This window comes from Hydra viridissima, unplaced genomic scaffold, assembly GCF_058129835.1.
Source record: "Hydra viridissima isolate aposymbiotic clone 2 unplaced genomic scaffold, HvirCarnegie_v1 scaffold_2, whole genome shotgun sequence".
In the NCBI taxonomy this organism is placed as follows: domain Eukaryota; kingdom Metazoa; phylum Cnidaria; class Hydrozoa; order Anthoathecata; family Hydridae; genus Hydra; species Hydra viridissima.
Genome location: NW_028324301.1, coordinates 7336643 through 7407734, shown reverse-complemented (window position 1 = coordinate 7407734; position 71092 = coordinate 7336643). Strand labels below are relative to the sequence as shown.

Below are 71092 nucleotides of genomic sequence, written 5' to 3'. Positions count from 1 at the left end.
ATTTATAAAAAAGATCAACCTTGCCTTGGAAAGAAAAGTAATAAAGTTATACACAGCTCAAGACAATTAAGCTTTTCAATTACTTCATTCACTCAAATTTTAGGACAAGATTTTACTCCAGATGTTTTGGGGACTCCATTGCTTAAAGTTGTCTAAGCATCAATAGTTCTTCAAACTGCCAAAATATGTTGAAAAGGGAAAGTTTGCCAGTTTGGTTAGAAAAGTTTTTTTTTAGTTATTCAATAAAAAGAGGCTGACCCAATAAAAAAGTTATTAAGATTTATTGCTTTCTTGTTTTTTTAAAACAATGTAAATCAAAACTTAAATCTCTGAAGAATTGTAAAGGAGTATTTTACATAGCAATTATAGCAAAAAATAGCAAAAAACAAAAATAATGGGATATTCTATTTATTTTTAAAATTTTAATTCAATTTCTAATGTTACCAAAGTCATACATGGTATAGTTTATATGCAACATATTAAAATATAAAAAAAGCACACTAAGTTGTTTAGAATTTTAAACACAATACTCAAAGAGAATCCACATTAAAAAGAATTTCATACGAGGATAACTGATCATTTGATTACAGATAATAAGCAAGTTTGAAAAATGTTAGATTTTGAGTTTAAGGTGAACGTTTGTTTTAAAAAGTTATTTTATTGGAAAAAGTAAAATGAGTGCTTCAAAGAGCAACACAGAAGTTTGTTTGTTGTTTTTTTTTAACATGTTTTCTACATATTGATGTGATACTACTTCATATGAGTTACAAGTTTGTATATAATAAACTTTTACCTAAATTCTTTTGTCTTGTCATATAGCAAAGACTCAGCATGGTGTTGGTGCTAACAGTATTACTTGTGATCTTTGTCAGTATGTTATGGGTATGTTAGATTCCATGCTAAATGATAGCACAACAGATGCTGAAATCAAACAAGCAGTAGAAAGTTTGTGTGCCCTATCACCATCAGCTCTTGCAGGAGAGGTGTTGTTTTTATTTCCTAAATCTAAAACTCTGGCATTAAAAGTTTGGTTCCATAAAAAAATTTAGAAAACTAATCTTGTTTCTACCCATCACATTTTATATATACATATACTTCAAATCAGACAAATGGTCTGTTGTCTAAATTAAAATCCTTTGCTTGTTTAGTGCAAATTATTAGTGGATCAATATGGAGATATGATTATAAGCATGCTTGTACAAGAAATGAATCCTTCAATAATTTGTCAGGTAACTCTTTGTAAACTATATATATATATCTGTGTGTGTGTAAAGTTTGTCCTTCCATCCATTCCTTGTTATATAGAAATAATTACTACCAAATATTGCCTTATTAGGACAGTATTTAGAGCTCAATGATGATGATAATATTTATCAATACTTCTAAGTCACAATTGCAGTTATTAAAAAAAATTTTTATTTAAAGTGTTTATCCTGAGTGTCCCAAAAAAAAAGTAATGTTTATAAAGTATGGGGTCTCACCCCCCACCCCCCCCCCCCCCCCCCAAAAAAAAAAAAAAGGTTTTCTTTTGTTGAGTTATCATTTGCAAAAAAATCAGATGATATTTAGGGGTGCCTTAAGAGAACCAAAGTTTTGTATCTAACTGCTGAAATGCATAAAAAATTAGTAAATTGCAAAGTTTGACATCTATTAAGTCCATAAGTTTTCTCACAGAGAAGGTGATGTTATCTATTGTTGCTTATTTTTATGTGATAAACACAAATATAATAAACTAAAGTTTGCCTCATTCTAATTTCAAGCGATATGGTGGTCCAAACTGAGCAAGAAACACCGGTTCAACTTATAACACAACACAGAATTATAACAAGTAATTATTGAAATTTGCCTGTTCATAGGACTTGTTTCACATAAGTTTTCTGTGTTCATTAAACAAATACTTGATCTTCTTCACTACATGCTGTTTTTCATGTACTGGCAACCTAACTTTAAGTCAAAATGGTAGTAGCTGTTTATACGCATGGCTGGGACTTTCACAAACTGACATTTTTATAGACCAATGATAGTAGAGAAAGTTTCATATGACAGCACCAGTTATCAAGTCACATGGAAATCAGCCAAATGCTATCTTTACTTCATGTCACATGACTTTCAATGTCTGGGTTGTTCATAATGCTAAAAAAGACAGCAACAAAAAAATTATTAGTTTGCTGGCTGTGGTAATTTTAAAAATGTTGTGTGATTGGTTTATGTGATAAGTGTGCAGAACACCCTGAAGCCGAAGCAGTTAAGTATAGGCAAAGAAATGCTTAGCAGACTAAATGATCAAAACAATAGCATACAAAGTTATTTTAAACATCTTTCCATGTGTATGATCAAAATTATCAAATTTCAACTTTGGAAGATATAACTTAGCCAAAATAGCAATTTTTTTTACAAAGTTTAACAATAGCAGACAATATTTAGAATGCACTAGTACCAAAGAATAACTAGCAATAACACTGATAATAAATAAGAATGAGCAGGCTTAGCTGGTTATATGGCATTTTTAGTTAAGGTTAACAGTTGCTAAAAACTGACTTTTACCAAGTTTAGACGACCATATCTCTTGAATTAAGTATGAGAGATAAACTTGTGTTATATTTGTATTTATCACATAAAAGTTATATTTAATCAAAAGATGATCTAAGATCATAAAATTTAAAAGTCACTGAATGAGAAATGAGAATCATTCGATCTTTGAAATCTGTCAAGTTTTCCAAAATATTTAACATAAACATCTGTTTTCGTTTTCGAATTATTTAAGAATGTATTGATTTTTTTTTTCTTATCGGTTTTTATAACTTTTTTATGATACACAGATGACTTACGCATAATTTTCTTAAGAAAAAGCTGCGTATATTGTCACATTTATTTTTAAGAAATCTCTGTATATGATGTCACTTTCTTTCTTCCTATCTAAAACAAAAGTATTAGAAAAGTCTAGGAGCTTTCTTTGTTCTAAAAACTCATCTATAACCTTATTTTTTCAGGCTCTCGGTTTATGTCAGGAAAAAAAGGTTCCAAAACCAATCAAACATGTGCTTGGTAAGTTTTTTAACCTTTTACTCTTTTATAGTTTTTTCGATGTCGGGTCTGAGCTTCTTTCATTATAGCATTTTGTTTGTGATGTCTTAGTGTGAGTTCTGAATATTCTTAGCTATGCGTCGACCAGTTAAAGTTTCATTATGCAGTGAATGTGAATATGCCATGGGGTATCTTGATAGACTCTTAGAAAAGCCAAAAGTTGAAGCTGAAATTGAAAGCGAAGTTAAACTTCTTTGCAACAAACTTCCGTCTGCAATCTCAAATGAGGTTTCTTTTTATTCTGTGTGCGTGTGTGCGTGTGTGCGTGCGTGTGTGTGTGTGTGTGTGTGTGTGTGTGTGTGTGTGTGTGTGTGTGTGTGTGTGTGTGTGTGTGTGTGTGTGTGTGTGTGTGTGTGATGATAAGATAGATAAGACATCTCGAATGAGGTTTCTTTTTATTCTGTGTGCGTGTGTATGATGATAAGATAGGGTGACAGAAACAGTTGTTTATAAAAAATTATTAATACAAATATTTTAGTGCGATGCGTTGATTACAGAGTACGGTGATGACTTGATAAAACTGATTGTTGAACAAATGGAGCCATCGTTAGTTTGCAAGGTAAAGAAAATGAATTTTTTTTGGCTTGGGTTGCTTTTAAAAAAAGCAATCTGTTCTTTAAACTCTGTATTCTATATACACTGCCCTCCAAAACTAAGGAAATTTAAAAAAATGCTTAAAATGATTATAAAATGGTTTTAACTTAGAAGTCTTTATTAGATAGATGTTATTTGCTAATAAGTTTGGAAGATTTTCTTCTTTTGTTTTTACTTGTATGAGTCTCCTTTAACTTTTTTTTTCTTTTTTACATGAATATAAAACAATATAAAAATACTAACACTTCAAAAGAAACCTTTATCTTAGTACAATAAAATGTTGTACAGGACTGCAATTTAGTCATAAATCGCTCATTTCAAATCTGGGTTTTAATTAAGGAAGATGTAATAGCTTTATAGTTAGCCTTTTATGTTACAAAGAACACTACAAAAAACCATTCGTATTTATAATACCGTGAATAATAATACCGTGACACAGTGAATAAAAAAAGTTAACAAGAGAGTATAAAATGTCAAAAACGTTTATACGTTAAAAAATATAAAAAAAAAAAAACACTGTTGAAACAGCATTTATGTGGACAGCCTTAGAAAAGTACTCTTCATACTGATCGTAAAATTACTAGATAAGTGAAAACGAATCCGTTTGCAAGTACCAGAATAGACGATAATTCGTCTGACTTTTTTTTCCCGTGAATTTTGGGAAGTCAGACGAGAAAACTTTGGTTTTTGCGCTAATGCAATTTATCATCTACCGGAACAAATATGTTCCTGCGGCTTTTCTTTGATCTTAATGAAATATCGTAAAGTTTCGGGGGGTTAATTAAAGGTTGCGCCAAAATTTAGTTAATTAAATTATCAGTGCTATTCAGAAGCAATATGACAAACGAAAAGTCAAAAAGTAAATCAAAACTTTTGAATTTAATAAATTAAACTTGAATTTAATCTTACTGAACTTGGCCACTACTTACGAGTAAGAAAAGAAAGAGATGAAATAATAATTATTTTTATAAATCTGCAATCAGAAAAAACATTAATTTGAAATTACAAAATACGGGTTTAAAAAATATATTCGACGTATATTTAAATTTGGCAAAAAGGTTGATAATTGGTTGAAAATAGTTGATTTTTAATAATTGATTTTTAAAAAGTTTATTACCCCCGTCCTTAAACCTGCGAAACGTAATAACATTTCGCCATTATTCATTTTTTTAAATAACCAAAGTTTTCTCGTCTGACTTCCCAAAGTTCACGGGAAAAAAAAGTCAGACGAATTATCGTCTAGTACCAGAAGTACAAATCACGTATAATGAAAATCGATATTTTTGAAAATACTGTACGTTTGGATGATGCATGGTTGTACAGTTATCGTTCAAGAAAAATCCATTCATATCGCCGAAAAACTGAATTGCACAATTGGATTTTGCAAAGCCTCACAAAAATAGTACGGTAAAATAGTGGAGGCTACAATTATGGTCAGATGAGTCAACGTTTAAACTGAAAGATAGTAAACGAAACGTGAGAAGATCAGTTGGCAAGTGGTTGAAACCAATTTACACTATAGGAACCGTGAAACATCGAGGTGGCAATGGGTTTGATGGTTTATCGGTATTTTTTAGGATTTTTTTAATTGAGACCAGTTTGTCCTAAGAAGAAGATATAAAAGACATACATATAATTCAATTCTAAAGGAGTCAAAAGAAAGCATTTTGTAAATGAAATTATGTCTCTACTGTGGATGTTTCAACAAAAAAATGGTCCCCAACACTCATCAGAACTCGTTAAAAAGAGTATTGAGAACTTACGGAACAAATTGAAGAAAAAGGTTCAGAAACTTTAAACTGCCTTGTAGATGTACTAACGTTATTATAAACAATGGTTATGTCATTAATTACTGATCTAACATGCTTTTGATTATATACTCTTAGAAGTTCCTTCAACTTTTGAGTTGAAATTTTTTTTTTCTTTCTGTGGTTTTTTTGTGTTTTGTTGCAGGACCGATAGAATAGACGATTTGAGTTTATTTTATGTAAATAATTTTTTTTTTTTTGTATTCAAATCAAAACCGTAAGTAACGCACTGTAATGTTTTTATAAATTTCAATGGTCTTACTTTAGTTTTGGTGGACGGTGTTAGCTTACATTCAGTTTAATTTTACGATTTTACGAATTTTACGAATATTTTTAATTTTAATTTTGCATGTTTTTGCATTCCGGTTATGATTTTTTGTTTAGAGTCTGGGTGTTTGCTAAAACACGAAGATGTTCCCACTGACACTATTTTTCAGTTTTATGTTTTTATATTACTATGTTTAATATTTTATAATTTTGTTGTAAAATAAAGAATTCAAGAGTTTTTAGATAACAAGACGTTTTAACTAAATAGACGTTTATATTGATTTTATTATTTTTTGACGTCATTCTGTTATTACAGTTACCAATTTTCTATTCATTAGCTTGGTTGCTTCTGCATTTTTGTTCGATGCGAGGGCTTATTCTAAGTATATCTCTATGAATAAAGTCATTTTCAAGGGTACTGTATTTTTAAAAAACATATTTTTAAAAAGCACTTAGTACTTCCATTATGATGCTATTTATGAATATCTTATCGAAAGTTTCTGAATTTTTTTTTCTGCAAACTTTTAGTAATTTAAAAGTTTAAGTAAAGTTTAAATACTTCAAATGTAAGTTTGTCTGGATCAAATCTCTCTTCTTTAGCTTTGTCAGGATCAAATCTCTCTTCTTTAGCTTTGTCTTTAGATTTTATCTATAGAAAATTCTTTCCAAAACCGGTACTGGAGCAAATTCTTTCTAAAACCGGTATTGGAGCAAATTCTTTTAGATAACGAAACCACAATTCAAGTTTAGTACGGTATTAAAATCGTTAGGGGTTACAAAAATTCAAATTCAAAGTTACTGATAATCTCATTCCAAGAAATCGAGAGAAAAAGGCTCTTTGACAAAATGTTACAACAAAAAAAAACTGTTGAAAACAATTGTTGAATAGATCGATGTCACCATTATAACATATATGATTATACTATAAAACAAAATTTTCTATTGTGTAAACTGAAATAGCTGTTTCAGATTTCAATCCTGATTGGCTATTAAACTCAAATAGCTGTTTTAAATATGATGATGACAATAGATCGATATATTGTAACTTTTCTCTAAAGTTGCATATCGGTCGGTATTAGTAAAACCAACGGTTCTTGTGATGTTTTCACAAGATTAAAAGTGAAAAAGTTGTCAGATTTTAGGTTACCGTTTACGGACATAATTTTATCCACAATGATGTTCACAAATATAATCTCATCCACAATAATATTTACGAATATAATCTCATCCACAAAGGTGTTACTGTAGTTTTCACTAGTACGGTATTCATCTCGACGTAACCAATGTTACAATACAAAACAATGTTCTGTACAAAGAACTGCGTTCTTACGATAGCATGTTCGAAATAAAAATCAGGTGGCAGTCGTTATTTAATTTGCACACAGACTGTGAAAGTATTTGACAATTGCAAATCGAGCCTTTTTTTTTTTTTTGAGGCAGAGCACAATAAAAAGCGTAATTTAAATTATGATCTTATTTCGAAAGCGAGACTTCAAAGAAGATTTAAGCATCAGCCTTTGGTTTTTCGGTTTTAACAAATAATGACAAATAAAAGGTTCTAACTTCCATATCAGCAATTCGAAATAAATAGAATATTAAATAATTTACATATTTACACATACCATGCTATAAGTTTTTAGAAAAAAAAAACTTGCAATATCTTACATATCTTATGTTATTTTGTTAGGTTAATTTTGCTAACAGATAACGATAAGTAAGAACACTTATCACTAAATTTGCGTTTTTCTTAGACCCGCTTAGGAATTTGTAGTCAGAATCAATCGGGTACAACTTCTACTTAAAACTATAATACTCGAAAGGTCTTTTTAAAGTTAGATTTTGTCTCAAATCCGGAATGAGAACACAATTGTCTTAAGATACATGTCTAATACTTGCGTCTTTTATAAATTCTCTACATATTAATTTCTTTACGCCCAAAATTTGTGGAGAATTCAGTTATCTCTCATTGCTTGCTTTGAAACACATGATCGTTTCTCATTGCTGCCATTCAACCAAGTATAAGGAAGTAACTTTTAACAAAATGTTCTTTTTTTAATGTTACTTTTGGTGTTAATACCTTTTTCTTTTAACTTATTTTAATTTAAAATTATAAAATAAGTGTTCTGATGAATCCATAAAGCTTAGAAAATTTTTTAAGTTCATTGTTTTATTAACTTTGTCTTGTAGATATTTTTTGTTTAAAACGTTTTAAACAATGATTAATATTCATATAAAAAGTTGGTTGACCCTTAAAACAGCAGCTACACATATTTAAAGTCAATTATAGACCAGTAATCTTGCAGCTCAACACTCTTGTGACAGTTACTGTAAAACTATATCTTTTTTCACAGAACTTTTTTTATATTTTCCAAATCACTTTTGCACATTCTTCATTTGTTTTGTTAATTTTTTTTTTTTTTGTCTTACTAGGTGCTTCCCTAAAAAAAAATCTGGTGAAGTAAGAAGGCTCTTGTTAAAAAAAAATTTACATAAATTTGTTACAGGCTATTTGCTCAAAAATAGGTATGTAACTAGGGTTGTAATTCTCGATTCGTCCCTTGACAATATTTAACCCAAAAAACGTAATAAAAAACTCCGTACATTCGTTAGCAGCCACTTTGCTCAGAGCATTCTCAGAAGCAAGGCAATAGAACAGCATGTCAAGAAAACTTTCCAAATGTTGTTTAAAAGCCCGCTTTCCAATGCCCTTAGCAATGTTAGGTAGAACTTTACTAACGCTTTCGAAAAAATTCAGGTGATGTGTATAATGCCTGAACTTTACTGCTTCAATGAGATAACTGATGGATTCAACAACATGCTTAAGTGCTTGACTGATGTTTGATAACTCGCTAAGCAAGTACACGCAGCCATCTGCAAGTTCCCACGGCTCAGAAGGTCGTTTAAAAGAATGGTCAGAACACCCTCCACCTCTTTTCATTTTAGGTGCCAGTGAACCACACGAGTACATGACCTGATCCGAATGTAAATCTAAATCATTATCACGCAACTTTTTGACAACTCCATATGTTGCAGCACCTTTCTCTAAGCCATCATATCGCTCAGATGATGCCTTTTGAAGTTCAATACCTCTTAAACCTTCATTAAGCTTCATAAATATAAAATCAATACTTTTTTCTCCAAATGCCTTCGCTACATTTGTTAAGGCCACAGCAGCTCCTTGTCGTACTGTTGGAATGGGATCTCCTAAGTTAGCAAAAAACAGAGGATACAACGAATCAATAAGTTGTGCACATTCTTGAGGAAATGCCAATGCAAAGTTTCCACATGCAACACACGCAGTGTCACGAACTGGCCAGCTATCATCTTTAAAGCAAAAATGCAATGCTTCTAGAAGACGAGGGAGATAAGGTCGAACTACATCTTGATTAATTTTTGAACCAAGTTCTGCCATGCAATGACAAGCAGCTTCTCTAACTGCGTGATTATCACTTTCTGTTTGAGAAATATAAAATGCAACTACATCTTCAATCAGTAGTTCAACATTAGCACGACCTTCATTTCCTAAGATAAGACGCCACGACTCTTGATTGTACAGCCTTACACCCTCAGCCAAATAATATCTGTTTATGCACATGGCTGGAAGCAAAGTCTTATAATAAATACGCTTATCTGTTTCATTAAGATCTTGAAAAAATTGTCGTGTAGCAACAGAAGCAGCTAGTCTAACTTGACTCCAATTATCAGACAATCCTTTGCGCAAACTTTCACATAACTGACTGGCTAATTCTTTGTCACAATTTTCCTGAGATAAAATGCCAAATCTGACAATTGATGCACAAAGATAGTATGCGGTTTCTCTCACAAAACGGTTTGTATGCTTTAAACTTTCAAATATAAGGGATAGCAGCTCCTTGTTCATATAACTGAAGAAGTGTAAACCACAGCCTTCTACTACAGATTGAAGAGCTTTCATACTTGTTTCAAGAGATTTCCAACCTGCAGTGTCATGAAATATATCTTGGGCAGTTTTGTGAGTTAAATTCTCAGATAAGTTAGTGACATCTCTTCTTAAATGTTGTTTAATGCTTTCCATCAAAACAGGCTCACATTTTTTATAAAATGCAGTATCGACAACTTCACATATCTTTCCTAACACTTCACCAGCTAGAATACGAACACGAAACTCTGTATGCTCTAAATAAATTAAGCTGAAATCCAAGAGCTTTTGAGGAAAATTAGTGGAAAACAATTTCAATGCTATCAACAGCTTCCCAACTTCAAGATGACCATGCAGTGACTCCCAACTCCCTGTATCAGAGTATTTGCTGAAAAATTCAAGAACAACCTTCTGCAAATCAAAACATAACTCTGATGCATTTTCATTTTCAGCAATCTTAGTGAGTAAACTTTTCATAGCAAGACTACCTCGATCACGCTCTAGCTTAGTATTGCTGCATAATAAAACCAATACCTCATCAAAACCTGAAATTGCAACTGCATTTATGGTCATTTTTGTAACACCTACATGAATACATAAAAAGAATCAGCAATATTAACAAATAATACACTTTTGATTGTTTAGGTAAATATAGAAAAAAAAAAAACTTAATTGAAATTGATAATAAAAAACTGGATGTAATTAAGATAACAAGTATGAACAAGCTGCATTTAATTAGTATCATTACATCATGAGCTTAAAGCAGAATAACTTAAAAATTAATGTTTTGAAAAATTTCATAATTATTCAAATTCTAAGTAAATACATCTGGTGACATAAAAATTTTCTTGAAAATATTACTTTTACCAAAAAAGAAATACTTAACTAAGTTAAACATCTAATTTTTTAGCAGTTTAAAATTATATAATAATTTTATTATAGTAAAAAAAAAAATTCTACAATAACCACAATAATCTTAAAAAACTTTATTATCATAGTGCAAAAATGATCAACACAAACTTAAAAAACTAACATTAACAATAAATATTTGTGCAAAGCAATTGAACCAACAGTTTGTCAAGTAGTCTGCCAGACAAAGATTTTACATGTAATATGGATTTGAAAGTTATTTTATTAGGTTAAGTCCTGCTTGTAATGATTGAATTGTTTCTAATAAAGAATCAGGAGTAGGTTTCTTTACAACAGCATCCACTTTTGTATATATATTTAGAATGTTGTCTGCTGTATATTGACCAATTGCAATAATCTTTGTATTCTCAAAATCTGCACATAATCTTTTAATATCTGAAAAAAAAAACTTAACACCAGAAGGACTAAAAAATACTATAACATTTGGAATATTATTTTGTCTAATAAAAAGTGAAAACTTCTCAGGAAAGTTAGTATCTGCAATGGTTTTGTAACATGATATAGTTTCCACTGTTAATCCTAAACTTTTCAATCTGATAGGGATAGTCTCACGCGCTAAATTCCCACATGCAAACAGTAGTGGCTTAAAATGATAATCTTTCCTTTTTAAAATGAACTCAGCCAGCTCAGTAGCATTTCCAGTGTCACAACCAAGTGAGTTTAAACCAAGCTTTTGAAGACATACTTCAGTTGATTTTCCAACAACATATATAAAAAAATCTTTTGGTAACGATTGAACACTTATATGGGCATTTTTAAACATGATTTCAAGGGCATAAACTGCACGTTTGCTTGTGATTATTAGTGCAGAATAGTCATTTAAATTTCGGAAAAATACTTCAAGTTTATCAATATTATAGTAAGTAAAACTAAGAACAGGAATGGAGCTCACAGAAAACCCATTAGCAAGAAGTAAATTGTGGTAACTATCATTTTCTTCTTCTTTGCGTAGCAATACAAGATTCATAATATAATAAATTATACAGAGAATGCAAATACAAATGAGAAATGAATATAGAAACTTATACTTTTACTGAAGAGATACTTTAACTGTTACTTGCAGTATATTTATTTTAAGATTGCCTAAACTTATCTTTAAAGCCGATTTTTTTGTTGCATTGTGGTTATTCCGATTTCTATAATTTATTGTGGAACAGAGAAATTTCTATTTCATAGAAACAGAACAGCTAGCTAAAATATGAAGGAAAATTTCAATGCCTGTTGAAGATAATGTAAATAAAAATGCATCTTAAAAATCATTTCAAAATACATAGTGTAAATTACATAGTGTAAAATAATATTAAAAGCACTTTAAAAATTGTTTCAGTTTGTGATAGATAAAATAAAAATAAAAAAATCAATTTATCCAATAACTAATTATAAGTGAATTTTTACTTATCTTCTTGATAGTAACTTCTCTAAAAAGTAATAAAAAAAGAATTCAACATAAACAGCGAAACAATGGAAGGTAAAACTAATCTCGTTTTCACTTGTAGTAATAAAGTGTCTATATTACAGAACAGAATCAAAGATGAAGTTCACTTTAATTGTGAATTTAAAATCGTTTTATAAACTCAGTTCTTAAGTTATTTCGTTTCATATATTCCTTTTCGCTAATTTCCTTATCACAGTTTCAATAAGTTATCTAAAATATCAAGTCAAGTGTATTAGTGTAACATGATGTTTGATATGAATATACTTTTGAAAACTGAATTTATATGTTCGATGCTCGATGGAAATGAAGAGGTATTTTCTAGGAAGAAGTTTGAATAGATAAGAGAATTGAGTAGATTTATCTGATACATAGGGACATATCCAGTAAACTTTTACACTGTTTTAAAGAACCACCCCCTCTCCCACACCCCACCCTAAAACAAGACAAAACAGCATCTCTGTATACTAGAGTTATTACACATTAAAGATCACAGCTAACATGAAAATTTTTTAATAATAATTAGTCTAAATAAATTTTAATTCGTTTTTATAACCGGAGCATTTATCATGTTCAATCATTAAAGCATTTGTTTTCGCACTTTCAATTTTGCGGCACCCCCCTCCCCCGAAATAGATTCTTTTTATGCAAAAAGCACATGCTTTTGTAGCTTTTAATTATAAGAAAATTAGAATAAGTTAATCCTTTGTAAATTTATCGAAATTAAAGTTCACGCGTATTTTCCTTGCTTCAATTAGCTTTCAACGATTGAATCAGAAAAATTTGTTTAAGAATAGCTCATTGAAATTTTAAGAAAAAAAAAAAAAAACATGAAATGAAAATCATTATTTTTCTGTAATTGTGATAAATTACAATTTAAGTTCAGGTTTTGTGAGATTAATACCTCAGATTTATACATCATATTGCTAACATCTTGCAAAGATTTTGCCTTGAGCCTCATGCTGTGTGAGGGTCTACCAATTTGATTGATGAAAAAAAATTTCCAGACTTTTTCTCAAGATTTTTATTGATTGTTATGCATTGTTTTTGTAAATAGATAAATTCGTAGAACTTTTTTTTAAATATAAAAGAAAAAGCTTATACTGATTTTTTTAAGTACATGTAAAAACAAATAGCAAAAAAAAAACAAACAGAAAACAAAAAAATTAGGAACAAAAAAAATTTTTCAAGAAGGGTTACAACCTTGGGCTCCAGAGACCTAACGAAAATAAAGAAAAGAATTATATTTATAAAATGTTACTCTCTATTACCATTATAAACTCACTAAAAAAAGTTTTTAAAATATCTTTACTCTTTTACAAATTTATCTTATTATTTTTATTATTAATATTACTTCACAAATAATGGAAAAATATCTCTTTTTGAAATTGCATTGTATTGAATATTATAAAACATTTTCACAAGTGAATTTAAAAAAATAGAAAAATATAATATTTCTACAAAGATTATTTTTTTCATTCATGTTTATAACTATGTGCAGTGGATATATATTTGAAAATTTTTAAGTAACAACTCTTGATAGGATTTCTCGATAAGCACATTCTTCCATCCCAATAATCTTACAAGATCTGCAGTTTGGACCATTATCTGGACCACAGTAGCCATCTGAAAAAAGAAAATCCAATTTTCTTCCGCAATAAAATACACCATTTGGTCCTTTCCTACATGAAAGTCCTTCCTTATTAAAGTACCCTCCAGGAGGAAGTTTACGAGTAGTAATATCTAATGCCATGCATGAGCAACAATTACAACCATTGTTAGGACCACATATTCTGTTACAGCAGGTACATGGAGGTGATAGATCAAGTTTTCCAGAGCAATAGTATTTACCAGTGGCACCTAGTCTCGCTTGTCTACCAATTGAGTTAACTTTAGTACCAATAAAATCATTTGTGTAATTAAGCTCTTTGTCTTGTTTGTAACAGTTGGAAGAACTTTTAGAATAATACTCATTCAATATCTTCATCAAAAGATCACTATGACAGCTTATCAAATGATTCATTAAGTCAGATTTTTTTGCTTTGAAGGTGCAATTAGGTATCCAGCAATTATAAAACTGACATAACAAATTGTGCTGAGAAATATTAGACCGAGCTACATTCATTCCGCAACCTTCATTAGGACATTTTATCATTAAATTTCCTATCAGTCGACGTGCAAAAGTTGAAACACTATAAGAAAATGGTTTTGAACGACATTGAGGGCAGGATACTATACTAACTATACATTTTTGACAAAATACATGATTACAGCATTTACTTTCAACAGCATTATCTGCAATATCCCAACAAATTGAGCATGTTAAATCTTCCTCTAAATTTTTCTCCATGCCTTCATAAAGCTTATTCTAATTCTAAAATAAATATGTATCTTTATAAAAAAAACTATGAATAAAGATATTATGTATTTTAAAGGCAATTACAAGTATGTAATCATTTTGAAATGAATATCTATGTGTGTGCGTGTGTGCAGGGTGGCACATAAGTCGCTCACAAATTTTAAACCAATCTGTTTTTTTTGTTGTTTCTCTTCTTAGGATTAGAAAGTAAATCTTTGAAAATTTAATAATGAACAAATTTACAAACGAAAAAAGAGTGAAGATAATTGAATTTTATTTTAAATAAACACTCAATTATTCTAAAACAGAGATCCCTTATGCGCCATTTTAATGTTTAGACATTCTCCTATTAGCCTACAGTAATTAACTTGTTGAAGCGTTTTGAGAACAGGGGTTCTGTTGCTGATAAGTCTCAACCCAGACGAGGTTTCTCAATACGCATGTCTGAAAATACAGAAAATGTCTAGTGCAGTTTGGAGACAATCCAACCACATAGACTCAAAGAGGTTATTAGAAATTTGGAATCTTACAGAGGTCGTTGCTGTGGATTCAAAGAGGCTTGGACATGTATCCATACAAGGTTCAATTAATATAACTTATACAACCAATAGTCTTGAAACAACGGTTAAATTACGCTCTCAGATTTTATGAAATTGCAACAAATAACATCAACTTTATTATCAACTTGATCATAGGAGATGAGGCCCATTCTCATTAGGACGGACATGTGAGTAAACAGAAAAAGAGATTTTGGGGTACCGAAAATGCACCTAACGTTCATGCAAGTTAATTACACCCACGTAAGGTTACAGCATGGTGTGGAATAACTTCAGAAAGGATTATTAGGCCGGGCCCTACATCTTTCCACGTCTTTCTGCCTCTTCAGCTTTGATGCCTCTATCTTCACTTTGTCTGACGTCTTTGTCTGCGCTGTAACTGGAATAACTCTTTATCCTATATTTGCTCTTTATCCATTATTCTATGCATCAGCACGACATACACTCCTCGCCATTTTCTTTTCAGTTTGCTTAACAAGGGTGTACGACTCGCGGATTTTAGTGTAATTCAGTCAACGGGAATTTTGGGATGCCTAGTACAGCCCACCATTGTCACAAGAATATAGTCTGGAAACAAAAAAATCGCTTTGTTTATGTTATTGTTCAAGAAATTACTAGTTCTCATTCTTCCGAAGGTGCACAGTAACGCAAATAAACAAAAAAACTCCATAGCGAAAGCTCTTAAATTTTCAATATTCCCCTAATTTTTGTAAAGTTTTTAGATTTTCAATTTTCCCCAAATAATGAAGATGAGTTGTGGCATAAGCAGAAGAGTCTTTTTAAAAAGTTTAAGGGTGACCCTGAGAATTAATACTCAACGTTTTTTGGACCCCTGTCGGATGATCAACCTAAAACCTGCCTAAACATTTTGAAGAACGTACTTTTTCCAATACTCTATTGCAGGACGTAGCAAATGATATTTTTTATAAAGATTAAAAAGATTTTAAAGATAATTTTAAACAACCTTACCGATAACAACAAATTCAATTGTGAGAAATGCGAGAAATCAACCATGAGTATAAAGGATGCAGAAATGAAAAGTTTGCAATATTCAGCTGGTTATATTATTCACAAACTATTCAATAAGTTACACTTTTCAAAAAAGTCTTATTCTTTTTATAGCATTCAATGCTGTTCTTTACTTCTAGCATGTAAAGTGGAATTTGACACTATACAAACACTCATTAATGCTAGTGATAGAGATGGTGTATGGAAATTGAATTCTAAAATTATTGATATATTTGTACAATATGAACTATTATTTAGAAAAAAAACTTCAACATTTATCAGTGTTTTCTGTAAATGATTTTTTAAAAGAAACTCTTACAAATATAACAGTTATATCTAATTTTAACAATGTTTGTATATCAACTGATACTTCTGTTTCAAACAAAATCAAAACAAATGTGCTTGAGCAGATTATCATTTTGTTTGTAGGAGTTCAAATATATTCATTTGCAAAAGATAAACATGAAAAACACAAAGTTATAAGGTAAGACTCCAAAAAAAGATCACTGCTAACTGAAGTGAAAAAACTTAGCTGCAGCAATAAACTTGTGTAAATTAAAATGTTTTAAAACTGCTATTAACCTAAGAAAAAAAAAGCATTTTTTATTTTTTATAAAAAACTACTTATAATAAAATTTTAAGAGCGTTAAATTAAAAAAAATGTAAATTTGCTAACAAGTCAAAGATAAAGAATACAAAAGTTACATCAAACAACAAGTGTTATTTTAATTGTGGGTAATGTCAGGAGGAGTTAATAAGTCTTTGATGGTAAACCCCCTAGAGGTAGTATCATAATAAAAAAAACTCAGTTCTGATCAGCAAAACAAGTTAAGATCAGGAAGGGCATACGATTGTAATAAATTGCTCCAACTTCCATAATATCATATTTACTTACTTAAATATGACATTAAGCTTCAATATTGTCATATTTAAATTAGAAACTAACGTTATGGAAAACTGTCCATAGCACATACACACATATAGTGCATATAGTATACATAATTTACATATATAATATATATATATATATATATATATATATATATATATATATATATATAATACACACATGTATATATACACAAATATATATGCCAAGCAAAAAAAAAATATTGAAAAAGCTTTTCTTTTAAAAATAAGAAAAGGTAAGAAAAGATAAATAGTAATACTTGATAACTACTGATAAAAACTGATAAATGGTTGATAAATACTTGATAAATAAAATACTGTAAGTAAAAGTAAATGATATTCACTAACTTATCAGTATATATCTTTAGAAAAATAAAACTTTTATAACTAATGTTATTTTGCATGGCCTTTTTCTTTTATATCGTTTTATATTAAATAACTAGTTATACACACATACATGCATACATACATACATACATACATACATACATACATACATACATACATACATACATACATACATACATACATACATACATACATACATACATACATACATACATACATACATACATACATACATACATACATACATACATACATACATACATACATACATACATACATACATACATACATACATACATACATACATACATACATACATACATACATACATACATACATACATACATACATACATACATACATACGTATATACATACGCATATATATATATATATATATATATATATATATATATATATATATATATATATAGGTACGCGGAAATAGCGATTTACGGAACAGATTTTTATGCTTAAATTTTGGCTCTCGTTTTTATAACTTTTTTTTGAGGCAGCGTGAGGCAGACGTAGTTTTGTGGAATTTCTTTTTAGAAACATATATACACATAGATACTTTTTGGAATGAAGAAAGACTAATCTTTACTTTTTTAAAACTTTTATTATGATTACTAAACTTTTTTATGTGATATTTTGCTCCTGAATATTAGGTTGATGTTCTCTCTTGAATTTGGGGTCGAAGAAATGTAGAGTCCACTTTTTTTATTATTAAAATAGTTTCTTTCATGCATTTTCTACGCACATGCCAAATTTCAACGAAAAATAATAAGCAATTAGTTTAATTTGTGTTATACCAAGTATACCACTTTTTTCAGGTAGCCCTAGGCAAACGGTTTTTTGAGGTGGTTCTTTTTAGAAACATATATAAACCTTGACAACTTTTGAAAAAAAGAAAGGTTAGGCTTGTTTTTTATATCAGTATTGTGAATCGCTACCATACTTTTTTGTGGAGTATTTTGCTGAGAATTTTGAATGAAAATTTGGTTGATGCTGACACATGGACTTGTAGTCGAAGAAATGTAGAGTCCGCTTTTTTATTATTAAAATAGTTTGCTTTATGCATTTTCTATGAACATGCCAAATTTCAACGAAAAATAATGATAAGCAATTGCTCTAATTAGTGTTGGATTTAGGTACCTAATTTCGGTTTTTCTGTTTTGTTTTTTTTTAAGCGAAATCCGGGTGGGGCCGAAATCCGGATGAGGGGGGGATTCAAATGAAAATCTTATTTTGAATTATTTTGATTTATATTATTAGATTTAATTTAATATGGACAATGCCAACAAAAATCTTATGACTACACTAACAGATAGTAAGTTCAATTTTTTTTCTCATATCCAAAAATAATGATTAATGTAAAACCTTCATTGTTTTTTATGTAACATAAAAAAAGATTAATGTTTCAGATTAAAACTGTTGGCATTCAATAGGAACAGCTTTAATATTTTAAAACACTAACATTTAATATTTTAAAAACACTAAGAAGTTTTTTGTTAAGATTAATCTAATGAAGTATGAAATATACTTATTTGTATGTGGTTTATTATAAAACATATCATTCAATAATAATGATTGTTATTGTCTTTTATCATATTTGGATTATATAAGTAGTAGAAAAATGAGAGTTCTGACGCATTGGTACTTTTTCCATACTTAAGCGTGGTAAGTTTTTGATTCGTGCTAATTTTTGATATTCGTGTCACCTTTTAGAGAGATGAGAGTTCTGACGCATTTATGTACATTTCCGTCTTATTTTAAATCAACGACTAATTTTTTCAATAATTAGAAAGTGGGTGTAAAAGTCCATCCAAGTTTTTGAAATAGGTGAGAGCAAATTTCATCATGCAGCTTTTTTTATCAATCGTTTTTAGAAAAGAAAAGTTTTCAATTTTGCATGGATGATTTCTGTTCCTTAAAAGTTGAAACAAAATATGCTGCGCGTTAATGAAGCTTTTTCTTTTAATTTCTTTCGACTTGTCTCTTCCGTAATAAGTGTCATAGAGAGAAGAGAATTCTATATAGTCCTTGATGAGCTGTTCTTCCAAGTATTCAATGTCATCAATTCTTTTTCCAATCAGCACGAAATAAATGAAGTTAGCATTTTCATAGTGATTGGTAAACCCAAGTTGCTTTAAGAAGATGAGTATATGTTCTTTGGTAGTTTTGGAATATTTGATGCTTTTTTTATTGGAGTTGACGAGAAGGTTTAAAGCTTGAAATTTGCTTTTTAGTTTTTCAAAGATCTCCTTTTGAACTTTGCATTTTTGTTTTCCGTTGTATTGTTTGATGCATTCTTGGAAGTGGATTATTCTTGACGAGCTTGTTTTGTTTGTGTTGAAGTGATAGTAACCTATTTTAATGTCTAGAGTTTCTTGTTAGCAAGAACATTTTATGCAAAATTTTTTACCGCACTCATCCATTTCAAACTTGTTGAGGTCTTCATTTGAGCAGTATTTGCATTTATACAAGTAGATTGGTTTATGCTCAATTTTAATGAGTCCACTTTTTACAGTCAACAAGTTTTGACGCTGTTTGAAAGTATTTTCTTTGAATGTCTTCTTTTTCGACGTTAAATTTCTCAATTTCTTCAAAGGGAAGTTTTGTTTGTAAAATGCCTTCATACCTTTGAACAAGATGAATGGTTTTTGCAATAAAGAAAGCTTTTTCAGTTTTTACTTTTTTAAAGTTTTCCATGTCTTTTGCAGCTTCAATGTCAAACTGCTTTAAAATTTTTTCGTTTAGTTAAGTGATATTCATGTTTATTAATTGCTTTATAATGATCATAAGCTACTATATAAAGGTTTACAGATCAGATGAGCTCTTATCATCCGGACCGAAAAACTTATAGTAGTCGATCAAGTTAAATCTATTTTTGTAGTGTCCGTGAGCTAAAGTGTGAATTCCGTCTTCCAAAATTTTTCTTTTATCATCTTCAGCGCTGAGTGCAACTTTGTTAATCTCTTCCGTGTAAATATCATGCTTATGAGATCGGATAATGTTCATTTTTTGCAAACTTTTCTTTTCTATTCATTAAGCAGTCTTTGTAGTCTTGATGTTCTATCTTTTTATCAACAACGCTTTTCTTTGCCCCTTTGCACTTTTTGTGTTCTTTTTCTTCAAGGATCTTGTGAGAGTAGAGCTTAGGTCGAAGTCCAACAAACTCTTCAATTTGCTTTCCTCCTGTTTCATCTTTAAACATGCCAATCACCTTTTTGTTAGCGTCAACTTTGAACCCAACGTTTTGAACGGCTGGATGGCTTTTATTAAAGTCGCTCGTGTCAAACCTGCTTCCAACATCTCCAGCAATATCTTTATAAAAATTTTCAGTTTCGATTTAATAAATGAGCGAATCCGTGTCAGTCATAAGCAGCTTTGCGCGGTCATTATATTTTGGTTTGATATAGTTGTAATGGTGTTCGAACATTAGAGTTTTGCTTAAATCCAAGATGCACATTCCTAAATAAATGGGTTTGTTGTAAACAAGTTTTGTTTTTCTCATGTGCACGGCAATCAGGTTTTCATCAAAAATGGTTCGACTTTCGAAATTAGGCTTTTTAAACAATTTATTAGCTTCTTCTTCTTTAGTGACCAGTCTAACGTCTACACGATTTTCAATATTATGGACAATAAACCATGGAGAATAATATTCTCCATGGTTTTTCCAAAGACGGAGTTGTTCATGAGCTTAAAAAAATCTTTTTCAAAGTCGTAAGTGGCTTTTGTTCTTAAATCGGTGTTACGATCAATGTATTGTTTCATCCAAGGTCTTTCTTCAAATTTAATGCCTCGATGAATTTTTGTAATTTTTAGCCCCAATCGTTCGTACAGTTTTAAGTTTACATGGTGTATGACGTAATTCTTTTTATTGTTTAAATTTGGAACAAGCTTGTCGACTTTGTTGAGAGTCATTCTTTCAGGAGCTAAAGGGTAATCATTGTGTTCGTCGTGAAGATGATCAGGGTAGTCCAAATCGACTTCTAAAATACATGGCATAGATTTCCAATTTAAAAGTTCATCTTCAGTCATCCATTCGAATCCGTGAGTAGGAAGAGGTTTGCTTACGCCCATCCGTAAAGATTGTTAGCGTCTAAATATTGGATGAATTTAGATGGTTTGTTAGGATCATACGAATCGCCCATATATTTATTGTTTGAAGTTCCATGTCGGCTTGAAATTATGCTGATTCCACCGCGTATTCCTTTTTGAACCATGAGAAGCATATCAGGATCGCTTAGAAGTTCCAACTTTATTTCAGTCATTTTCAAGCAAGCGTCCCAGGCCAAATCTGGAGAGGTATAAAACCAAGCAGGTTCTAGTCCATAGTTTTTCATACACACGCCTCTGAAATTTTCAAAGACATCCGCTAGTATTAAGACGTCAGACACATTGTACAAATCGTGATAATCTTTAAACGTCTCACATCCAAATTCACTCCAAACGGTTTGAGCATGCGCATAGTCTTCGTCTTCTATTTCTTTATCGTTGAGTTTGGAGAAAAACTCTTTTTTTGGAGGCAATCTTGTTTCTGAAAACTTTTTAATCGAGCCCACCCAATCGTAAGGGTAAACGCCTTTTTTCTTCAATAATTCAAACTGTTTTTCAGAGTAATACTTAGCCACGTTTTTGCATTGATCGTTGGTTAGACTTTTAGCTAAACTGTCCAAACTGGAGCTCATGAACCTGAAGCTGTCAATGAACCTTAATTCTCGCCATACGTCTCGCGTTTTTCCTTCTTTAACAAATTCATCGACTTTGATTTCTTTTGAAAAGCTAATGTATTTTTCTTCGTTGTTAGGGATGCATTTTAGTTTTCCAGCTAATTTTTTAATAAACAAGTGGCTGTTGTAACCAGACAAATTATGAAAGATGACCGGGATGAATTTGGGATTTTGATAATCCAAGTTGCATTTTTTATGAGCAGCTCCAAGGTACTTTCCAGTTAAATGACAGTGGTCTAAGACTTTATCGCCAACAAGACTTTATCGCCATCTTTTTCGCAAATGTGGCATTTGGTTGCAGCTTTAAAATGATTCTAATTTTCATGAGTCATAACAGGCTTTCTTTTAAACTTGTATTTACACTGTAAAAAATGTCACGGCAAATTGTCTAATAAAATTGCCATGTCACGAAGCCCGATTTAACGCGCGACATCAAGGATTAAAACTGTCACACGACTTTTAGATAATAAGTTTGGCGTGACATTTATAATTAAAGTAGTCACGCGACTTTTATCAATTAAGTATGGCGTGACATTTAAATGTTTTATTTGTCACAGGACATCTAAAACACTATCGGGTCGCATGTCACCAAGCCCGATTTAACGCGCCACATTAAGAGAAGTTAAATGTGGCGCGTTAAATCGGGCTTGGTGACATGCGACCCGATAGTGTTTTAGATGCGCCGTGACAAATAAAAAATTTAAATGTCACGCCATACTTAATTGTAAAAATCGCGTGACTAATTTAATTTACAAATGTCTCAACTTAATAAATATATTGAATAAATGGCACACTTTACATAAATAAAATGAATAAAAAGACCAAAAAAGTAATAGAAATTATATTTCATTTTTTTAAAAAGAAACCATCATCAAATATAAACATAAATATTTAATTTTGAAATTTCCTAATATTTTTATTTGAAGAGTTGAACAGTTTAAAAATATAAAGATACCACAACACTTTTCACAAGACTTTGCATTTTTTTAGCCAAAGCTTATTAGTACAAGCAAATGGTATTTGCAAGACATAATGCTGCAACAGCCCCAAAACTCCTCCAAACGATCTTGGGTACGAGAGGTCCATGATATAATAATACGCGATAAGTTGAAGCACATGTAATGAATCATTATGCCGATGATTCATTGCTATTACTTTCCTTTTGTCAACAAATGTTACGTTTTCTCCTAAAATAAGTTGCGGCCCAGGAGAAGAAACATTATCTGCAGCCTAAAAATTTTTTAAAAAGTAAAATTAAAGGTACCTTAATAACATACATTACAAAAATCAATATCAAATTAAAAATAAAAAAAGAAACAACTTTTCGTTAAACTTACACTGGCAATAACAATTGGACACAACACCCCTCTTCTGGTAGTGTTCTTATGAAATTGTATTAGGGCAGATGGAATATCTATACCGGGATACAACTTTTGAACAACTTGCAATAGCCTATCTAATGCTGCTTCTTTGGTAACTATGTTCATTCTTTCAAATTCGTCCATGATCTAAAAAATTTGCAACCACATAAAGAACATTTTGTTAAAAGTGCACAAAACACAAATTTATTAAAGAAATGAAAAAAACCTTCATACTCATAAAATTTTCTGAAAAAAAATTTTAATGTTAAATCTTCTGTTTTATAAAAAAATCGCCCTTTTAACAAAACTTTAAAGAAAAAAGTAAACCATTTGAATGAAAATAATAAATCAAGTTTTAAAGGTTTATAGTAGTTTTATTCATGAAACACATTATAATAAATTATATTAATAAAAAAAATATTTGTGTTTTGGTCACATATTCACAATTGAAAGTTCAGACTAACTCCGATCTCCCCTATAGGGGATCGGAGGGACCGCAAATATATATATATATATATATATACATATATATATATATATATATACATATATATATATATGCGTTCATAATGATTTTAATAAATTTTTTGAATCGCACCCTTTTAACAAAAAGCGATTCATATATTCATATTATAGTCAATGTGTCAATAATATAAGTATTATTTGCTTACAATTTCTGGATGGAACAGGTGCTCTTTGAACTTTTTGTACCAAAGCAAACTAACATGCAAAAAAATTGGATTAATTCTAAATTAAACCTTATTAAATTCTTACTGTATATTTTAAGTAAATTTTTATTAAAAAAATATTGATAAAAAACATTTCTTTTGAAAAAGGTTTTATGGGTATCACCTGCATATCTTCATCAAATGAGCTATCATTTATTCCTGAAACGTTAAGCATTCTGTTAGCATTTTTTACCTCTATCAAACTTTTTAAATGACGCTCGCGTCGCTTCCAAATTACATTCGACACACATTTTACAACTCCACCCTGAAAAACAAAATTTATTATTTGAATATTATCTAGCTTTGTGTAACAAATGGATGTGTTATATACACCTGAACATTAAAAAAAATATAATTATTTTACCTTTATTTGCAATAACCTATGTTGTGGTTAATTAAACATCTAATAGAATTAATGCTTTGAACTATTTATTGGTTTTTATAATTTATTTTTGCGTGAATTATTTCACCGATGTGCTAATGAAAATTTAAAAATATGATAATAATATATAAGTGGTATAACTCAAACTTACTGCACCCTCTTCTCCAAAAGTACAGTTTGGATATGACTGTTTCAAAAGTACAGTAACACGATGATAATATTTTTTTCTTATTAAAGGCGTTCCCTTGGGAAGACATCCTTCAAGGTGATGTGCCAATTCATTACAGATATCTTTTAAAGTGTGTTTACGGCAAGGCACCAAACCGTTTAAATAACTGCTGCATTCCATTAAAAAGATAGGTAACTAATAATAAAAATATATATAAATATATAAACAGAATACACATTTCTAATGCTTAGATGACATTTTAGCAAGTATAAATTCTATATTCACTTAAACGCTTATATATAAATGAACAGTTTATAAATAATCTTATAAAGTTGATAAGAATCATTAACTGTTGAAATAATATCACCAACTTGGTATGCAATTGAACCAATCACAATTCTTTTTTTAAAATGTTGAGTCTTTGCCGTAAAAAGTATAAGGAATCAGTTGACCATTATCATCAAGGAAGTTTAAAATTGTGTTCCACCGAAGATGTTGACAAACTGATTTGGCAATGTTTTTAAAGTTGTACCAACGTACACTTTTTATTTTATTGTGCTTTGCTTCAAAAGTCATGCAAAATTGATTTTTTAGTGGACCAAATCGATGCATTTGTCTAACAAAATGAAGTAAAAAATGATGTTTTGGTATCAAATTATTTGGCCATAGTAAAGCACATGATTTGTTATGCTTTTCAATAAGAGTTTGTAAATCCAAAACAGTTCTATTTGTAGTTATTGGTGACAAAGTAAGTCGAAGAATTTCCAAAAGATCAAGAAAATTAATGTAAGGAGGATCTTTGGAATTGCTGTATTGTCCAATAAAAAGTGGAATGATACAAGCAAGAATCAAAATTTGAGCAGATGTTTGAGACCCTGAAATATCAAAGGTAGTTGGATAAATTTTAGGCTTATCTTAGGCTTCAGAGTATGAATAAGGAAACTATTAAGTGCAGCTAATGAGTATATATGTTTTTCACAAATATGTAATTGCAGCAGAAGACATAGTTCATGGGGCACTAGTCCTTCTAGTAAAATGTGCATGGGATCATGTGGTGTGTTTTCAATATCAAAAGCGGTGATTAATAAAAGTGCACTCTCATAATTTATGCCATAAAATCTTGAACAATAGAGTTTATACTACTAAACCTGTAATAAAATTATTAGAACAAACTCTAGAATAATTTATATAGAAATTCATCTTTTCAAGTTTTATTGCAATAAACCATTTACTTTTAGCACAATAAGAGTAAATATTTTAGTGCAACAAAAAATTCTGTACTTGTTTGTTATTAGAACCATCATGACTTATTAAAAATTCTATTTTTGTGAAAGCTAGTGAGGCCAGGTCAAAACACTAACACTATATGACACAAATAGTCTAATAAAGTTTTTTAAACAATAATAATTGTAAATAATCGATTGGCAGTCCAAATGCGAATAACAGCAATGTACACACTGGCATTGTGTTAAGATAATCATTATCATAGTGTATAACATGGTAAAATGAGCTTTAAATACTGAGTAATGTATTAAGAATAACGATTATAAATGATATTCTTAATGCATCATTGAAAATACTTATATCAGATATATGTTAACTTATTTTAATGACATAAGTTATGACAATTTATGTAGATTGTATTTTTAGCTAATGTTCTTTAAACATTGTATTAATGGTAATATAATAAAAAAGACAACTCGTTGCAAGGAAATATTTACCTTTAGATTTAAGCGTGAACAAATTATCATCTACAGCCAAAACCACTGGCATAAATTTTGATAAATATGAAAGGTAATACTGCAGTTAAGCGGCGTAAAATCATTTAATATTTTTGCTTTTATCGCTCTCGCTCGCAGAGGCCAAAAGTATTTAAAATAATTTTAAAAACTTAAGTATATAAATTTCAAAGTGGTTATTTTTTTAAATACGTTTTTGTTTAATATTTTTATCTTTTGTTTTTATTGTTAATATTTAACTATTTTATCATTTATATTTTTAATATTTCTTAATACATTATTAATTATGTAAAGAATTTAAATTTGTATATTTTATGATTGTACAATTTTAGATTGTTTTAGGCCATTTTCTTGTTACAATTATGGAATATAGGGTACCACAATAATTGTTCTTGCTAAATATGTTTTTAAAAAATATGTGGCTATGAAAATAGCTTTTTTATTTATCAACTACAGAGGATACTGACGAGACACACAAGATAGAAACGCCGAAAATATTGGAAACCCTTTAAATGTTTGACGCCAGCAACACACGTGGTTCAGGATTTCATCTTTAGCAACAATAGTTGTTGGAGCACTTCGTTTCCCATGACCAACACGTTACATAGCCATCTAAACAAAGACTTACCATGTTAACTAAGAATAACTATTTACTTAATGTAAACAATTTATTCAGTGCAGAATTAATTAAAATTAATGTTTGTATATATAGTTACAATACGTATAATATATAATAGAAATGAAAAAATAAAAAAATTTAGCAGTGACTATTACTTTTACTTATCTTTTCTATGAGGCTTTTCTTTTCTTTTTAAACATTTCGAATTTTTCCATATTTCGAATGCGGTTTTCTTTCACATTTCGCAACGTCACTTACAGATTAATTTTTTTTTCATTTTCACCATCGCAGAGTTTAATCAAGCGAAAATTAAAAATTATTTTACGCCGCTTAACTGCAGTATTACCATATGAAATTTTAATTATTTTAGACATTTTAGTCACAGAATAACCACGAAAAATTAGTTGGTGTGATATTTCTTTTTTTCGCTGCGGACAATTTTAAATTTTATTAGTCACGCGACATTAAGCGTGTGGCGCGATATTTATAAGTATGGCGTTACATTTAAACAGTTATACTCTCCGTGACATTTGTAGTTGCTTGTAAATTGTATAAATCGCGCGACTTAGAGCATTTCATGGTTAAGATTTAAAAAGTGGCGTGAAATTTTAATATTTTGATGGGACATTTAAGAATTTGGCGTGACATTTTTTACAGTGTATTGTAAATATTTTGGATGTCTCTATTGAGCCAGTTTATAAACTTTTGAGCCACTTTGTCATCATCGCTTTCTGTTGTGTATGCAACAGTCTTTTCTTTGAAACCTTCAGGACCTTTGATGTAATAACAGAAGGAGCTTGGAGTGTGTTTTTGGTATTGCCTCGTGTAAGACTCTTCGTCAGGATATTTATTCTTATCGTCGATGGGTTTGATGAAACTTTCAAAGTCGGCATACGCCACAAACGGAACTCTCATGTTTTTGTTTTGAAACTGAATGGTGGTTCCTTTTTCAGGGAGTTCAATTCTTACCGAACTATGATCAATGCAGTAGTCCCAACGTTTAAGAAGCGATTCTTCAGAGTTGAAACCTTGCAAGAAATTTCTGCAATAATGTTTTTTACCATGATGTGCTGATGTGGAAGAAGATAACAATCGACTTAGACTTTTAATGAGACAATAATGGTTTGTTTCATCGTTTGAAGTGAGTAACAAATCGATTTTTTTCATTCTACTGCAATGTTTCGATATTCGTAAAGGGTAAGGTTTTTTGTTTTCATACCCAAAAACGTTGATGCTAATGTCTGGATTGTTTTTCTCAACTTTGTCGATTTGATTGAACTTGGTTGGAAAATCAATTCCTTCCCATTTCAATTCTTCCGACTTTAGAATCAAGTCTTCGTCAATTCTTTCGTTGCCTCTATTCTTTAGATTCAACGCCCTAACGACAGACCATTTAAAGCATTGATTGTCTTTGTTTTGCATATTGATAATGGCTTTTTTGTTTTTCAGTTCAGGGGGAAGTTCAATCCATGACGAGGCGGTAAGAGGAATGTAGTTAATCATGTTGACATCTATCTTTAAAATTTTGGAAACTTTCCAATTGGATCCCTCCTTGCTGTAATTGACCACGTTTTCAAGAACTCTTTCTTCCCATGTTTTAAAGCTTTCTCTTTTATCTGTCGATTCAAGAACAACTTCGTATTTAGACGGGAAGGACGCAGTGCGAAGAGTTTCTTGTCTAGTGACAATGTTCACACGCGTCATTTCGCATGTTAAAACAAGGTTCGTTTTTGTGTTTATTTCTATGACTTTGATCGCAGCATCTTTAACCATGTTTAAAAAGGTGGAAGGGTCTCAATAATTTCCAGAAGGGCTGTAAGAAAATTGTTTGGTGATATAATTTAGCGCATGATCAGTCAATTCAAAATTTATTTGCGGTTTTCCTAATACAATCGATTTGAGAGACTATTCTTTTTTCGACTCCATTTCTTACATCACTTAGTGTTTTCTTTATCACCTCTGGGACGTAAGGATCAATGGACGCAAGCACGCGGTTAAAACCGTTAGTAACCACATTTCCAACAGCTGTTGTAAACCTTGAAAACAAACCAGGAGCAGTCACAGGTGTTGAATCGGCGATAGGCTCGTCAAAGATGTGGTTTGAAGCAATGACAGGCCTTTGAACGGCAGGATTTTGTAAGTGAGCTAGTTTTGGAGGAAGAGGAGGCTTTAGCACGTCAGACCTCACAACAGGCCTTGGTGGAATAATGGATGGTTTCGGAGCAACGACAGGCTTAGTATCAGGTCCAACAACAAACCTTACAAAAGACCTTTGTGCAGGTTTAACCAGTCTCACAACTGTAGGTCTTTCATCAGGTTTTCGACGAGGTCCAAACCCAATGATGGGTTTTGTATTTTTTATAGCTTCAATAAGCTCAGATTTTCTCATTCTAGAGATACCTCTGATGCCACGGTCTTCAGCGAATTCTCGCAATTCTCTAACGTTCATTTTATTCATTTTTAATAAAGGGAAATATTTTTCATAATCTAAATTCAATTTTTCAATTCTTCTAAAAGAATTGAAAGATTTTTTAAGTTGCAGGATAATTCGCATAAATTTCACTTATTTCATCAAATACATGTGCACAACCTGATTCATCAAATTTAATCGTATACTTTCTTCCCCAGTCATCATATGCAGTAAATTCAGATCCAGCCGCATGAATTTCTGCAGATTCATAAAATACAAGTGCACAACCCATTTCATCAAATTCAATCACATACTTCCTTTCCATCTTTAAATATGAATTAATTTATTTAATTCACTTTTCAATTTTCCGAAAAGAATTGAAAAAGTTTTCAAACAGCAGGAGCGCAAACTCTCTTTTTTTCCGATTTAAAAATTTTAAGCAATTTTTCAACCTTCAATCTATGTCTTTGTTCCTCATACTCTTCCAACTCGCTTTTCAACCTTCTTTCTTCTTCCAACTCACTTAATCTTTCTTTAAACTTTTCGCAATACTCACTTTCTTCTCTCACTATTTCTTCCAAGTCTTCAAGTATCTCACTTTCTTCTCTCACTTTTTTTTCCAAATCGTCAAGTATCTCACTTTCTTCTCTCACTTTTTTTTCCAAATCGTCAAGTATCTCACTTTCTTCTCTCACTTTTTCTTCCAAATCTTCAAGTATCTCACTTTCTTCTCTCACTTTTTCTTCCAAATCTTCAAGTATCTCACTTTCTTCTCTCACTTTTTCTTCCAAATCTTCAAGTATCTCACTTTCTTCTCTCACTTTTTCTTCCCAATTATCATTCCTTAATTTCATCAATATTTCTTCATAACCTTCAAATTTACCACTTTTTTCTATAAATTTTTTTTCCCAATTCTCAATATTTTCAATCATGTCTTTAACTTTCATCGCTATTACCAATCTTTTTTCTTGCAATCTCTTTTCTTCTTTCAATCTTATCCATTTTTCTTCACTCAATCTCCTTTCTTCTTCCAACTCTCCTAATCTTTCTTCACTTGATCTAATAATTGTCCTTATTGTTTCTTCCAACGAATTATCATCCTCCATTTTTTTAAAATATGAATTTATTTAACTCAAATTCAATTTAACACTCTTTTTTAGGTCGTCCTACAGGTCTTTCTTCCATCACGTTTTTCATCTATTCGCTTTTGTCAATCAGATTGTTCTCCACCGCCAGCATCAACAAAATATTTTGCTTTTCGACGTTTGAGTAATTCCGTTTTCTTTAAGTAGCTTTTTCAAATCCTTTTTCGTATACCTCATTTTTTTAACGCGTAAATATTTTTTGCAAAAATCAATAAACAACGCTCATTTTTTTACCGTCGGATTTAATCCAGAGCATTTTGTCAGAGATCACCACGGTAAAGGCTTGAGTGCCTGCAGGAACGTTTGCATTAAAGGTGGCCTTGATTTGAACGTCGAGCGCTGTCGACTTTAACCTCTCCGCCTGCTTCCTCACATCAAAAACAAAAAGTGGGCAAATTTATCTGTAATTTAAGCCGGTCATATTAGGCTGAGCCACAATGTCGTCAATTCCGTAAAGCCTATTGTCAAACTTGCACACATCTCTGTAAGCCCTTGAGAATTTGTTGTTTTTAAAGTCCAAGTCGTAATCCACAGCAGGGTACCTTTCGCTGTTTAAGGTGACGTACATGTTTTTAATGTCGCAGTGATCAAAGACGGATGGATTTCTGTCTTGACTTCCGTCTCTGTTGGTCTGGAATCCAACCACAACGTACCTCGGTCTTTCGCTAGCAGATCTCGCACTCAGTCTCCAAATGAATGTGTTTGCCACGGGAACGGAAATGGTGTCGCACTGTTTAGACTTAAACGCTAAGGGAACGTCTACTTTGGACTCGATGATTTTGTAAAGATTGTTGCTCTCCAAAAGAACTTTTTTGTAATTGTCGCAAAAACCAAAAATGTGCTTCAAAGAAATGCAGAACGAAAAGGTTCCTTTATCAGCGGGCTGCTTGATGATGTAAGCGTGTCTGTTGATAAATCCATTGTTATTAGCAAGATCAGCATCTACTGTCGTGTCTCGCTGCCACAGTTGATTCATTCCCTCAGATATTTGAAACTCTACCGGATATTTAAGATAACCAAACATAGTGGTGGATTGACCAGGGCTATATATGTAGGGAGTTTTGTCACGTGACATTTTATCGCGGAAAAAAATATATCGTACGTTTTTGAAAAACTTCGTCCAAAAAACGCAACAAATTATTTTATGTAGGTGTCGAAGAATAAAAACCCACCCATGAAAATAAATAGTATATACGTATATATAGATGTTATTTTTTTTAGAAAAGGTTGCACTACAATAATTTTTTTGGGGACGTCGTTTTGCTTTAGAATTGATAAAGTTATTTAATTTTAAATGTTTCAGTTTTGTTTATTCTCAAGTAAATTAAGCTAATTCTTTCGTCCCCACATAAAAATAGATTCTGCAACTATTTATTTATTATGTCAAACAGTTTTTTTTTTTTTTTTTTGGTAGTCTAATAGGGTGGGTTTTTTGTTTTCTAAGTGGAGATTTTATAAATTTCCCCCGTCTTTAGATATTTTATTGTTAACGCAACTTTTTACGCAAGAAAAAAAGACAAAAAAGTTTTTTTTCGGTGCCAAAAGTTTAACGAGATACTTTAAGGAAATATTTCATAAAATGTATATGAGTTGAAAATATTAAAACACGAATATCTTTAGAACCAAATAAGCTACAGAAGTGGTTGAAACCATTTTGAAAATAAAATATATTAAGGAATCCAATGCATTTGAAATAAAAAAGATTTTCATTGGCTATAAAAATTGCCTAAACTCCCTAATATATGGTTTCCACCTCTTGATTCGACAAATAATAAGAAATTTGGCTAAACAGATGCATGATGCCGTTGTTTGCAAAAGTAACCACATCTGTGTCTGCATAAGCCGTACCGTCTGCTTTTGTCAGTCTTCCTTCGACCAAAAGGTAGGCCTCAGAGGGAAGCGTGAACAAGTCCTGCTGCTCAATGTTGATTCTTATTTCTCCAGTGTTGTTTAAATTGGTGCTCACGGGTTCATACTCATGAAATTCAAATCTCTCGATTCCTTCATCAACCCATGTTTCTTCTGTAAAATTTAAAATCTCAGAATTTGCCATTTTTATATAAAGAAAAAAAATTTTGTGGGGGGGGGGGCTCCGAAGTTCCGAAATTCTGAAGTTCCGAAGTTCCGAAATTCCGAAGTTCCGAAATTCCGAAGTTCCGAAATACCGAAGTTCCGAAGTTCAGATTATTTTCACACCATTACCCATTTTAACAAGGTCTTGGATTCGAATGGCATTTTTACGACTCAAAGAACCGCCCATCATAGAATATTCGTCCACAAAACCTAATGAGGCTGGAGATTTAACCAGCTCTGAAATAATGTCTTTGCTTTTCTGAGTCATTGTCGGCTTTGGTGTTCCAGTCTTGACATATACCTTTTCAATCGCTTTCTTGCCTTTATCAATAGCCACATCTTTAGCAGTAGCAATCGCCGAAGAAGCTAGCTCTTTACCTACTGATTTTGCAGCTGTGATCGCCTCTCGTCCCAATTCGCTTCTCGCCATTTTCTGAGCCAAAGTCGATGCTGCTCTCGAGGCGCTTGACGCAGCCGCTCTTCACATGAAGTTTTTAAACGCGTCAAATATACCGCTTCCACCAATAACGTGCTTTTTCACATATCTTTTTTTGTAAACGATCATTTTTTACAAGCAAAAAAAATTATTTTACAATGCATCTCTGAATCGATTTGTACTCGTCTTTGCTAATCACCTTTTGTCTCAGTAGCTTGTTGCATATGCTCACAGTCTCGTTTATTGAAGCCGTGTTTCCAGCACGACAAGAAGAGATACTCAATTGAAGCTTTTCCACCAACGCATTCGGATCGCTCGGAAGAACGATTAATCCATAACCTTTTTTTCCTTTAAGAGCGTTTTCAATAGGTATGATGAATTGATTGTATTTCTCAACCTCTGCAGCTTTGGGTTTGTTCATTCTTGCATCTGGCTTTACAGTTCCACTCTCTGATAAAATTTTCGAGTAATTAGCCACATCCTCTTCCGTCACGTCAAAATTCTTCGAAATGTTTGGATTGGTCATCAGTTCCCAAAGACCTCTTGTTCCTTCATACTTTTCACCACCTACAATCATGTCATCTCCTTCAAACAAAACACCCATTTTTCCAATCGTATATTGACCATCGTTTATTTGGATTAATTGGAATAGCACCACATGGAGCCATAACTTTTGTTTCTGATTTATACTGTGGTCGTTTTTTGGACAAACAAGTTACTAAAGATTGTGGCGTATACAACCTGCTTGAACCAGGAGACGAAATAGCGAATAAAAAGTTATCACATTTTACAAACACCATTTAAACTGTCTATGGCGCCAGAAATTAATAAAATATAAAGACATTTAATCTAAACTGCAAATATATTTTCTTGCATAAACTCAAAGTAAAATTTAGTTAATTTTGGTAAAGTAGTTTTTTCCGATTGCTCTTTAAGAAATTTAATACTCTCAATAAAAACATCTTTTTCAGTATAAACTATAAAATCTAGTTCTGTGACCTCTAATAATGCCATAACACCTTGACATTGACAAAAATAAACCTGATTTTGTTTAAGCATTGTTTCACCATCAACAACAGAAAGAAAAAATCTTTTATCTAGGCAAGCCTCAGCTATAGTTAAATCTTTTTTTGAATAAGGACATTTGATTTCAACAGCCCTTATTTTTTCATTTACTAATACAATTCCATCAGGGCTTGTACCGAGCCAAGACCATTTTGGGTTAATGATAGATCCACATCTTGTTACTGCTACATTTATTACACTTTCATACTTTTTTATTGCGGTGTTTTCATTTATTTTACCCCAATTACAAGCTTTGTTGCAAAAGTTATTTTTATTGTTTTTCAAAATTCTATTCAAAGTAGAGGCAGGAAATATACTTTTTTGTCTGTTAATAACAAAACCAAAGTTTGAAGATGTCAAGCGTTTTTTTTCTTTCTTCAAGCCATAAACTTGTAGATTGTGATAAAGTAGCTCTTTCCAAAGTCTTTATGTTCTCTTTTAATAGAACTAAATATTTTGAAATAAACATTAATTGAGCTTCATCAAATTCAAATGAGTCACTGAATTCTACTTCAAATCCATTAATTATGATATCAACAAGATTAAACATAACATCAGAATTTAAATTGAGTTCTTTTATATTTAGCTGATATTCAGATATTGATGTTTCATAGTAGGACGTGGAGTGATAATTGTTTCTTTTTAAAAGATTTTCAAATGCTATTCCTTCTCCTAGATTATATAAACTATCAGACGGTTTTTTAATTTTTTCATCGCTTGGATTATGTGCAAAAATTGGGGTTGCACAAAAGTTTCTATTTCCTGATACAAAAGGACGCTTTCGTGAGTTGTTTAGATCCTAAATCACTCTTTTCAAAGGAAACTTTAGAAAGCTTAATTGGTTCTGAGTTTTTTCCTTCAGCAGGAACATGCCATTGCTGTAACACTTTTGTGCATGTTTTATCGAATGGTACAGAGTCTAAATTTAATTGTTTATATTCATTTAACTGAAATAATACTGCAACAACATGCTTGCAGCATCCTCCCATACCAGCTTTACAATTACATTTAGCATACAAAATGTCTCCTTCTTTTTGACAAAAATGTACATATATAAGGTACTGATTTTTTTTTCATTGAAGCTGAAACGTTAGCTCTAACAAGAAAAGAATTTATTTCAATGTTGACATTAGGTTTTACAACTAAATTTTTAACGAAGTTCTCCTTAAATAGCTGATACCCAGATATTTTATGCTTTGAAGCACCCCTAGCTCCGAAATCAGTCGAACTATCGTCTATAATAAAATATTTGTGTATTTTTTCTCGGCTTATATTAGGTAGTAAGGAAAGACATCTTGACCAAGAGCTTATTTGTTCTTGTACAACTTCTTCAGCATCTATTTGATTAAACTGACTAGATATTTCTCGAAATACTGGTTGAGTAGCAATTGAAATGTTTTTAAAAAAACATGGATCAATATCAATAGTATTTGAATCATTTTCCAAACAAATTTCATAGCTATCAACTTTGTTTGTTTCTGACATGATTATATGTTTTGATAATTTGTTTATTTTCGGTGAATACAAAGACCAAAATGCACTGTGGTTTTTTTCTATAGAGGGAACGGTCCATTCGTTTCATATATTCCTTTTCGCTAATTTCCTTATTACAGATTCAATAAGTTATCTAAAATATCAAGTCAAGTGTATTAGTGTAACATGATGTTTGATATGAATATACTTTTGAAAACTGAATTTATATGTTCGATGCTCGATGGAAATGAAGAGGTATTTTCTAGGAAGAAGTTTGAATAGATAAGAGAATTGAGTAGATTTATCTGATACATAGGGACATATCCAGTAAACTTTTACAGTTTTAAAGAACCACCCCCTCTCCCACACCCCACCCTAAAACAAGACAAAACAGCATCTCTGTATACTAGAGTTATTACATATTAAAGATCACAGCTAACATGAAAATTTTTTAATAATAATTAGTCTAAATAAATTTTAATTCGTTTTTATAACCGGAGCATTTATCATGTTCAATCATTAAAGCCTTTGTTTTCGCACTTTCAATTTTGTGGCACCCCCCCTCCCCCGAAATAGATTCTTTTTATGCAAAAAGCACATGCTTTTGTAGCTTTTAATTGTAAGAAAATTAGAATAAGTTAATCTTTTGTAAATTTATCGAAATTAAAGTTTACGCGTATTTTCCTTGCTTCAATTAGCTTTCAACAATTGTATTAGAAAAATTTGTTTAAGAATAGAAGCTCATTGAAATTTAAGAAAAAAAACAAAAAAAACAAAAAAAACAAAATGAAAATCATTATTTTTCTGTAATTGTGATAAATTACAATTTAAGTTCAGGTTTTGTGAAATTAAGACTTTAGATTTATATATCATATTGCTAACATCTTGCAAAGATTTTGCCTTGAGCCTCATGCTGTGTGAGGGTCTACCAATTTGATTGATGAAAAAAAAATTTCCAGACTTTTTCTCAAGATTTTTATTGATTGCTATGCATTTTTTTTTAAATAGGAAAGAAAAAGCTTATACTCATTTTTTAAAGTACATGTAAAAACAAATAGCAAAAAAAAACAAACAAACAAAAAACAAAAAAATAAGGAACAAAAAAAATTTTTCAAGAAGGGTTACAACCCTGGGCTCCAGAGACCTAACGAAGATAAAGAAAAGAATTATATTTATAAAATGTTACTCTCTATTACTATTATAAACTCACTAAAAAAAGTTTTTAAAAAGAGTAAAGATACTCTTTTACAAATTTATCTTATTTTTTTTATTATTAATATTACTTCACAAAAAATGTAAAAATCTCTATTTGAAATTGCATTGTATTGAATATTATAAAACATTTTCACAAGTGAATTTAAAAAAATAGAAAAATATAATATTTCTACAAAGATTATTTTTTTCATTCATGTTTATAACTATGTGCAGTGGATATATATTAGATAAGTCTTAAGTAATAACTCTTGATAGGATTTCTCGATAGGCACATTCTTCCATCCCAATAATCTTACAAGATCTGCAGTTTGGACCATTATCTGGACCACAGTAGCCATCTGAAAAAAGAAAATCCAATTTTCTTCCGCAATAAAATACACCATTTGGTCCTTTCCTACATGAAAATCCTTCCCTATTAACATACCATCCAGGAGGAAGTTTACGAGTAGTAATATCTAATGCCATGCATGAGCAACAATTACAACCAGTGCCAGGACCACATATTCCGTTACAGCAGGTACATGGAGGTGATAGATCAAGTTTTCCAGAGCAATAGTATTTACCAGTGGCACCTAGTCTTGCTTGTCTACCAATTGAGTTAACTTTAGTACCAATAAAATCATTTGTGTAATTAAGTTCTTTGTCTTGTTTGTAACAGTTGGAAGAACTTTTAGAATAATACTCATCCAATATCTTCATCAAAAGATCACTATGACAGCTTATTAAATGATTCATTAAGTCAGATTTTTTTGCTTTGAAGGTGCAATTAGGTATCCAGCAATTATAAAACTGACATAACAAATTGTGCTGAGAAATATTAGACCGAGCTACATTCATTCCGCAACCTTCATTAGGACATTTTATCATTAAATTTCCTATCAGTCGACGTGCAAAAGTTGAAACACTATAAGAAAATGGTTTTGAACAACATTGAGGGCAGGATACTATACTAACTATACATTTTTGACAAAATACATGATTACAGCATTTACTTTCAACAGCATTATCTGCAATATCCCAACAAATTGAGCATGTTAAATCTTCCTCTAAATTTTTCTCCATGCCTTCATAAAGCTTATTCTAATTCTAAAATAAATATGTATCTTTATAAAAAAAACTATGAATAAAGATATTATGTATTTTAAAGGCAATTACAAGTATGTAATCATTTTGAAATGAATATCTATGTGTGTGCGTGTGTGCAGGGTGGCGCATAAGTCGCTCACAAATTTTAAACCAATCTGTTTTTTTTGTTGTTTCTCTTCTTAGGATTAGAAAGTAAATCTTTGAAAATTTAATAATGAACAAATTTACAAACGAAAAAAGAGTGAAGATAATTGAATTTTATTTTAAATAAACACTCAATTATTCTAAAACAGAGATCCCTTATGCGCCATTTTAATGTTTAGACATTCTCCTACTTAGCCTACAGTAATTAACTTGTTGAAGCGTTTTTGAGAACAGGGGTTCTGTTGCTGATAAGTCTCAACCCAGACGAGGTTTCTCAATACGCATGTCTAAAAATACAGAAAATGTCTAGTGCAGTTTGGGGACAATCCAACCACATAGACTCAAAGAGGTTATTAGAAATTTGGAATCTTACAGAGGTCGTTGCTGTGGATTCAAAGAGGCTTGGACATGTATCCACTAAGGTTCAATTAATATAACTTATACAACCAATAGTCTTGAAACAACGGTTAAATTACGCTCTCAGATTTTATGAAATTGCAACAAATAACATCAACTTTATTATCAACTTGATCATAGGAGATGAGGCCCATTCTCATTAGGACGGACATGTGAGTAAACAGAAAAAGAGATTTTGGGGTACCGAAAATGCACCTAACGTTCATGCAAGTTAATTACACCCACGTAAGGTTACAGCATGGTGTGGAATAACTTCAGAAAGGATTATTAGGCCGGGCCCTACATCTTTCCACGTCTTTCTGCCTCTTCAGCTTTGATGCCTCTATCTTCACTAACACTATATCTTGACGTCTTTGTCTGCGCTGTAACTGGAATATTTCTTTATCCTACATTTACTCTTTATCCAATTATTCTATGATTATGAGTTTTATTGCATCAGCGTGACATACACGTCATTTTCTTTTCAGTTTGCTTATCAAGGGTATATTTTAATTTTTACGGACTTTGCGGAGTGACCTCATTTTGAGGGATGTTTTAGTTTCTCAACCCAATTACTCAACAATAATTTAACGAGCACGCCGCTTTAATAGTTTTCCTAGTTTTTCCTCAAAATGCGTCTGCTAAAAAAGCGGTTAACCGCGTTAACCGCGTTAACTGGTATATTTTTGTTATTATATCGATAATGTAGTTATAGTGGTTAACTGCGGTTAATCCGGTTAATTTTGGACCCTCGACGGTTGGTTAAAGTGGTCAGTTGACTGGTTAACCGGTAGTTAACTGGTTAGATTAACCACTTTGCACACCTCTGTGTACGACTCGCGGATTTTAGTGTAATTCAGTCAACGGGAATTATGGGATGCATAGTGGGGCTATTCAAAAGTAAAGTCATGGAAAAAATTTCACTTACAAATAGGCAATTTTTTGCGGAATATAAAGGTGAGTTTCCACTCATCCGTTTTTGCTACGGGAAAGGGAAATGGTAGTAAGCATGGGAATTTCGGCCTTCGAAATCGACGAAATTAAACGAAATTCGTGTTTCAATTTCGGATCGAAATTGAGAACGAAATTTCGATTTTTTGGATTGTTTAATTTCGCGAAAAAATTTCGTATAATTTCGGGTCATTGAAAGTAACGAAATTGACACGAAATTAAACATAAGTTTTAATTTCGAAATTCGTGAATTTGTAATGTTTAAAAATTTCGTCTTTCGAAATTCAATATAAATTTCGATACGAAATTGAAACACGAATTTCGTTTAATTTCGTCGATTTCGAAGGCCGAAATTCCCATGCTTAAATGGTAGGGACAAGGCGATACAATGATAGGGTAAACTGACCTATATCTGGCCGCGTCTTAATTCTGGCCGATTTTCAGAAACCCAAAATGCTTTTATGTTATAGTTTATTGGTCTGTTATGAGATAAAATATGATATTTTAGGTTTGTAATTTTTAAATGTGCAGTTAAGAAAATGTATAGATATGCTGATGCTTTGAAAACATGCTGGAAATATTTGATTAATTTCTTGCCTCCGTAAACTCGATGTTTGATATTTTCAAAGTTTTGATAATTACATTCAAACATTATTGCGTTTGTAAATCCCTTGAATTGAAAGAAATATTAGAATGTAAAGTTATTAATACTGTATATGTAATTTTGCTAGTTTTGAATAATGTGTATAAATTATATTTATATGTGAATTTCTATTTTTAAAATTGTAATATATTTTCTACCGAATGTCCTATATCTGGCCAAAGAATATTCCTAATTCTGGCCATAAATAAGTTTATGTTTACGATTTTTTTAAACTGTAAAACATCTATAACTTTCAAAATGACACATGTTTATAGATATGTGTGTGTTTGTGTGTGAAATTTTGAAAACTATGTTATGCTTGTAGTATAGTTATGCAATTATTATATGTTATATGTACATGAGTCAGTTTCTATAGACACAAATGTATATATACTGCATTGTATTATATATATAGCCTATATAATGTTTAAAAATAATCCAAACTTAACTTTGTATTCTTTATAAACATAGTATTATATATAACTATAAATTTTATTTTAAGTAGATTAATAACATATTTTTATAACATTACATTACAAATACCATTTTATAAACAAAGTTCTATATATAAGTCTTGATAAATGACAATGGTCTTGATTAAATGCTTTTTTGCATAAAAATATTTTAATTTTGTTGTATAATAATGAATGTTATAGATATGCACCTAGATATATTATGGCTATATGCATTTAAATGCAAGAACATTTGTTAAGTATTAATAACTTTCTTATAGTTTAATATTTATGTTTTTTATAGAATTCTGACATTTTTTATTAGAATGGAAAAAATCAAGAAAGTTAAAATAAGAAAAAATTTACAAGATTCTAAAAAAAATGAAGAACTGTATAGAAGTAAACGTGGAAAACACTGTTTATGGAGTGATGCAGCTATGATATCAGCTATTGAAGCTGTAAAAAATGGATTTTCACAGCGTGCAGCATGTAAGGCTTTTGGTGTTCCAAGATGTTCTCTGCAAGTTAGACTTTCTGGAAAAACAGAATTGGGTGCCAAGCCTGGACATCCCACCCTTCTAAATGGTGAAGAAGAAAATAAAATAGTTGATTTTGCATGCAATCGTGCAGCATTAGGAATAGGATTTGGCTGATCTCAGTTTCTAAAATACGCTGAAAACTTTGCTGCAAAGCATAATAAATCATTCAAAAATGGAACACCTTCTGAAAAATGGTGGCGTGGGATGTGCAAAAGGCACAAACAGATAACTTTACATCAACCAGAAGTTACATCTGCTGTTAGACATCAGTGTATGAATGCTTGTAAAGTTTCAACATACTTTTCTATACTTAAAAATGTATTAATGGAAAATAATTTAATTAGTAAACCACAGAATATATGGAATATGGATGAGACTGGAATCCAGTTTGATTATCGCCCTGGGAAAATAATTGCTAAAAAAGGAGTAAAGTACCTACATAGTCGTACATCAGGTAATCGGGAAACAATCACTGTTATAGCTTGTGTCAATGCAATTGGTTACTCTCTTCCACCACATTTTATAGTAAAAGGAAAAACAAATAGGTCACTCAACAGCTTTCAAATTGAAAATGCACCAAAAGGAAGCACATGGAGTGTTTCTGATAGTGGTTGGACTAAGCAGGGAATAGCATTTCTCTGGTTTACCAAATCATTTCTTCCAAATATTGGTTCTGACAGACCTCAATTACTTATTTTAGATGGCCATGACTCACACAACTTTGTAGAGTTATTAGATGTAGCTGTGGCAAACAAAATACATATTTTTGAATTGCCAGCTCACACTTCTAACTGGCTTCAGCCTTGTGATCAATCAGTATTTGGCCCACTCAAGAAAGCTTACAGAAAAGCATGTGAAAATTTGATTAGTAATTTTCCTGGGACACTAGTTTCAAGAGTAAGTTTTTGTGGATTGATGAAGCAGGCTTGGAACAAATCTGCTACCCCAAATAATATTATATCTGGTTTTCGAGCTTGTGGAATTTATCCATATAATCCAAATATAATTCCACCTGAAGCTTACATGCCAAATTCTTTATACATAGAACCCAGTTATCAAAATAATGAGAATCTGTTGAAAATTTTAGGCGACCTACCTCAAGTATCTAATGACTATTGTGAAACAGCAGAATTTAATATTGATCAATTGAATCAATCAATTGAAACAGATGTTGACTTTTCTATTTCAACATCTATAGCAACAAAGCATTCTTTAATATTAAATTTTGACCATACATATGCTATTCCTAATCCATCCCCAGTAAAAAATATAGTTACAGATAATATTAATACTCAAAATGTTGCCATGAACGAAATAAAAATAACAGGTTCAAGTGTTTATCAAAATTTTCCATTTAAAAATCAATCCTTTCCAGGAGATCCAGATTCTGATGTTTTAACATATCCCACTCAAATCATTAAAAAAACGAAAACTGCATTGAAACCAAAGTATTTTTTGCTTACATCTCAAGAAGCACTGGATAAAAAACATGAAGAAGTTCAAAAAAAGTTAATCAAAGAAAAAAAAGAGAAGAAAATGTTATGTTAAAGAGAAAAAAACAGGAGGAAAAAAAAACATGAAACTTCCAAACTGTGGAGAAAAAAAAAGTGAACAATATATTCTTCTTTTTTTATATTTTGTTGTTTCTATTTTAACTTGAATATTGGTGTTCTAGTTTCTTGCTTATGTAATGTTTCTTCTTTCAATTGAATTTTTTTCTGTTTAAAAACATGTAATTTATAAAAGAAATTATGCGTAAATCTAGCCGACGGCCAGAATTAGGTAAGAAGCGGCCAGAATTAAGTCTCAGCGGCCAGAAATAAGTCTTTTAACTAGCATCTGAAAAACTGATGCTTAAACACATATCAAGTTTGATTTTGTAAAAAATTTTTCTGAATAATATCCATCCCTAAATATTCCTATTTATGTGCTAATTTATTTATTCATGTAACGCTACATGATTTTATATTTTTAAACAATAAGCACGATGTGGCCAGATATAGGTCAGTTTACCCTATATATTAACTAGATGTCTAACTTCCGAAAAAAAGTGAAGCAAATTTTTTTTGCCACCAGCATATGATTGGATAATAACTTGTTTTGCCACCAGCATCTGATTGGTTAACAGATATTACGGAAAAACGAATAGCAAAAATAAAACAAAACATCGTTAGAAATTTTTCTTTGCTGAGGCTACCGGTTTTACAACCTCCAAAAATTTGCTTCACATTTTCTTACGGAATTTATGTGAAGTTAGACATCTAGTTAATATATATCATTGAGGCGATACTTATTACAGGCCTTCCCGTCGCGAATCAGTATTTTTGACTGGGGGCGGACAATATTACGGAAAGTTTAGTATTATAATTTCGATTTGAGAGCAGTTGATAGTCACAAAATGGTTAAAAAGTGTTGCAGCCCTGGATGTAGAGGAAACTGTGACACTAAAAATAAAGTACGAGTTTATAGGCTTCCCTCGAATGAAGAAGAACGAAATCGTTGGATAAATTCAATTCCAAGAAGTAATTTTCCAAATAAGCCAGATACTGTTGTCTGTGAAAGACATTTTCCAGAAAATTTTTTTAAAAGCTCGTGTCAATGGGAAAGATAGACCAATCGAACCTCCTTCAATTTTTCCTAATATTCCATCAAGTGTTATACTAACTCAACCTTTAAAACCAAGGTCCGCTACTAAAGTAATGTCTTCTATCAGAAATGAAAAGTGTGATGAGTTGTCACAATATTTAAAAAGTGATTTGCTTACGTTCATTTCTTTATGTGAAGATATTAAAAATCATAAATTTGTCTGTCCTGTAACAACTTTTGTTATAAATGAAGTTTTGCACATCCAATCAAATTCCTTTTTTGTTAACTGCATACCTATGTTTGCTATTCATATCTCAAGCAATTTTAAATTTGAAAGTTTTCATGCTGGTGTTCATTTCTTTATTTCTTCATTATCTATTACCACCCTTGATTTTTGGTCAAAAGTGGAAGAAACAATTCTCTATCTGAACAACATTGAAGTTGATCATCAAAGATCGATATTACAAGATCATATTGCATCTATGAATGCATCAGAAGTAGGTAAAAAAATTTATAATATAGAATTAATCATCAGATTGTATTCTTATTTTTCAACATGTTGAAGTCTACACAATCAGTTAAGAAAAGATTTTAAACTTCCAAGTGTAAAAACACTGACAAAAATTACATCTAGGATGAAGAATGTTTCAGATATTAATTTTATCAGCACTGTATTTTCAAATATAGAGGAGAATCAGAGGAATTGTATAATATTGGTAGATGAGGTTTATGTAAAGTCTCTTCTTCTCTACCATGGTGGTTCTCTATTTGGAAAAGCTAAAAAATAATCCTAAGTTGTTAGCAAATACTGTTTTGGGTATCATGGTTAAATGTTTAAAAGGTGGATGATCTTTTTTGGATGCTTTTTTGTTTGAGCAAGTATGCTATGTTATTAATTCAATCAAGTCTATCAATGGAAAAGTTATTTCAGTTATTTGTGATGGAAATTAAACAAATCAAGCTTTTTTAAATTTATTTGAAGGAAATTGAAGAAAAACTTTGGTTAACAAAATGTGGGATTTTTCTACTTTTTGATTATGTTCATATACTAAAAAGTATCAGAAATAACTGGATAACAGAAAAAACACGGGAATTGCATTTTGAAAAAAATCAAAATATGACTGCTAAATGGAGTGACCTTAAATGTTTATTTGATTTTGAGAAAGATCAGCTAATTAAATTATCTAGACTAAATTTTGTAGCTATACATCCAAAACCCATTGAAAGACAAAATGTATCACACTGTTTAAAAGTGTTTTGTGATGAAACTATAGCTGCTTTCAAAACTTATTCAAAACTTATTCACACTTCTAATATGAATGAAGCCATTTCTTTTTAAGAAAAATTCTGGAAAATAGTTAGTGTAAAAGAAATTTATGATGATACTCGATTTTTAGATTCTCATAAAAGAGTTATTTCAGAAGAAGTAGACATAAATTTGCAATATTTAATTGATTTCGGAGATATGAGTGGTAAACAAGGGCGTAGAATAAAATCCCTAATTAGAGATACAGGTACTTCAATTTGGCATACTTGTTATGGGTTAGTAGAGATGTGTAAACATTTGTTAAAAAACAATTTCATTTATGTTATGTTAGGAGAGTTCTCAACAGATTATAATGAAAAAGCATTCAGTAAGTTTAGACAAGGTTCAGACGGAACATATTTTATAACTGTTCAAAATGTTATTGAAAAATTAAACATTGAAAAAGCTAAACTGTTATTGGAATTAAAAGTTGATGTTTCAAATTACACTACTGATATTGAGCATTTGTCAAAAATGTGGCTATTTTAGAAGTGAAGAATCTTATGATATAATTAATCAATTACCTGAACTAGAAGCATCTTTGCCACTGAGTACAAAAATGGCTCTGTTTTATATTGCAGGCTATGTTACAAGAAAAGATGATGTCAGTGAAAATGAATTGTTGACTGACACTGCATTTTATTTTCAGTTGTATGGCTGACACTGCATTTTATTTTCAGTTGTATGGCAGTGGGTTTTTTTTTTGTTACATTATTTTTGAAGTTGAGAAAAAAAAGACATGCAGAAAGTTGTTGTGTCCATTGAAGTTAGAACTTGAGCGAATGAAAGAAATAGGTGTTATCAAAATAGTTAATCAACTTACAGACTGGTGTCATCCAATAGTAGTCGTGAACAAACCAAATGGACAGCTTCGTATCTGTATTGATTTGACACAATTAAACAAAGATACAAAACGTGAATTCTATGAACTTCTGAGTGTAGATGATACATTGGTGCAACTAGGAAATGGTTGTAAATATATGGCTAAGTTAGATGCCAACTCAGGATATCAGCAGTTACCAATGGATGTTGAAAGTCAATTAAAATGTACATTTGCTACACCTTTTGGTTGTTTCTGCTCAACGAGGGGTCCATTTGGGCTAACATCACTCCCAGAAATTTTTAGTAAAAAAATGGATCATGTAATTGAACCTTTAAGAGATCTTTTAAGTTCAAAATCAGCATGGTTTTGGACTGACAATCATTCAAAAGTATTCAATGATGTAAAAAATAGTTTGACTAATCCACCCATTTTGGCCCTCTATGATGTTAAAAAACCTGTAAAAGTAAGAACAGATGGAAGTTTGTTAAACGGACTTAGTGTAGTTATTTACCAGAGTCATGATGGAGTATACAAACCAATTGATTGTGCATCTAGATTTTTGACAATGACTGAGAAAAATTATTATCCAATTGAAATGGAAATGTTAGCTGTAGCATGGGGGTGCACACGCATGTCAAAATATTTGTATGGTCTACCAAATTTTATATTGGAAACAGATCATAAACCATTAATTCCCATATTAAATTACTGTTCACTTATTGAGATATCTCTGAGAATTCAATGCTTAAGAATGAAATTGTTAAGATTTTCATTTACTGCAGAGCAAGTTCCTGGTAACTTGATCACTGACGCAGATGATATGTCTTGTGCACCTGTATCTCAATCTACAAAGGAAGATGAGATAGCAGAAAATGATCTTAACATATATGTTAATTCAATAATAAAAAGTATGCCTGCTACAGAGAATCGGTTAGATGAAATTAGGAAGAAAACTGGAGAAGATGAACTTTTGAAACAATTGGAAGAAAGTATAATTTCGGGATGGCCAAATAAAAAAAAAATACTATCCAGCTAATCTCCAGCCTTATTGGGATTTCAAAGATAAAATAGTTAAAATTGATGGACTTTTGTTATATCAAAATAGAATAGTAATCCCAGTTAGTATGCGAAAAGAAATTCTTTCAAATTTACATGAAGGTCACTTGGGAATGGATAAATGCAAACAGTGTGCACGTCAGAGTGTTTTCTGGCCTGGTTTAAATAACCAAATTGAACAATTAATTCGAAAATGTGAGGCATGTATGAAATATCTCCCATCAAAGCCAAAAGAACATCTGTTATCTCCTGTAATTCCAACGCGACCATGGTAAAAACTGGGAACTGATTTGTTTCAATGGGCTAATAAAAACTATTTAATTATTGTTGATTACTATAGCCTGTGGGCTGAAGTGTTTGTGCTTTCAACTACTAGATCAACTGATGTAATACAAGCATATAAAGAATCATTTTCTAGAAATGGTATCCCAGAAGAATTAGTGTCAGATAATGGTACACAATATAGTTCGAAATTGTTTTGTCAATTCTCTCAACAGTGGGAATTTAAACACATAACAAGTAGTCCACACTATGCACAATCGAATGGTTTAGCAGAAGCCACTGTAAAATCAATAAAATTGTTGATAAAGAAATGTTATATGTCAAATGAAGACATTTATAAAGGTATCTTAATATTACGTAATACTCCAATAAAATGTGGTTTATCTCCAGCAGAGTTATTACAGGGACGTCAACTAAGAGACAATTTACCCAGATTTCAAACTCAAAATAAGAAACAATTGAAAAAGTCAAGAGATTTAGTCAAAGAGAGAATTCAATCTAAAAAATACTATGATAAAAATATTGGTCCTTTTGTACCACAGGTCTTTAGACAAGTTCAAAATGTTGCAATTCAAAATGAAGTAACTCGCGATTGGAGTCTAAGGGGTAAAATAGTTAAATGTGTTGCCCCTAGATCATATAAAGTAAAATTGAATGACAATGGACATATCCTTCGTCGAAATCTGATTCATCTTAGAAAAGTGTATGCAATATCTGCTCCTTGTTTGAGTTGGAATAATACGGCAATAATGCGCAGAAGCAATCCTAATCTTCTGGTTGATGAATACAGTAGTAACGCAACGGTTTCACCTGATTTTGAGAGTGAGAAAATGATAATTGCAAAAGAAAACAGATTAGTGGAAGATACAAGAGAAGAACAAATATGAGTATCCAGTCGCGGACAAATAATAAAGAATAAAAGGCCACTCGATTATGAGTAGTTATGAGTTATTGACATTTACATTTGGGTTATGTTTTATTAGGGACATGTGTCATATTTATATACATGTATAAATATACGGGCTGATCTTAGAGATCGGTGCCAGTCTTAAAAGAGAATATAGATAATAAACACAACAATGTGTATAAAAGATCTGGACAAAACCAGAGCTAACTATTCAAAGCAAAAAGAAAAGAGTGACTAATAGACTACCTTTTATTTTAGATGGTCAGGATTCTGTACTTAATACTTCAAATTCATCTGACACACTCAGTTCAAGTGGCAGTAAATATCACCCTAGTCCTGCCAAAAAACAAAACACATCAAACTCTCAATCTCAACAAATTGACGTTAGCAAAGACACCATACATAACACAATGAGAACATCTCTGGGAGCCAACATATCTGCCCATAAAATCACTGCTACTCTAACAAAGTTGGTTATTGAAGGGGGAGGTAATCCAGATAAGCTGCCTCTTTCATATTCAAGTGTATAAATACGAAAAATAAGATACTTAATGAAGATTTTGAAAAGTTAAAAAAATTATTGCAGTATCATATTAACCACAAAGATGGCAAGCTTGAACTACATTTTGATGGGAAAATAATAAAGGATTTAATACCTGAGCACTGTGACAAAGCGAAGGATAGGATCTGTGTACTTGTAAGTTTTAATGGTAAGAATTATCTTCTAGGTGCACCAGGTATTGAATCTGGCACTGGCCTAAACCAGTTTAATGCAATCAGTCAACTTTTGAAGGAGATGGACATAGCTGACAATGTGCACTCTTTATGCTTTGACACTACCAGTAGCAATACTGGAAAACTGTGTGGAGCTATATACAGGTAAATAAAAATAAGAATATATTTTTTAAATCTTATTTCTAACTTTGTTATTTGAATTTTTAAAGTACTATAACAATTATGTGAGGCTACAGAAATATTGATAATAATTTGACTGTGGTAAATATGAAATGTAAGAGCGCTTTGTACTTTTAAGATTGAGATCTGACCTTGGCAAGCCCTTACTGATGTTGACCTGCTGTCACCACGTAGAAGAGGTCCACATCAATCATTTTGAAAAGGCTATTGGTTGCAAGGCCACTGTTGGTCCTAAAAACCCTCTTTTTAAATTGCTTCATAAACAATGGCATTCAATTGATACTGAAAGTTGCCAGCTAAATAGGTTTGAATGGAAATCTGTTTGTGGAACTTGGCTAGAAGCTCAAGCCATTGAAGCAAAGAACCAACTTATGGAGGTAGTAAAAACCAAAGCTTTTAAAAACTCAGAGGTTAGTTTAAAAATATTGCAAGCAGACATTTATTAAAACTCTATGTAATTATTTTTAGAAGCATTTTTTTCATTGCGTAATAGTATTTAGATTTAGGAAATATTCAATAAAAACATAATAAACTTTTAGACTGGTAAGAAGAGAGATGACTACCATGAGCTGCCAGAATTATGTCTTATGTACCTGGACCCAAGCTTTATCTGCAAGTTTAAGAAACCTGGTGCTATGCATCATGTCAGATTCATGGCCAAAGATATTTATTACATGAAAATTCTCCTTCTTAAAGATTTTGTGCAAAACCATGTAGATCTGGATTCAGCTCTCATCACCAGGATGGGCAAGTTTATTGCTATCTTCTATGCACCCAAGTTTCTGACTAATGAGAAGCCAGACGTTGCTCCATTACAGGTATTTAAACACAGTACAAGCATTAAGTTTAAATATAAATTTGCTATTACTAAATTTCATGCATTAACTGTAAATTTAAAAAATTACAAAAATATATCATTTTTTCTTTATCAGGACTTGAATTCTGTTTGGAAGATGTCCAGGTATGTTGAGGATGAACCTGCTGCAAGTGCAGTTTTTAAATCATGGGGAAACCATAGCTGGTACCTGGATCCAACTGTTGTTCCAATTGTGCTGGTAAATTCAGATGATTCAATTACTGAACAAGAAAAGGAGAGGATCGCCAAAAAGCTCTATAACATACCCATACCAAATGATTATGACATGGATAGACATAACAATAAAGGTTTCTTGCCTGAAATAAAAGACATGTCTGTACTTGACAAGCGGCCAGAACTGGTTGACTTTATCACTGCTGAATCGTGGCTAATTTTTGAGATTTTAGGCCATGACAAAACTAAGTCCAAATGGATGATTTATCCAGCTAGCTCCTGGAATATCGATTCTGATTATTTAGAGTTCCAGTCGTACGTCAAAAACTTGGCTGTCGTCAATGATTGTAGTGAGAGGGCTGTAAAGCTGGTACAGGAAACAGTGTGTCAAGTTAAGTCTGAGCATAAGCTGCAAAAGCTGCTCAAATTCAAAAAACAACTGGACCGTGCAATCCTCAAAGACCAAAGCTGCCTACCGTAAATCAGCTGAGCAGAAAACACCAGCTCAGCTTTTGAGAGAGTTTCCTGAAATAGGAGGTATAAATGCATTCAGATCCTGTGAAATGAACACTGAATCAGATAGCAACACTGATTTGTTTCCTGATGTTGATGCCATAGAACAACTGTTTTGTGACCATGAGGCTGCTAATTACACCTAGTTAACTATATTTTGTTGAATTTTGTAATTTTTGTTTAATAAACTTTTACTATTATTTGTATATTATAGTATTTAAAAGAAATTGACGGGGGTGGGCTCCCCCCCCCTTTCTTGTTTTTTAAGGCGGGTAATCAAAATACACTGTTGATTATTATGTTTCTATAAAGAATTTAAGCATACATTAAAAAAATCAAAGTTCTATCTACATTAGAAGACCCACCCCAAAATTAGTTTTTATTGTATTTGCTTTTCTTATATATATATATATATATATATATATATATATATATATATATATATATATATATATATATATATATATATATATATATATATATATATATATATATATATATATGTATGTATGTATGTATGTATTGTATTATTATTATTACTTTAAAAAATATATTAAAACATATCAATTTATTTCAATACTAGAAGGAACGTCTGAGTTGTTTTGCACTCGCAGAGCTCAGTTAACAATCCATACAACAGTTGTACAATTTTGGGCCAAAAAAGGCTCAAAAGTTGTCTACCATACAGTTATGTTATAAACCTTCTAGCATACTGAAGAGGGTAGTTAAGGATTGAAACGTATATACCAGAAGCAGTTAACAGTGTAAATCATTCAGCTGTCCTAATACTCCCTGAAAATTTCTTAACTAACAAAAGAAATTTTAAAAAGTCGTAAGGATCAAGTTGCGACCAGCCATTTTTTCTCTTTTGAAAATCGAAAAAATGACGCATTTTTCCTCGTTTATGCTGACAATTGACAATTAAAAGTCAACCGATCACACAATATAAGTTTAACGATTATGGGTATTCTCTGTGGCTTTTGTTTACAATCTGGCTGTACTACACATCCCAAAAGCCTTTGTGTCACCGATTACACGATTTTAATGGAGATTATGCGGAGTCGTACACCCTTGCTGCTTATAGTGGAAAAATTAACGCCAAACATGGCCTACTTTATACACGGCCGGATATGTTGCATAAATAAGACAAAAATTAGAAGGCCAATTTTCAGTGTTTTTTCTCCAGAAACGTCGCACAGTGACTCAAACAACAAAAAAATGGTAACAAACCCCTCAACTTTTTTGAAAATATAATGCCCTTTTTTAAAAGATATTAAGTTACAATGATTATTTATTTAAAAAATAAACACAGTTTTTTCATAAAACTCATATTTTATATTTTATGGGTAAAAGAAGTTAAAAACTTCAATATTATATTCAAGGAAATCTGAAAAATGAGAGATTTTTATTTCGTTAAATTGGAGACTTTTTAATTTAAATGAAAATCTATATTTACTTTTAAGATAACCTTTTAACCTTATATGTTTCCAATATATTGGGAAAAAAAATCAAAATCTGATTATCTTTGTTCAAGTTAGAAGAATTTTCTAAAATTATATAGAATATATGAATACTTTTTTGTTTTAAGGTAGTACACCAGGAAGAAAAATGACAAAAAAAAAATTTTTTTTATTTTTTTTAATTTTATGAAAGATTGACCCTTTAAGTTGACTTTTAAAAAAAACTTTCGACATACTTGTTTAAATATATAGCTTAACTTTGACCTACTTGAGCCCCATTATCATATAAAACTCCCTAGCAACCTCATAGCAACAAGTTTTTAACTTGTTTTGGAAGTGATTTTGGACTTGTTTTTTCAATAGCAATTTTGAGATGAAAGGCATAAAGTTATCAAGAAAGAGTTGCTCTTGTTTTTCCGGTCTAAAATGCATTGATAGAAGTCACAAACCTTATTAAACAGAGCACAAACATTCTTGTTGCTTATTTGATTTTTTTTTGTTAAGATGTCAAGTAAAAAAAATTTATCGAGAAAAGTTAAAAGAAAATGGAATGGATGTCATCCTAATAAAAATTATTCTACTGTTCAGCCTTTAATATCTATATCTTCATCAGTTGTTCCAACTAGTCTCAGTGCTAAGAAACTAGTTACTGACAATAGTATTGAAAGTTTTGATGATAAACAAATTGATAACTATTTCGTTTTGATTAATTTTACCATATTAAAAAGTTTGATTTCAAAAACAGTTTGTCAGTGCTATTATTCTCCTCTTTTAATTGAAGATAAATTAAGCCACAGAATGGGTTTTTCTCATTTACTTAATATGAACTGCTCAGCTTGTGGCTGGTCTACGTGTACTTACACTTCACTAAGAGTTTTATCAAAAAATAAACCAGAAAAAAGTAAAAAAAAAACTTTTGAAGTAAATATGCGTGCAGTTATTGGTTTTCGAGAAATTGGTTGTGTTAAATGTACTAAGTTATCATGGTTTAATCGGTTCAGTAACTTGTAAAAAATCAATTTTAGCAAATATTGCTCGTGTTAAACGAATGAATTTAAAATCGAATAATGAAGGAAAAAGTAGGAGAAAATCTTTAAGATCAAATAAAATGGTTTCCCGTGATGCTGAACAGGAAAAGAAAAAAGAATTTTATGTAGCTGGTGGTTTTTAGTAGTTTTAACACTTCAAAATGATCTATTCTTTTTTATTTCTTGTTTTTTTTGCATAAATGATTTTTTAGGGTTTTTTAAAATTCAAAACATGATAACTTAAGTACAGTTTATGTTTATGAGCTGAAACTTTCAGGAAATGTTTATTTAATATTGATGCTCCGGTTGATCCATGGGTTTTTCTTGGATTTGGTTAGATAAAAAGTTATTGCAATTTTTTTAGTAAATTCGTGATAAAAAGAGTAATTTTCAAAAAATTTAAAAATGCATGGGTTAAACGGTATATAATAAGTTGTTTTATAACTGTATCGATTTTTAATCCATAATCTTTTCACTAGATAAAGATATTATGTTTTGAAATACAGCCTTTGCTGTTCTTTTTTCCGTCATTATGCATTTTTAATAAGTTTTAAAATTTATCTTTTTAAATAAAAATAATTATAACACTTTATTAAAACAAGTTTTCATCAAAAAGATACATTTTATATAATATTTCACAGTTTCATTTCTTCCCTGGTGTACCACCTTAAACATCAGCTAAAAAAATGTTCCACCAAGTTCCAAGGAGATATGTATTTTTTTCAGTCAGTTAACACTTAATTGTAGAATATAAAGGGATTGCTGCGCTCACCTGCGGTATAGGGAGTTATTTAAGAAATACAAATGTCAATGAATCCATAAAAACCTTGTTTTCCGCCATTTTTTAACAGTATTTTGTTATACCAAAACAAATGAAAATGGCGGGAAGCTTGAATTTGAGTTTTTTTACTTGTATAACTTGTTTTAAAATATCAAATATGGTTTTAAGAAACACAACTTTGTTATTATATACTACTTAGAAGTTTGTTAAAATATTTTAATTTGAATTTTGAATTTGAAATTTAATTTTAATTAGAAAACAAAATAATTAAAATGAATTTTAATTTGAAAAATTTTTGAATAACGATTTATTATTCGATAAGTAACATATTTGAAATAGCTTTGCTCAACAACTTCAGTATTTCCTGTAATATACAAGTAAACTTATCTACTTAAATATTAATTTAGTATTATTACAGGAAACCTAATGTGATAATTTTTAAAGCAATAATAACATAAAATGTAGTGTTGGTATCGACTTCGACTAAATCGACTAAAAGTCGATTAGTCGAAAGTCGAAATTAGTCGACTTTGAAAATTCGAATAGTCGATTTAATCGACTCTTGGTCTCCTACTAATCGACTGAAAGTCGATTTAGTCGGGTAATTATCCTAAAATCCTTATTTCCATTTTTTCGCTCGACTTAATTTTATCAACCTCTAATAATGTTATGATGCTGATCAATTAGTAAAGAGATATTTTATAAGTTGTTTATCTTGTAAAGATAAGATATTTATAAAGATTAAGCCATGCCTAAGAATATCATTCATAGCTGTTTTTTTAGCTCAACCAAAATATCTGACCATTAAACCTAATTTGCTGTATTACATTAACTTAGCTCTTAGCTTACTGTATGTACCAACACTTCATTAATGTTTCCTTTTTCTCATTATAGTAACCAGTTGATGCTTTTTAAAACAAAAGGCTAAGTAATGTGTTATGCTACTCAGTTAAGGATCCGAAAAAGTTTTATAAATCTGCTACCCCCAAAAAAGTTTAGCCACCCCATCTGCCCCCACCTATCTACGCAACCGCTTTTTGTTAAACTTTTTGTCAATTTTTTGATTTAATTGTTGTAAAAAATGATATAAAATGCCCACTCGTATCTTTTTCCTTCAACCCGCGACAGCAACCCCCGTTCCATTTCGCCCGTTCATTCTATGTTAATTCATCTAATAAATTAGATGAATTAAAATTGAACAAAGGAAATGCTCTTGATAAAACAACAGCATGTGTTATTATAACAGTATTGCATACCACCTAGCTTTTTTGTTTAACTCTCTAAAATTTCTATTTGTTTTATAGCATCTAAAAAATAAATTGTCCAGCAACTTTAAAGTATATGATTATAATATTAAAGTATTACAATCATATACTTTAATGTTGCTTGACAACTTTTAGTCGAAATATTTGAATGCAAAATTTTATTCAAATATTTCGACTAAATCGACTTTTAGTCGACTTAGTCGATTTTAAAAATCTATTAGTTGATTTTGGTCGACTTTAAAAATTAATCGGTTTAGTCGACAGTCGAATAATTTCAAAGTCGTAACAACACTAATAAAATGTCGATTAGACGTGAAATAGGAGTGGATAAATTACAATTATGGATTTATTTAACGAAATAAAAAAAAAATGAAGAAATTAGAAAAGAGAACATAAATAAAGTAAAGGTTACTCTAGTTATATTTATTTCAAAGGTGAAGAAAAAACTAAAACAATGTGGTAGAAATTATGATACATTTATAGAAAAAGAATATAAATGGCTTCAAGGAAATCTTATGGCCGATAAATGTAGACCTTTTGGTTCTGGAAGACCCCATAAACAATGGGACTTTCTTGGAGAGCGAAGCAAAAGAGAAAAAATAAAAAAACTAGCTGTTGAACATCACGAAGCTGTATCCTTCTGCAAGAAGTGCAAATGCTGCTGATGAAAAAGATAAAGCTTACGTTTTAAAGAAATAAATGTCCTGTGTTTTAGATGTCAAAAAAGTCAGACAGTTTGGATAAAACGTTTCCCTTAAATATGGGGTTAAAAATTAAAAATGGGGGTAGAGGAAGCTCTTGGATTACAAATAAACACTGGCTTTTAGTGATAAACGATATCAAATGCTCAGAAACTCAGCTCTTGTACACAATGTACATATCTATCCCACCTTGCACAATATTTTAGTGGAAAAGAATAAATGCTATCCTGAAAATATACATTTTTCTGAGATTTCTGCAAAGTGTACTCTTCAAAGCATCTTAGACCACACTGTTAGTAGAATTTCTGAAATGATAGATATGCCAGAATCCGGTCAAGATGACAAAATATCTGGAGTTTTATATATAAAGATTGGTTTTGATGGAGCATCGAGCCAAAGTATTTATAAGCAGAAATATGACACAAGCAACATAATAGAGTTTAAGCATGAAGAAAGCCTTTTCAGTACAGCTTTTGTGCCTTTATTGCTAAAGTAGGAGATGCCGAAATTTGGAAAAATGAAAGTCCTTCAAATTTTTACTTTTGTAAACCTCTCCATCTACAATATAAAAAAGAGAGTCCAGTATTATGCAAAGAAGAAGAAACAGATCTAAAAAAAAAAATAAATACATTAGAGCCATTTTACAAAGTTATGAAAATTGCTGGAAGAATAGTGACGTTTTAGTCAACTATAAGATTGATTTTACAATGTTTGATAATAAAGTAGTTAATGCACTTACAGACAAAAAATCCACTTAATCCTGGAATCTATGTAATGCTAAACCTAATGAAATGAACAATATTGATTTGGTAAAAGCAAAGACAGAAAATGATTGGCGCTCGGAATTTCAGGTTTGCACTGCTGGATAAAGTGCTTAGAGTTTATTCTTCATTTAGGTTACAAAATGGAAATTAAAAAGTATAAGGCAAAAAAAATTGAGGAGAAGTTGTCTGTAAACTTAAGAAAGAAAGTGATTCAGTTTCACTTTAAAGAACGATTAAGTGTATCTGTTGACATGCCTAAAGCTGGGTTCGGCAATAGCAGTGATGGTAATACTGCCAGAAGAGCATTTAAAAATCATGAAGTTTTTTCTGAAATTACTAAAGTTGATTGTGATATAACTAAATGATTGCATAATATTCTCATTACCATATCTTGTGGATATCCAAATAATAACAATGAATTTGATTCATACTGCACTGAAACAGCTAAACTTATAGTGAGTTTGTACGACTGGTATGTAATGCCTTTTACTGTACAGAAATTGCTACTGCATAGTTCTTCCATATCACATAAACTAATTTTGCCGATTGGGGTATATTCAGAGGATGCACTGGAGAGCTTGAATAAACAGATAAGAAATACTAGACTTCTGCACACGGCAAAATGAGGTTAAACACTATGATAAATCCGATGCACTTCCTTCTAGTAAGGCCAAATCCAAAAATATCAAGCATATCTTTTAGAAAACATAAGGATTATCAAGGAAAACCATTGACGGATGAAGTTATTAAACTAATTGTAATGTAAATAATAAAACAAATATAAAAAATCTAAAATGAAGCTTTTCTCTATGCATCGACATCCTTTAAAAACTATTGTTTTATAAATATCAAGTTGAGTAAGGTATCAGTGTTGTGTTTTGGCTTGAAAATTCTAAGATTTTAACTAAAAATATTTTTCATCCATGTAGTCAAGCCCAACGCGCACACGAACGCGTATGCGCGCAATGTACGCGTCAAAGGTGCGCGTAATAGACATTTTTGTTAACAAATTTGAATTTTTTGACCCGAAAAACTATTATTTTCACATATAATATGTTTGTTTACGATGTTTATCAGGTTTTATTGAGTTTTCAGCGTTTTTTGATCGTCCTAAGCCACTGTGCTTCACTTTGATCAAGTTGACAAATATGTTTTGAGAACTATAGTAAATAAATGCGAGGTAGTTAATTTTTGAACTGGTTATAAATTAAAAATAAAAGTGAATCTAGTTATCTTTTTGCAAGTAAAACTGTTTTTAGTTTCCCCAAAGATACTAATTTAGAAGAAAAGTGGATTAAATTTGTAAACAGAAAAGATTAGAAATAAAGCAAACATTCAGTTATATGGATGGATCATTTTGAAGCAAACCATTTAAAAAATGGAAAACGAGTTACTTTAAAACATCAGTTAAAACCTGTTTCTTCCTTTTATTCTGAAGAAACATGCATTCCATCTTCTGTAATGCCTAATGTTTCAAACTTTCGTAAACCACCAACTAATCGAGATTCTACTATCCCAGTTTAAATTCATTCATTTCAAGAAATGGATAAAATAAAAAAGATTGATATTCTCCATGAATCTAACTCTCCAAATGAATTTAGTTTCCAAAGATATGAAAGATTTGTTTTATATTATCGTTTGTTTTATTATAGACTCCACTCCTTTTATCGAATCAATAAGTGTTAATAACAGTTTCCATGTAAAACTACATTATAAAAGTTGTCCAATTCCTCGTTGGTTTAAAACTATCAACAATTGTAAACTCACAAGCTTATCTACTTTAAATAATTTGGTGTCTTATATGCAATAACCTCGTTGAAGGGAATTATTTAGTTAATGAGCTTTCAAAACTAATCTTTTTCAAATCTAAAGGTCATCCTCCATATTCTTCAAAAGTGTTACGTTTTGCACTAATGCAAAGGTATTCATCATCTCAGGCTTATTCACATCTTTTGGAACAAGTTCCTTTACCGTCAAAGTCATTATTAAAGAAGTTAGTATCAGGTGGAATTGATTCAATTAAATCATTAAAGTTATTGTTAAATGAGGACAAAATAAGCAATAATTATGTTATTCTTTTTGATGAAGTCTATCTGCAGCAATCTTGTGAATACCACAGTTGTAGACTTTACCTTAGTAGTAGAATTTTGCAACTGATATCATTATTAAAAAAGAACTTTGACTTTTGAAAACTTAAAACCTTTTTATTCAGAGTCTGAATCTGAATTCAATTTCAAAACTTTTTAATAATGAAATTCAGGAATGTGAGTTAGATGAAGACAGTAGAGAGGTTACTATTTTTATTGCTGGATATATATGCAAAAGTTACTTAAAAAATTGAAATATGAATTACTTTATTTCTAAAAAGTGACGCCATTGACGTAAATACAGAATATATTGACCTCCTATCCAGAGGAAGTCTCTTAACTCCCTCAAAGTTAATTGCAAGTCATGTTATTAGTTGCTTTGTTATGCTTAATACAGTGAAACAAAGTCTACTTATGTTGAAACTCTTGACATCAGAAAAGTTAGCGAAATTATTGCATATGAATATAATTTGAACCAAAAATTTCTTTGTGGTACTCATTTTGAGTGGCAATTTTCTCTTGTTAATCAAACAGTAATAAATGTTTTTTATAATAACGAACAAAAGACTGTAAGTGGTAGTAAACACAAAGATACTGTATTATCTTTCAAAAGAAGACAAAGAGAAAAAAGAAGAAAAAAAAAAATGTAGTGGATATATATATATATATATATATATATATATATGTATATATATGTATATATATATTGTTTACACAAATAAATTGTTTTAACTACATTTGTTAATAATTTATATATTTGAAATTAACTGTGAAATGTGGTTTTTCTAATTTAATATTTGATAATTTAATTACTTATTAAATATTTCAAAACACAGATGAGTTAACCTAAAAAATTTTAAATAAGGAATATTTAATAAACTTTAAACCTAAAAAAACTTTAAAGGAAACGTTAAGTGTTACTGTTAAAACTACTTTACCTTTTAAAACACAGAAACTTAAAATACTGAAAAACTGGCCTTCTAATTTTCGGCCTATTTATGCAACATATTCGGCCGTGTATAAAGTAGGCCATGCGCCAGGACTTCAATTTTCGATGGCAGATGGTTGCATTCAATTTAGACTAGACTCAATCTGTAATCCATACCTCAGTTAGTAACCAGACTAGTCTATGGATAGACTTACAACACAGACATAGACAATTCTGTATGTTGTAATGGACACAACAAATGTTTAATTTTTTGTCCTTGTTGTGTCTATCAAATTTTTGATGGTGTCCTAAGATTGCTCAGTTAAAAAATAATTTTCACTTCATAAGTCTACAAAGCATAATTTTTTGTCTATTTGGTGTCTATGATTTTGTCTAAATTTACTTGATTTCATAAAACCAGAAATATTGATTTTTGCCAATAAAATCTAAATTACCCAAAAAATCCCTTAGAAACAAAAAAGAAAATATACGATACATTATATTTGAATTTTATTTCATGGTAAAAATGACTTTTATGGTGACAAATTTAAAGTGGTGACAAATTTTAGGACGGAATATGACAATAATGTTTACACAAATAGTTGATTTTCCAAAATTTAGATCCAATCATAGTCAGATTCACAGTCTGAGGATAGAATGTTAAGAAAAATCCCAAACTGGAGAGGGCATTTTAAAAATAAATTTTCACGCACATTCACTGAGAATTGAAAAACAACTGAACTGAGTAATTAATGAACTTCAATTGAGCACAAAATAGTCCATTTTGAGGTTTTTAAATAGACATTAACTTTTTAATCAACAGCACACGCTGGACAAAAAATTAAAAAATGAACTTCTGTTAGAAAAATTGTATTTTTAATTTTGTGCTCGTTTTCAGTTTTTGAAACGATGCTGCAGTGAAAATTTAATTACTCGTTATAAGTCCAAATTATATATGAAATAGATCTTCTATACCTCATTAAAAAATCGAGATTGTTCATTTAGTGTCCGTTTTTAAAATGATTGTCTAGAAAGACAAACATTTTTTATAGACAATTCATTTTTGATAGTTGTAATTAAAATTGTTGCAATTAGTGCTTTGTCGAAGTCTATTTTTGTCCTTTTATAATAAGGCCATTAGAGATTGTCTGGTTGCTAACCTCAGTCTGTTTCCTAGTAATAGGTTTTTCTGTAGACACTCTATAACTTGTATAAGCCATGTATTACTGACCGATTGACTTAAACTCATAAGTTAAAAGTGCGGTAGCACCCTCTAAAAATGTTCCAAAAATTTAACAGGATTATTTTTTCATTAATTGGACCGTTACAGGAGGGTGCTCCGTAAAAGTTTCATTTTTTTGCATCACTCTATAATAAATATATATATATATATATATATATATATATATATATATATATATATATATATATATATATATATATATATATATATATATATATATATATATATATATATATATATATATATATATATATAACTGCCTATAAGTTAGATGAGAAGAGTGGGGAGTCGAGAGGTATTTACCCCAGGCCTCATGTTGTGTAAAGACCTTCTGATTTGGTTGATGAAAAAAACTTTTTCCAGTTTTTTTTTTCTCACAATACTTTTATTGATTAATATGTTGTTTTTTTTGTAAATAGATAAAGTTTTTTAACTTTTTAAATTGGAATGAAAAATCTTATGCACATTTTATTAAGTACACAAAAACATAAAAAATTTAAAAAATTTTTAAGAAGGGTGGTAATTATAATTAAGTTGAAGAAAACTTTTGAATGAAAATTTAAAAATAAGAAGAAAAAAAAAAAGATTTCTAGAAAGATTCATTTTTTTATTCATGTTTATAACTATGTTCAATAGATATATATTTTATAAGTTTTAAGTAATAACTCTTAATAGGATTTCTAGATAAACACATTCTTCCAGCTCAATAATCTTACAAGATCTGCAGTTTAGGCCATTATCTGGACCACAATTGCCATCTGAAAAAAGAAGATCCAATTTTCTTCCACAATAAAATACACCATTTGGTCCTTTCCTACATGAAAGTCCTTCCTTATTAAAGTACCCTCCAGGAGGAAGTTTATGAGTAGTAATATCTAATGCCATGCATTAGCAACAATTATAACCAGTGCCAGGACCACATATTCCGTTACAGCAGGTACATGGAGGTGATAGATCAAGTTTTCCAGAGCAATAGTATTTACCAGTGGCACCTAGTCTTGCTTGTCTACCAATTGGGTTAACTTTAGTACCAATAAAATCATTTGTGTAATTAAGCTCTTTGTCTTGTTTGTAACAGTTGGAAGAACTTTTAGAATAATACTCATCCAATATCTTCATCAAAAGATCACTATGACAGCTTATTAAATGATTCATTAAGTCAGATTTTTTTGCTTTGAAGGTGCAATTAGGTATCCAGCAATTATAAAACTGACATAACAAATTGTGCTGAGAAATATTAGACCGAGCTACATTCATTCCACAGCCGGTAATACGATAGTGTAGACAAGTTAAATTCACCATACTATGGTATGACAATGCTGTAAAGTCCTATGCTGTAAGAAAGTCCTAATTTTACAAATTATAAATTTTGTATATCGTAATATAAATATTTGGGGAAAATAATTTTGTTACTTTAACTAGATAATTTGATATCTCCAACTTTGCAGAGAGTTCCCGGCAACTTTAGGTAAATTTCTGCAAGGTGTTAATAGAGTTCTTTGGTATTGAAACAACTGCACACCTTCAGCACAAATTACTCCATCAGTATCGGTAACCTCCGAGATGGAGTAATTTGTTTGACGTTTTTAAAGTTTTAAATCAAATCATCATCATCAGCTATAAAAATCGCTTTGTAACCGGTTTGCTTCGTGGTCTCACGCGTTCTCAGCCATTTTTTTTTTTTTTTCTTTTTTTTTTTGTAGGGAAACTGTGATCATAGCAGCCGAGAGAAATTTTGGGCCCCGGGGAAGTTTTCTTAAGGGGCCCTCATTATAATCAATAATATACACAGGACCAAGAGAAACGTGCTCTGATCATTGAATATTAAAAATAAAAGTTAATTTGATCTTTTGTCAAAACTATTTAAATTTTTTAAAAATTATTTAAAAAATTTATTTGTACACACACGGGGCCCCGGGAATCTTCCCCGTCCACCATCCCCTCTCGTTGGCCATGACTGTGATAAAGCTTCGCAAGAATTATTATATCTAATTCTAGTTATTATTCATTATGATATTATCAAATAATGTTTACTCTTTATATTCTTTTTAATGCCTAATTTTCTATCTTCGTTTTTTTATCTTCGCCTCCACTTGTTTTTTTTTTCATATCCTCCATTAAAGGTCTCTCAACGTGCGTATCCATGTGTTCTCCATTCTTCGTATTCTGGCGAACTTACTGGGTGTTATATAAAGCCCAGTTCACTGAATACATAACATTACTGTTTGAGGATGATAAGGCGTTAGTGCACTGAGATATCAAGGATTATTCTTTACTTTTATTTTGATTTTCAATACAAAATTCAGGATATATCCTCTTCTCCTCAGTTTCAGAGAAATATTTTATGTTATTTTTTCAGGGAAATGTGAAGTCGAAGTTTAAATTTGGATAGGGGAGAACTTTAATGAATGGGACGATTATTGAATGGGACAAACTCAGATTCTTATAGAAGCATCGATGTAAGGATATTCAAATTCCTGTAGCAAAGAGTGATAAAAACAAGAACTCAACTGACTGACTCATCCATCCTATTGCTCTATGACCGTAATGACAATGGATGTTATTGTGTTTTCGAATGTAAAAAGTAATTTTTAAAAATGTTTTTTTTTTTCTGATTTTGCAGCAATTTTTCAAGTTACAAAAAATAAAATTCCATGCTTAAATAGATAACAGTCTCTAGTACTACAGTGAGTAAAACATTCAAGCTTAATTAATGATGTTTTTGGTGTGACTAATCATTTTTGGATAAAGTGATGCGCATATTGAATGGGACAAAATACTAACTATTGAATGAATTTAACAAAGTATTATTTACAGCTCAGCGGAGGGGTGCTGCAGTCCCTTACTTTTATCCCCATGGGTAATGGGTATTATTTACACACTTTTATATTGCAATATTTTATTTAAATAAAAATAACTAAATATAATATTCTACAATGAGAAAGTTCTACTTTGATTGAAATTTAATTAGAGTTAAAATGTTTAAAGTTAAAAATATTTTTGTGTGGTCTTTATGTATGTATCTATATATTTAACTACATTTACAATTAATAAAATAATTTGAAAAATGATTGAATTAAATATGTTTATTTTTAATTCTTTTATGTTTGTCCCATTCAATGAGACATACTTAATGAATGGGACAAATGTCATGCTCCAATAAAACTCTCTTTTTTCCAATAGCCAAACGCAAATCCAATTTTTTTGTTTTACTATATCATTGAGCAAGAGTCGGTGGTTATCAAACATAATTAAATATATATATTAAACAATTTTATCTACGTTTAAAAAGCATTTTTCAAAAACTGTCCCATTCATTGAGGTTTTCCCCTACCTTAAACCATTCATTAGTTTTAAGAGTTCCATGTTGATTATTCTAATCAAAATCTTGATATATCTATGAAAGCAGGTTTGAACCATTAGCGAACTGAACTTAAGACGTTGGAAGTTTTGTTTTAAGTCATTTGTAAATGAGAAATGAAATTACTCCTTAGAAACCCGTGGCTATCAATTTTTTCACCGTCTTGGAAATGTTTTCTGTTTGTTTAACAACTTTTAAACCAGCTTTGACCTTCTAATAGCAACTTTTTTAGTAATATGTCATAGTAAGTCACGTTGAATAATGTGACTTATATAAAGAAATTAAAGCTTCTTGTGGACTAAAAACTGTTTTTTCCTAAAATAGAAAATAGTTAAAAAAACATTATATACCATTTCATATCTGCCTTAAATATGACTGATGTAAGCATTATAACAGAAGCAAAAACAAATGAAAAAAAATTAATATATAAGAAAGATAGAATACGTTTATACAGTAAGACGCTCTTTAAACATAGAAAATTTAAACTGAAATCTAAACGTTACGTCTGGTTCTGCTAAAAATATGCTCCAAAAATATAGTTAACTAGGTATCGGGGAGATTAAATAAGATGACTGGCAATGATATACGTCGCTGAGGAGCTTCTAATTCCACTTCAAGCGTTTTCTTTTTAGAGCTGTTCTTCCGCTCACAACTCTTAAACACCTTCAAGTTAAGTAAGTTTGTGAAACTATTCTTTTTAGTTGGTGAGTGTGAAACCGACTTCCTCAATACAGTTAATGATTTGCGGTTTAGTTTGTAGCTTTTGTTTACAGTTTTTCTGATTTCACTATCAGATTTATTACCTGAATCATCGTGCCATTCAATAGATTTCGCATCGCACGCGTCAAGAACTTCGATAGATATGCTTCTGCTAAAAACATTACTAATTATTCTCTTTCTTTTTTCTTGAATGTCAGATGCTGGTGAAAGCGCAGAAGCTCTTAGATTAGCTAACTTTTCGACTTCCGCGCGTTTCAATATGTAGTGTTGCAGCAATTCATTTGTAGCTTCAGTCGAAATCAAGTCTGAAGGAAAATCTCCATCTTTGTTTTTGATGAAGGGATTGGCGCCTGCTTCGATTAACAGAAATATAATACCATAACTGCTCGTCTTTGTGCAGATATGAAGGCACGTATTCCCATTATCTGACTTCTCGTCCACATTCGAACCAAGTTCAATAAGACGCTGCACTATTTTAAACAAATTTAACTTGCATGCAATATGAAGTAGTGTTTCGCCATTTTCATACTTTTTTGTCAAATACCTTTTCTTTTGCCAACATCTTTTAACAAGAAACGACAGGAAAACTGAGTCATCATTGCTAACAGCTTCTTTCATTAGCTCAGAAACAAGATCATGATGATTTAATTGTCTAAATGAATTATTTTTCCCATTCATCTTACTATGTGTTTGGTGCGTTGGAAGAAAGTGCAACAAGCTAAAAACCTTAAAATGCGTAAGAAGCGAAAGTGTCATTTGACTTACATCTGATTAGTTTAATTAGATTGTAATCAAAAACTTCCTTTATGAAATATTGCTTGTTTACGAAACTATTTTTTCTCTTAAATTTTAAACCTTTTTTTTTGTTTGAAGAACTTAGAGTCAATATTTTGTGGATCGTTGTCTTTCGATTCGTTTTTTGAAGACTCGATTCTTTAGTGTAGCACCCGAAATAAATGATCAATTATCTGAAATATCCTGCTGATATTGTTTGTATTTATATTACTTTTCTAAAAAAAAAAACTTTGAATCATAATGAGTCCTACGAATAAGAGTGAAATTTTAATATATCTTAGTACTCTGCGTTGTAGAAACGTTCACCAGACTTTGTTCAGCCTAATAGTATTTAACTGATCTTAGCTGATTTGGTTTAAAAATATATCAAGAAATACTGCAAACTTATACAAAACTTACATTTTAAACCTACTTTAAACATTAATCGTTTTAAAAACGTTTTGCTATGCACATCTACGATATGCTCGAGCTTTTCAAATATTATTTAGACATGCTGTGTAGTATCTTGCACCAAATTCCCGCTAATCAAAATATTATGTAACTTTATTAGATTTCTTTTTTTTATATAAAATTAGCACTCTTAATACAGAGTATTCCATTAAAGTTGGTTGGTTTGTTTCAATTAGAGTTTTCAACTAGCAACCGTGATTTTGAGTGCTAGATGAGTACTCAATTGCTGTTCATATAAGTTGGCTGTGAAGGAATTGTTTTTTTGAGAAGAACCACTTGCTTGTCAACATCGAATACATTTTAAAAGTTTACCAGCTTCTGTTGAGTACAAATATAAAACATCAGGATGAAGTTATGTAAACATCCTTAGCAACGCAAAGAAATCGTATTTTTATCGTAGGTATGTTGTTATTTGGGCTTTGGTTTTATTTATTTATTTACCATTTATATTATTCATCTAATGATCGAATTTACATTATCCATTTTGCTATCGAATTTTGAATCCTCAAATTTAAAAGCAACACTTAAAGTAAAATACTTCTTCAATAAAATCTTGATAAGTGTAAGAAAATTCCGAAGCACTTTTTTTTTAATTAAAAAAGAAATGCTTTAAGTATGCAGAAATTAAAAGAAAAAAGTATTCGATGACATCAGCATGGTAGGAAAAAAAAAAAAATCTGTTTATAAAAAGTTTTTGTATATTTTAAACATTTAGTTTTTTATTTTAAAGAAGTCTTTGCGAGCAGCTGTAGACTATAAAAAGATAGACGTTACTTGAGCATTTAAAAGATAAGTTTTTAAGCTCCTTATATGATAAAATCAATCTTATTATAAGTTCAAGGATTCATATTTACAGTGCAGAAGCTTCATAATCATACGATGATTTTTCTAAATACTGAGATCATATATTATGCAGTTCTGTTGAACATCCTGAAGTAACTTTAAGGCAGAGAGGGAAAATGGTTGATAATGGTTAACAATGGCTCCCGTGGAACAGACACGGATCCATGGGAGTTAATGTGGACCACAGCAGGTATTGCATTACCTCCACACCAGGCTTTCAACGATTTTACTTTTTAAAACAGTTGATCTTTAAAAAACAAAAACATAAAAAGAAGTTATCAGTATTGACAGTTTCTTTTCTTTTGTCATAAAAACATATTATGTTATATATAACTTATGTTATATATAACATAATATGTTACATATAATCAAAGAAAAAAGCAAATATTTTCGGTGGGTAACTGCTAAATTTGAGATTTAATTTTGGCTAAATGTTAATTAACTAAAAATTAATTGTAAATTTACAAAAATTTTTTAATGAAACTTCACGGCTCACTTCACAAACCAAATTTATAAGTAATGAGGTTTACAAAGTTATAACTTTATACCTGTTGTTCCAGAAGTATGTCGCCGGTATTTTTCACCAAAAATCATAAAACATGTTTACCTAGAGTATGCCAAACATCTCTTTTGATATAAATAAGCATATGGTCTATTTATCACGGTTACACATTTCTGGCAAAAGATAATTGTTACAAGTACTCATTTTAATTAAAAGACTAGTACAGCGCTGCCTTTTTGGAAAGGAAATAGTTTCCAATTACCGAGGGAAATTAAAAAAAACCAATATTTGGATTACCAAACCATTTAGCAATTATGGAGACGTCATTCATAACTAATCACATGGGAGTATCATAAAACAAGGATGAGATTTCCTACCATGGCTAAATATTTCATGAACGTCATTAAACTAAGACACTAATCTTAAATCTCAGGTTAAGGAAGACAGGGAAAATCATTTACTGAGAACCATTCAATTATATGTTTGTTTAAACTTGCCGTTGCGAGGCCATAGGAATAGATTGTTTTTTTTAAAAACTTTTCATTATATTTGCTTTTGTATTGCCCCTACTCCCCCAACTTCTAAATCCCGCTGCTGATAAGGAATATATAAAGAAAGACAACTAGAAACACAATTTTTAATTAATAAAACTCCCGTGAGTAGTTTGGTAAATGTATCGTTAGGCCGCCGTTTCTAACAAATTCATGCGGAATTCTTTATTAGTGTCGTATGCTTATTTAACAAGAATACCATTGTAACAAACGTTAATCTATCCAATCCTTAAAAAAAACGGTTAACACTAAACGATATTCAGCAATAGAATATATATGCATAGAAAAATGCTACAGATAAAAGAGAGACAACTGCAAAAATTCCCATTGCATAAGGTTCCTATCATTATCATAAAAATTTCTGACCGTTCGCTTTGACAGCCGTTAGAGCTATTACTTAACAGCAAGTAAAGGATGGGGAGGAGGGTCTCGCGGGTCTTGAGACACCACCTAGAACAATTTCGGGTGTAGTTTTATCACGTAAATAGTCTGAGAACTACAGCGCATGCTCAGGTTACACTTGTTTGATTTTTGAAGGGGAGTATTGGTTAAAGTCAAACAATGACTGATTAGTGATGCGTGTTAAAAACTAACTTTGCAACTTTATTGTTCTAAAAACTTAAACTTTTCAAATTTATTTCGTGAAAGTAATAAACGCGTTTAAAACTCAGTCTAAGGTATAGTATTCCAGCTCAAAGATTTTTATCTTCACTATCTAAATAAGTCTAAATATAGTAAATTTTATTGTAATCCATCGTGAAATGACCCTCAATAGATAATGTAATTTATAAACGCTCCTTAATAAAGGATGTAAATAAAATACTTACTGGAAAGATGGCGCGTCGCGCAGTAGGAAAAACACTTAATAACGCATGAAAAAAACTCTAAGTTTTACTAGTTAATATTTGCAGTATTTTGATGAGAACTTGTTAAAAAATTCGCAAAGTTCTTGACTGTCAGATTTATTTTCAGCTTTTTCTTCTACTTGACACTTTTATATGATGTGAACCATTTAAATCAATTTTCTAATTTCTACATTTGCGTCCTCAATAAAGTGTTTTTGGAGTTATTTCTGAAATAATTTTTTTAGTTACATCGCTTTTTATTGCAAGTCATGAAGGTATGCATAAACATTTCAATGATTTTTTATTGTAAAAAATGCTTTGTTTTTTTGTGTAAATAATTGATGGAATGTTGGAATATTTGTGAGCAGTATTTTATTATCACTCTTATCTTTAGTTAAGTTTTTAAAAAGAAATTCTGCAGAGTTCCTTTAAACGTGTCTATACATTGTTTAGAGTAGTTCGTGTACTAAAAAATTCATAAAAAAATAGCTGCCATCATCAGTTGCCATTTTGACTGATATTTTAATTTTTTAAAATCATGCCCATACGAAAAACAGACTTTATAATGTTTTGCGAGGCGAAGAAAATGTGAAAAAAGATCGGAGAAATTAAAGTGATACGTGTATGGTAAAAAGTGATACGTTTATGATGTCAATTACAAAGAAACTGATGTTGCTGTGAAAACTTTTAATTCTAAACTTGCTACAAAGTGGAGAAAATGTAAGAGAATCAAAAAAGTTCGAAGAATTTTTTAGATGAAGAAAAGTTCGAAGAACTAGTTTTTTCATCTCTTAGATGACGACAAAGAAATGGAACATAATGAAGGAATAGTGGAGCCAGCCGTCTCTAAAATAGGCTTTCTAAACCATTCTTGATACTAACAGCAATAAAAAACTTGTTAAAGCAAAGCAAGTTAGCTTTTATAAGACAGGAAAAGTGATATGCTGTAATAATATTAGGCTAGTTAGATTAAACTCTTTCAAAAGCCAATCAAATAAAAAAGCTTGTTTTTAATTTACCGAATTATTCAATTCCATACGTGCCGGACGAAACTTTGGCTTTATATGTGCATAGAGGATTTACATTATTTAAGGCATCTTATACTTTGATGTAGTCTAATGCTAAGGCACATCGTGTTTATATCGATTGCATCTAACAGCCGCATAAAAGAATCCACGAATCGATCATAAAGCTTCAAGGTTATTGGAAGTTCAAAAACTCAAAGAAGGTGATTCTAATATATCACATGAAAATTTTTTTGGGGTTTGTTTTGTTCCTTTGTGGGTCATAGAACTCAATAATAAAATTTTTGGCGAAATCCGAGACCTTTGTCAATCCAACTTTGTGGGGTACTGAAGATTGAATTTAAAAAAGGAATCTCAATTTTTAATTAATGAAGATCTCATGTGATCAAAGTACAACACAAATTTTATTCAATTATGATAGATGGCAAGACTCTTATGCAGACTCATCATTCAAGTCCTGTGGCATTTGTGGTACCACACTAAAAGGTATAAATAACTTATATGAAATTATAAAGCTAAAAGCATGTGAAAACCTGTACGAGTACGGATTTTCTTCATCGCATGCTTGGATACGATGTTTCGAGTGTATTTTGCACATCATAAAGACTTTCAATGAAAAAAAAAAAAGGCAAGTTTGTACTCCCAATCAAAAATCTATAATGCAAAACGCAAAAGTAAATGGATAATGAAAAATCACAAATAGGGTTATTTGTCGACATTTTGAAGGCAGCGAGAGTAACAACAAACGATGGAAATACTGTAAGACAAATTTTTCCAACACTTATCTTTAGATTCATTGATAACTAAAAGTTAATGATGATTTTAGTTTCTATGTTATAATTCTATTTCTAGGTTGATTTCGTATTAGTAATAATAAACTTTTATTTTCACAAAACAAAATCATTTAAAATATAATATAAATTTGTTTTTTATTTTTTACATTTTAATTATTCAAAAAAAAAAAGAAATGAAGTGCTTTGCATTTTTCTTTTTTGCATCTCGGGATATACCATCCTACTAGAGATTTCTTTCAACTGTTCGATTGGATGGTATCTTTTATACACACACAGAGACATAGAGACACAGACACACACACATATTCACAGACACACAGATACACAAGGTATACCACCTTATCATCTTTTTTTAGTGCTTAAGGTGAGGCGCAATGTTGTGGAATGCCATCCGGACACCTTTTAAAGAAAGCAATCCGTTTCATTTAATTTTTTGAATAAATAAAATGTAAAAAAACAAGTTTATTTTATGCTTTAATTGAATATTAATTTTTTTTAATTTAAGAGTGCGCGAACAACTAAATTGAATGTACTGCAAAGATTGACATAATTTTTAGAACTTGAAAATATACTTAT

The 71092-nt window shown here is 30.7% G+C and overlaps 10 protein-coding genes and 2 pseudogenes across 36 annotated transcripts in view; 5 read left to right on the top strand and 7 right to left on the bottom strand.

The window, feature by feature from the left end:
- The window catches only part of LOC145185289 (uncharacterized), a 33459-nt gene extending 27441 nt beyond the window's left edge, over positions 1 to 6018 (top strand). For all 15 annotated transcript variants that reach the window (XM_090077509.1, XM_090077505.1, XM_090077510.1 and 12 more), the window contains 6 exons: positions 820 to 983; positions 1149 to 1229; positions 2991 to 3045; positions 3158 to 3312; positions 3563 to 3643; positions 5871 to 6018. In XM_090077509.1, the coding sequence (XP_089933635.1) occupies positions 820 to 983; positions 1149 to 1229; positions 2991 to 3045; positions 3158 to 3312; positions 3563 to 3643; positions 5871 to 5888 (554 nt within the window). In that variant the 3' untranslated portion in view covers positions 5889 to 6018. The remainder of the gene's footprint in view (positions 1 to 819; positions 984 to 1148; positions 1230 to 2990; positions 3046 to 3157; positions 3313 to 3562; positions 3644 to 5870) is intronic.
- A 2189-nt stretch (positions 6019 to 8207) lies between these two features.
- LOC145183407 (uncharacterized) lies at positions 8208 to 10535 on the bottom strand. The gene has a single exon (XM_080058750.2). It carries the CDS (start codon positions 10222 to 10224, stop codon positions 8239 to 8241), a length of 1986 nt encoding a protein of 661 aa, XP_079914876.2. The 5' UTR covers positions 10225 to 10535; the 3' UTR covers positions 8208 to 8238.
- Positions 10536 to 10777: 242 nt separating this feature from the next.
- LOC145194343 (uroporphyrinogen-III synthase-like) lies at positions 10778 to 12045 on the bottom strand. Its single transcript, XM_080071976.2, has one exon. It carries the CDS (start codon positions 11546 to 11548, stop codon positions 10778 to 10780), a length of 771 nt encoding a protein of 256 aa, XP_079928102.2. The 5' UTR covers positions 11549 to 12045.
- A 1303-nt stretch (positions 12046 to 13348) lies between these two features.
- LOC149891735 (uncharacterized) lies at positions 13349 to 15431 on the bottom strand. Its single transcript, XM_090077556.1, has one exon. The coding sequence runs from the start codon at positions 14361 to 14363 to the stop codon at positions 13536 to 13538; it is 828 nt and encodes a 275-aa protein (XP_089933682.1). The 5' UTR covers positions 14364 to 15431; the 3' UTR covers positions 13349 to 13535.
- A 7340-nt stretch (positions 15432 to 22771) lies between these two features.
- LOC149891734 (uncharacterized) lies at positions 22772 to 26384 on the bottom strand. 6 transcript variants are annotated; one of them, XR_016449545.1, is made up of 6 exons: positions 26291 to 26384; positions 24552 to 24764; positions 24143 to 24283; positions 23962 to 24010; positions 23267 to 23437; positions 22965 to 23159 (listed from the first exon to the last, which is right to left on the bottom strand). XR_016449545.1 is itself a non-coding variant. In XM_090077560.1 (5 exons), the coding sequence occupies exons 2-5, from the start codon at positions 24169 to 24171 to the stop codon at positions 22896 to 22898; spliced, it is 513 nt and encodes a 170-aa protein (XP_089933686.1). In that variant the 5' UTR covers positions 24172 to 24283; positions 24552 to 24628; the 3' UTR covers positions 22772 to 22895. The 6 variants fall into 6 exon arrangements, 2 of the variants coding, with proteins under 2 accessions (XP_089933686.1, XP_089933687.1); XR_016449547.1 differs by having other exon boundaries at positions 24212 to 24283; XM_090077560.1 differs by lacking the exon at positions 26291 to 26384 and having other exon boundaries at positions 22772 to 23159; positions 24552 to 24628.
- Positions 26385 to 36502: 10118 nt separating this feature from the next.
- On the bottom strand, positions 36503 to 38862 carry LOC149891733 (uncharacterized). Of its 2 annotated transcripts, XM_090077555.1 has the most exons (2): positions 37737 to 37872; positions 36797 to 37648 (listed from the first exon to the last, which is right to left on the bottom strand). In XM_090077555.1, exon 2 carries the CDS (start codon positions 37609 to 37611, stop codon positions 36979 to 36981), a length of 633 nt encoding a protein of 210 aa, XP_089933681.1. In that variant the 5' UTR covers positions 37612 to 37648; positions 37737 to 37872; the 3' UTR covers positions 36797 to 36978. The 2 variants fall into 2 exon arrangements, with proteins under 2 accessions (XP_089933680.1, XP_089933681.1); XM_090077554.1 differs by having other exon boundaries at positions 36503 to 38862.
- A 1755-nt stretch (positions 38863 to 40617) lies between these two features.
- LOC149891732 (uncharacterized) lies at positions 40618 to 42641 on the top strand (annotated as a pseudogene).
- A 2220-nt stretch (positions 42642 to 44861) lies between these two features.
- Positions 44862 to 45389, top strand: LOC149891731 (uncharacterized). The gene has a single exon (XM_090077566.1). The coding sequence runs from the start codon at positions 45007 to 45009 to the stop codon at positions 45334 to 45336; it is 330 nt and encodes a 109-aa protein (XP_089933692.1). The 5' UTR covers positions 44862 to 45006; the 3' UTR covers positions 45337 to 45389.
- A 2646-nt stretch (positions 45390 to 48035) lies between these two features.
- On the top strand, positions 48036 to 50619 carry LOC145193549 (uncharacterized). Its single transcript, XM_090077551.1, has 4 exons — positions 48036 to 48794; positions 48949 to 49240; positions 49370 to 49648; positions 49763 to 50619. The coding sequence occupies exons 1-4, from the start codon at positions 48712 to 48714 to the stop codon at positions 50339 to 50341; spliced, it is 1233 nt and encodes a 410-aa protein (XP_089933677.1). The 5' UTR covers positions 48036 to 48711; the 3' UTR covers positions 50342 to 50619.
- Positions 50620 to 61284: 10665 nt separating this feature from the next.
- On the bottom strand, positions 61285 to 61932 carry LOC149891730 (uncharacterized; annotated as a pseudogene).
- A 2263-nt stretch (positions 61933 to 64195) lies between these two features.
- On the bottom strand, positions 64196 to 66026 carry LOC149891729 (uncharacterized). Its single transcript, XM_090077553.1, has 2 exons — positions 65906 to 66026; positions 64196 to 65721 (listed from the first exon to the last, which is right to left on the bottom strand). Exon 2 carries the CDS (start codon positions 65465 to 65467, stop codon positions 64535 to 64537), a length of 933 nt encoding a protein of 310 aa, XP_089933679.1. The 5' UTR covers positions 65468 to 65721; positions 65906 to 66026; the 3' UTR covers positions 64196 to 64534.
- Positions 65739 to 71092, top strand: part of LOC145188188 (phosphatidylcholine-sterol acyltransferase-like) — a 7988-nt gene continuing 2634 nt past the window's right edge. The window contains exons 1-4 of one of the 7 annotated variants that reach the window (XM_090077542.1): positions 65739 to 66043; positions 66133 to 66356; positions 68943 to 68972; positions 69151 to 70208. In XM_090077542.1, coding sequence (XP_089933668.1) covers positions 70091 to 70208 — 118 coding nt within the window. In that variant the 5' untranslated portion in view covers positions 65739 to 66043; positions 66133 to 66356; positions 68943 to 68972; positions 69151 to 70090. The other 6 variants (XM_090077541.1, XM_090077547.1, XM_090077550.1 and 3 more) reach the window with 6 other exon arrangements.

Bases quoted from the DNA above. Each gene is read 5' to 3' on its own strand.
- LOC149891733 (XM_090077554.1), bottom strand. From the start codon at position 37,806: ATGGAGAAAAATTTAGAGGAAGATTTAACATGCTCAATTTGTTGGGAT.
- LOC149891729 (XM_090077553.1), bottom strand. From the start codon at position 65,467: ATGACACTTTCGCTTCTTACGCATTTTAAGGTTTTTAGCTTGTTGCAC.
- LOC145193549 (XM_090077551.1), top strand. From the start codon at position 48,712: ATGGACATAGCTGACAATGTGCACTCTTTATGCTTTGACACTACCAGT. The intron at 48,795-48,948 runs GTAAATAAAAAT...TGTACTTTTAAG, and splicing joins CTGTGTGGAGCTATATACAG to ATTGAGATCTGACCTTGGCA. The intron at 49,241-49,369 runs GTTAGTTTAAAA...ATAAACTTTTAG, and splicing joins AAGCTTTTAAAAACTCAGAG to ACTGGTAAGAAGAGAGATGA.
- LOC149891735 (XM_090077556.1), bottom strand. From the start codon at position 14,363: ATGGAGAAAAATTTAGAGGAAGATTTAACATGCTCAATTTGTTGGGAT.
- LOC145183407 (XM_080058750.2), bottom strand. From the start codon at position 10,224: ATGACCATAAATGCAGTTGCAATTTCAGGTTTTGATGAGGTATTGGTT.
- LOC149891731 (XM_090077566.1), top strand. From the start codon at position 45,007: ATGAGTGGTAAACAAGGGCGTAGAATAAAATCCCTAATTAGAGATACA.
- LOC149891734 (XM_090077560.1), bottom strand. From the start codon at position 24,171: ATGATAGCTCATTTGATGAAGATATGCAG. The intron at 24,011-24,142 runs GTGATACCCATA...TTTGCATGTTAG, and splicing joins CATTTGATGAAGATATGCAG to TTTGCTTTGGTACAAAAAGT. The intron at 23,438-23,961 runs GTAAGCAAATAA...CAAATTTTTTAG, and splicing joins ACCTGTTCCATCCAGAAATT to ATCATGGACGAATTTGAAAG.
- LOC145194343 (XM_080071976.2), bottom strand. From the start codon at position 11,548: ATGAATCTTGTATTGCTACGCAAAGAAGAAGAAAATGATAGTTACCAC.